At 38.1% G+C, this 72,089-nt stretch overlaps 4 protein-coding genes, 1 long non-coding RNA gene and 1 other non-coding gene across 7 annotated transcripts in view; 3 read left to right on the forward strand and 3 right to left on the reverse strand.

The window, feature by feature from the left end:
- The window catches only part of LOC18780110, a 3,288-nt gene extending 2,057 nt beyond the window's left edge, over positions 1–1,231 (forward strand). For both annotated transcript variants that reach the window (XM_007211612.2, XM_020562209.1), the window contains exons 5-7: positions 415–534; positions 617–687; positions 777–1,231. In XM_007211612.2, coding sequence (XP_007211674.1) covers positions 415–534; positions 617–687; positions 777–1,026 — 441 coding nt within the window. In that variant the 3' untranslated portion in view covers positions 1,027–1,231. The remainder of the gene's footprint in view (positions 1–414; positions 535–616; positions 688–776) is intronic.
- TRNAW-CCA lies at positions 1,455–1,526 on the reverse strand. The gene has a single exon. It is a non-coding gene; the product is annotated as a tRNA-Trp (tRNA).
- LOC109948715 lies at positions 9,801–10,298 on the forward strand. Its single transcript, XM_020562417.1, has one exon. The coding sequence runs from the start codon at positions 9,801–9,803 to the stop codon at positions 10,296–10,298; it is 498 nt and encodes a 165-aa protein (XP_020418006.1).
- Positions 33,052–40,352, reverse strand: LOC18779632 (hydroxymethylglutaryl-CoA lyase, mitochondrial). Its single transcript, XM_007211665.2, has 9 exons — positions 39,716–40,352; positions 38,445–38,637; positions 37,768–37,963; positions 37,409–37,588; positions 36,549–36,629; positions 36,312–36,475; positions 35,161–35,297; positions 34,466–34,581; positions 33,052–33,547 (listed from the first exon to the last, which is right to left on the reverse strand). The coding sequence occupies exons 2-9, from the start codon at positions 38,609–38,611 to the stop codon at positions 33,299–33,301; spliced, it is 1,290 nt and encodes a 429-aa protein (XP_007211727.1). The 5' UTR covers positions 38,612–38,637; positions 39,716–40,352; the 3' UTR covers positions 33,052–33,298.
- On the forward strand, positions 44,027–45,911 carry LOC109948919. The gene is made up of 2 exons (XR_002271365.1): positions 44,027–44,453; positions 45,606–45,911. It is a non-coding gene; the product is annotated as an uncharacterized LOC109948919 (long non-coding RNA).
- Positions 47,839–54,837, reverse strand: LOC18780007 (mitogen-activated protein kinase kinase kinase 3). The gene is made up of 11 exons (XM_007213530.2): positions 53,926–54,837; positions 52,890–53,207; positions 52,507–52,594; positions 52,295–52,357; positions 52,046–52,206; positions 51,738–51,813; positions 50,073–50,132; positions 49,852–49,959; positions 49,508–49,744; positions 48,546–48,649; positions 47,839–48,453 (listed from the first exon to the last, which is right to left on the reverse strand). Exons 1-11 carry the CDS (start codon positions 54,375–54,377, stop codon positions 48,192–48,194), a joined length of 1,929 nt encoding a protein of 642 aa, XP_007213592.1. The 5' UTR covers positions 54,378–54,837; the 3' UTR covers positions 47,839–48,191.

Raw genomic sequence — 72,089 nt, forward strand, 5'->3', positions numbered from 1 at the left:
TTTGGGCATATATATAAATATATAAGATAATGGATATGCATGCATTACAGTTGAGGTGTGCCATTAGAGTATGCTGTATCCCTCGGTGCTCTTTAAGGTCGTCAATCCAGAGTAATAAACAAGGGTAATTTATGATATTAGAAAAGGGGGTAATGAGTGCCACAAGGAAAACCAAAGGGAGGTCCTCTAACCCAAGGGGGCGTTATCTAATTTTAGCCCTTTAACCGGAAAACAAAAGAAGAGGGAAAGAATACCAATTAATGATACTTGTGGAGGATGGGTTCATGTATTCACTGAACAATATATAGTAAGTAGCACTCAAATATAAATGTTCTGGATATATCGAATATGTTCTTGACTCATATTGAAGTTCTTTTTACCTTATTGTTGTTTGACATCTAATCTAAACAACAGTCTGCAGCGTTGAAGGAAGCAATTGATGATCTTGAGTGGCCTGGATCAAGCATCCAGATCAATCTACAACCAGTTCCTCCTATCGTTACCTTCAGAGGTGAAGGCCATGGGGATTTGCAGGTAAATATTGTTTCTATCTTAGAAGCAATCACTTACTGTGATGATTCCAAATGTCAGAGTTCTAAATCTGTCTTTATTGCAGATAGACTTGATGTATTATGTGAATACTGATCTTTTGGTTGCATTTCATTGTGATCGTCAAGTATCTTACAAGTATGTTTTAAATATGACTTTCGAACATTACATCCACCGCACCACTTCTAGTTTGTTAATTGTGTTGGTTCTGACCCTAATGCTCTTAGGTACAAATACAAGTTCCTTCGAGCTACAACTTCTAACATTCCAGGCAGCGTAATTAAAGATAATAGAGGAAGCAAGTTGACTATTGGGAGAGGTGGATTGCTGAAAGTTCAACACCTTGTTTCAGTGGCAAGGCCGTCCACTTCACACCCACGTATCGATTCTGCTGGATATCAGCAACCTAGTCGAATTGCTTATATTGAATTCTTTGTGAAACCGGAGGAAGATGAAGACGCTGCAAACAATCAGTAGGCGATTAATGCAAGATGCTTGCAAATTCTCAATCAAGTTTGTAGCTACTGTTTTCCCACAGTAATTTGAGGGGGTGAAGTTGCCCACACCACATGGCCCCGCGGAAACTAATTGTAACTTTCTGATGAGAGAGATGTATTATTTGATCGATTAAATAGCTTGATCGCTTAATTATCAAATTGTTATGCCCCTTTTTATCTTTTCATGTTTATGGGCGAATTCCGCATATTTTTTTTATATTTAGAATTTGCATATATAACATATAGGCAACATATATCGTCAAGAGCGAATTTCCTCACTTATTAACTTACCCGCCTCCCAAAAAATCAAAAAACAAAAACCTGACCGTCTAAAAGAAACAGTCATCTATCACGTATCGCTGACATTTTTTGTGCAAAAATTAAAAATTTCTAGAGGATCGTAGGAATTGAACCCGACGTGAATCGAACACGCAACCTTCTGATCTGGAGTCAGACGCGCTACCATTGCGCCACGGATCCTTGTTGTTCTTACTTGACAAAAGAAGCTATATAACAGAACTTTGGAAGACAAATGAGGCTTCGGTTCAAGGGAGCACGAGCCTACCAACAAACAGAACTTTAATAAAGAGAACAATAAATTCTGTATAAATCCATGGAATGTGGATTACCACCATTATATCCATATTATTTCCACTTTTTGTTATTTTGTAACATATGTTATTAGTATAGTAATTAGTAGTCTTTAATCTACATTTAGTGGGTTAATTTCATAGAATAATTAAAATAGGTACTTATCAAAGATGAAGACAACAAGTTCATAGAACAAATTCTCTGTCTCTCTCTTCCTCTCATTACTCTCTACAATTCCCCCTACTTTTATAACAAAATTAGATTTTTTTAGTGCCTCTATTTCAACCCACCTTATTTTAAAAGTTTAAAGATAAATTTATCCTTTTTGTAAAATGACTTCTAAGGACTTTGTAAACAAAGAAATTTTGGCGCAATAAATTACATTAGATAAGAAAATAATTAGGGTTCGGTGGATTGAATTGTGGGCCCCATAATTCGCTCATGTGGCATATGACTCATCAAAATTGAATTAGTTGTCAAAAGTGACACGTGTCGACATCCGACGAAGTGCATCAAATGGTTCAAAGTGAAGACAAAATTAAATGAAAGAATTTTCTGTGATTGACTTTAATTTAAATCAAATATTAATCAAGTCAATCAATCGAAGATAATTTGGTTAAATTGCCAAATTATTGGAATTGATTTTAAATCAAATCAGAATTCCACAAAGGAAGGTATTTAGGTCAAGCATCCTGCAAGAGCCTATAAATAGAAGGCCTCAAGACTAAAGAGAGGGCTTGGACAGATCAAGCACTTAGAAGTAGGGGTGGGCATTAGGACCGAAAAACCGGAACACCGAACCGAACCGGTGAAAAAAAATCGGTTGACCAAAAAAGTCAACAAACCAGACAGGAACCGGACCGAAATCGGTTCCAACCGGTTTTGATTTCGATTTTACACGGCACTACACCGGACCGGATTGAACTGGACTGGTCATATATATATGTTTTTTATTTTTACAAAATTTTAAAATCTAATGCCATATTTTAAATTTTATAATCAATATTTTTCCAAGTTCAACTTCAAAAAATTTCTAAATGTATGAATTGGATTATTTGTTAATTTTTAAGCCAAAAAAATAAGTTATTTATTATAATTTTTTGTGAAAAAAATTACAAATAATAAAAAATTAATAATCTGGTTCAAAATCGGACTGGAACTGGTCAAAACCGAACTGGCCAATTTTTGAAATTTTTTTTGCCTGAACCAGATCGAACCAGATCGGTTAAATAGTATCGATTCTGGTTTCGATTTGAGGTGAGAACCGGACCGAACCGGATCGCGCCCATCCCTACTCAAAAGAAACAGAAAACTCTCTGCATTCTTCACCTCACTTTGGAAGAGCCACCAAGCACAACAAATACGTGCCGGTTCCTCCACCCTAGAAAAATCCAAACACCAAACAAGCCTTGTGCTACCCGTTTGATCAAGATCAAGTCTCTACAACTCTTGTATCAAACACAAATTTTCTTTAAACACTTTGGAGATCGAATTAGAGGATTTAATACAGCGATTGTAACCCTAAATTTCATTAATACAAACATTATTTTGTACATGTGTTCTTGTCTCATTTGTCACAAGAAATTCGTGTTTACAAATTTGGCACACCTGATGGGACAATCTCTGCCTCTCATCTCTTTTTCCAGTTCCAAAATCAATCAACACACCGAAAACGATGGCTTCCAAGCAAATTCAAACCGTTCCCGTGACGAGAGGCAAAAGTGTGAGCGCCTCATTCTCAAGCGGAGATTCTGCTGGGATCTTCACCTAGAGCAAGGCCAAGGCGATATCCGCAACTCAACATGTCACTTTTATACTGACTCAAGCCAAGGCGAAAGATGTGAACCGAAGGCGTGAACAGGTTATCAATTTGGTCTCCTTGGGGGCAAAGAAGAATACCTCTCGAGCGGATGAAAGAAACTCTCGGAACGAAGAAAGGAGTTTTTCAGGCTCGAAGAATTCAAGAGAACGTTCACTCTCACCTGTTTTAGACGCTAAATCGATCTCAGGCTCATACCATGGATCCCGGTCTGACGACCAATAGAAGAAGATTGCCATGAAACCCTCGACGTCCATAGGAGAGTCTTATTCTATGGCCATGCATGTCATGGTGACAAGAGCAATGTCTATCGAATAACAGCTGGCCCATATGAGCGAAGCGGTCACGAACTGACGAAGATGGTCGAAGAGAAAGATGCGCAGATCGCTTCTCTCATTAACAAGTGGGAGGCACATTAGGATAAGGAGCCTAGTCAAGACGTACACAAGAAAGGACCACATCATGAAGCTGAATCTAGCAAGAAAGGATTGGGTCATGAAATAGAGTCGAGTGGGAAGTTGCACGAAAAAGGCGACGCCACCTTGGTGGGTTCTTTATCGATAAAACAACTTCAGGACATGATCACGAACACCATCAGGGTTCAATACAGAGGACTGTCCCAAGAGAAACTCATATTTTCCAAGCCATACACCAGGAGGACAAACAACCTGCGGATGCCAACGGAATATCAACCCCCTAAGTTCTAACAATTAGATGGAAAGGGCAACCCAAAACAACACGTTGCAACAATGCTGGGACGGAGGGTGACCACTTGGCGAAACAATTTGTTCGTTCCTTAAAAGGGAATGCATTTGATTGGTATGTAGACTTAGAGTCCGAGTCCCTTGATAGTTGGGATCAAATGGAGCGAGAATTCTTGAACATATTCTATAGCACTCGTCACACCGTGAGTATGATGGAACTCACAAATACCAAGCAATGGAAAGATGAACCTGTCGTCGATTACATCAATCGATGGCGCTCGTTAAGCCTGGATTGCAAGGATAGGCTTTTGGAGATATCGACAGTCGAGATGTGCATTCAAGGGATGCATTGGGAGTTACTATACATTCTACAAGGAATTAAACCCCACAAGTTTGAGGAGCTAGCCACTCGTGCCCATGATATGGAGTTAAGTATAGCTAGCCATGGAGGAAAGAATGAGCCTATCATGGAGCATAAAAAGGAGAGTTTTTGGGCAAAAGACAGATAAGCCCATTAAGAAGCCTATTAAGGAAGCAATGACAATCAACACTGTTCCTGTCAAGATCTCCACCTGAGACAAGAAAAGAGAAGTTAAAAGGATGGAGCCATCCCGAGAGGTGGATAGACATCGACGAACCTTGAAGGAGCTGGAGGAAAAGACATACCCTTTCCCTGACTCCGATGTTGCAGGTATGCTTGAGGACTTGCTTGAAAAAAACGTGATCAAATTGCCAGAATGTAAGCGACCTGAAAAGATGAACCGGGTTAACGACCCTAAGTTTTGCAAGTACCACCGAATTGTCAGCCACCCAATAGAAAAGTGCTTCGTGTTGAAGGAGCTAATTATGAACTTGGCTAGGCAAGGAAGGATTTAGTTGGACGTTGATAAAATCGCAGATGCGAATGTTGCCACAATTATGTTTGGATCCTTTGATCTGGTGCCATTGCCCGCATTGTCACAAAGATCGGAGTTTCAATCAACAAGGGGCAAACATCAGGTGACTGATCTGTGTACAAAAGAAGTGGCGGGCGAACCAAACGATCGAGGTGGTGATGGTTTAGTTAGTGACTCGCCTTTCAATGACAATGAAGGATGGACGCTCGTTACTCGGTGGAAGTCTCATACGAAGCTCACTCCTCAACCACAAAATGCTCGATCAAAGAAGGAGCGGCGAAAGAGAAGCTCGCACCAACACTCTAAGAGCAAAACCAAAATAATGGCGAGGAGAGACCCTAACCAAGAAAGTGGCCCACTAATCCAAAAGCCAAAGATTCCAATTATGCTAGGAGAATATTTAACTAAAGTGTTCTTTGTAAGAGGGCCGATGGAGACAGTTCATATGAAAACTTGCTATCAAGTAGATGACGAAGATGCCTTGGAAGGAAAATCTGAGACTCATGAAGAGCAAAAGGTCTCAGCACAAGCAGAGGAATCACCATCGCACTTCAATTCTGAGGAAGCAATACAACTTCCTGAAGCAATACGTATAGCAATGGTAAAGGTGCTGACAGATCCCAATATTCATCTAAATAAAATAAGAAGGGTTGAAAGATTGGAGCATGAATCCCAAGACCATGCTATTTGTTGCGTGACATCTACTTCCATCACATTCACCGATGAAGATCTCTTGTTAGGGTCCAAATCACACAACCGTCATCTTGTGTTAGGGTACATGCGAGAACAGAAACTTAGTCGCATGCTCGTGGATGGAGGTTCGGTAGCAAACATCATGCCTAAGTCCACAATGATGAAGTTAGGCATCACCATGGATGAATTGTCTCGAAGTCGTCTCATGATTCAAGGCTTCAACCAAGGAGGGCAAAGAGCCATGGGCATGATTAGAATTGAGCTCGTGATAGGTGATTTAAAGTCAAACACCCTATTTCACGTGATTGATGCCAAGACTTCCTATAATCTTCTCTTAGGAAGGCCATGGGTACATGAAAACAGAATAGTGCCTTCAACTTTGCTTCAGTGTTTCAAATTTTACAGAGGTGGAGTGAAGAAAATCTTGGGTGATGTCAAACCATTTACTGAAGCCGAGTCTTATTTCGCCGACACCAAGTTTTACATGGATAAAGACGTGGCATCTGAAGTTATTCCCGTTGAGGTTCACTCAACAGGTAAGGCCATTCCAAGAAGAGATGAGCATTCAAAGTGCCTTCCCATGGAAGAAAATGACAATAAGAAGTTAAAAAGCTCTTCGTCTAGGCAAATGGGATCATCATGAATAGATTCACAAAAGGTGTCTATTCCTGTTCTTCGCTATGTCTCATCGTCCAGACGGAAGGAAGGACAATCCCCATTTGGAAAAGAAGCAAAATCAAGAAAGTTAGGGGAAAGTGACATGAAGTTCTTGAAGGAGTCGACAACCATGCCTTTGCCCAAGTTGAGCAATTCAGACATTTCAAAATCTTCAGTACTAGGGTTCGTCAGACCATCACAAGACACAACAAGACATGAATCTCTTCCGGTCAAAAGAACTAAAGAAGGTTTTGATCCTAATGCTTATAAGCTCATGTCAAAGGCAGGTTATGACTTCAGCTTATCTCCTTCGCTGGGTGAGCTTAATCCAAACGTCACCGGAAAAGGACACAAGACCTTAGCGAAACCCAAAAGAAGTTGAAGGAGTAAAGTTACACAATCGACTCAGCTAGAGCAGGCCTTGGTTTTACTCCTATCGCACCGGTTAAGATCTCTGCTAGAAGAAAATAAAGGAAGGCAGATGCTCAACATATTAGTGTCGAAGCGGTTGAGGAGTAAGAAGAACCAAAGGCTATTAAGAGAGAGACTCAGTGTTTGACCGTTTAGCCAAGCCTACCCAATGTACCTCGATTTTTACCGCATCAAAGAATCAACATCACGACCCTCTGTGTTCAAAAAGATAACTGGACATAATAGCCAAGGGTAAATTCGATCAGCTCCGCATAGATTGGCGTTAGAAAGACTCGGAGTTCCAAGCATGTCGTCTGAAGAGGAAAACCAGCGAGAGTTGAAAGGTAGAGTTCATGTTGATTCGACAGAAGATAATGAAATTCGGAGCCTAATCCTGTCACGTATGAAATGTCACTCAACATTAGACATAACTTCAGGTGACCAACTCAAAGTAAAACGACGAACAATCATACATACTCGAAAAACTTTGAGTCAGCAAAACAAAAGTGATGATGAAGAAGCAGAGGTCCTAGTTATTCATCACGTTACGATTAAAGAGCTTGATGAAGAAGAACCTTTTGAGGATGAGATTCATGATGCACTTACTGCACTAGCAGATGGGGGCAAGCGACTGTAGATGTATTGAAAGAACTCAACTTGGGCGCAAATGAGGACCTAAGACCTGTCTTCGTTAGTGTACTTTTGAATCCTAGAGAAGAGGAATCATATCATCAACTGTTACTTGAGTATAAAGATGTCTTTACTTGGACGTATAAGGAGATGCCAGGTCTTGATCCAAAAGTTGTTGTCCATTACCTTGCAGTTAAGCCTGGAACACGTCTAATCAAACAAACTCAATGTGCTTCCGCCCAGAGCTTTTAGGTCAGATCGAAGCCGAAGTCGACAAGTTGATCGTCGTTGAATTTATTAGGGAGGTGAAATACCCAACGTGGATCGCAAAATGTTCTGGTGAAGAAGAAGATCACTGGACAAATTCGTATTTGTGTTGACTTCCGAGACTTAAACGAGGCTTGCCCGAAGGATGACTTTCTCTCATGGTAGACGCAACAACAGGTCATGAAGCCTTATCCTTCATGGATGGTTCATCTGGATATTATCAAATAAGAATATCGCCAGAGGATGAAGAGCTCACAGCTTTCCGGACTCCAAAAGGAATTTACTGTTACAAGGCGATACCATTTGGCCTAAAGAATGCAGGTACGACCTATCAGCGTGCAATGCAAAAGATCTTTGGCGACATGCTTCACAAGAATATCGAGTGCTACATTGATGACTTGGTGATCAAGTCACAAAGAAGAGAAGATCATTTGAAAGACTTGAGAATGGTGTTCAACAGATTGCGGAAATACCAACTCAAGATGAGCCCTTTGAAGTGTGCTTTCGGCGTCACGTCAGGTAAATTTCTTGGTTTCATTGTTAAGCATCCAGGCATTGAAGTAGATCAGTCTAAGATTAAAGCTATCCGAGATATGCCTGAGCCAAGAAATTTACTTGTGTTGAAAAGTTTACAAGGACGTCTCGCTTTTATTTGGTGATTCATCTCAAACTTAGCAGGGCGGTGTCAGCCATTCAGTTGTCTTATGAAAAATGATGTCTCATTCGTTTTAGATGAGGGTTGTCACAATGCCTTTGAGAGCATAAAGAAGTACTTATCGAGTTCACCACTGTTAAGAGCTCCTATTCTCGGCAGACCACTCATATTGTACATTGTGGCTCAAGAGAGATCAATTGGAGCCCTTCTAGCGCAAGAGAATGAGTCACATAAAGAGCAAGCACTCTACTATCTAAGTCGAACTCTTACTAGTCCCGAGTCACATAAAGAGCAAGCACTCTACTATTTAAGCCGAACTCTTACTAGTCCCGAACTAAACTACACGCCTATAGACAAGACGTGTCTTGCACTTGTTTTTGCTATTCAAAAGTTAAAGCACTACATGCAAGCGTTCATGGTTCATCTAATTGCACGAGCTGATCCGATGAGGTACGTTATGTCAAAACCAGTCTTGATGGGACGTTTGGCCAAATGGGCATCACTTCTCAATCAATATGAGATTATCTACACTCCAGCAAAAGCGATTAAAGATCAAGTTGTTGCTGACTTCCTAGCCGATCATCCAATTCCAGCAGACTGGGAAATTTCAGATGACTTACCTGACGAACAAGTCTTCTTCGCAGACGTTTCTCCTACTTGGATGATGTTCTTTGATGGATCGGCTCGTAAAGATAGGGCAGGGGCTGGCGTAGTCTTCGTATCACCTAAGAGACACGTATTACCCTACTCATTCTGTTTAAGTGAACTTTGCTCAAATAATGTGGCAGAATACCAAGCTATGATCATGGCCTTGCAAATGGCCGTGGAGATGAAGATATCAAGCTTAGAAGTATATGGTGACTCCATGTTAGTGATCAACTAGCTGTTGACCCATTATGAGGTTAAGAAGGATGATCTGATTCCATAACACCAAATGGCCACACAGTTACTTGATAAGTTTGACTTCGTGATGCTGGAACATGTGCCAAGAAAAGATAACCGAATGCAGATGCCTTAGCCAACCTTGCCGCTACGTTGGCATTGACAAAAGATGAAGCAGTGAATCTTCCAGTTTGCCACCGTTAGGTTGTTCCATTAGCACTTGGGGCATCGCAAGAAGGAGTCAACGTTATCTCAGTATTGTCCATTGACGTTGACGATTGGAGACAACCTTTAATTGATTATCTTAAGCATGGAAAACTGCCAGATGATTCGAGACATCGATCAAAGGTACGACGTCGGGCACCTCAATTTATTTATTACAAAGAAATTCTCTACCGTCGTTCATTCGAAGGCGTGTCTCTAAGATGCTTGGGCGAAGAAGATGCATCCATAGTGATGGAGGAGGCTCACTCAGGTATTTGTGGAACTCATTAATCAGGACCAAAGCTACATTTCCAAATAAAGAGGATGGGCTACTATTGCCCAACTATGGTCAAGGATTGTATGGATTATGTGAAGAAATTCCAGGCATGTCAATTCCATGCCAACTTTATACATCAGCCGTCGGAGCCGCTATATCCCTCAATTCCTTCATGGCCATTTGATGTGTGGGGTCTTGATGTGGTAGGACCGACAGCACCCAAATCTTCTGGCGGTCATTCTTACATCCTTGCAGCCACAGACTACTTTTCAAAATGGGCAAAAGCTGTACCTCTAAAGGACGTGAAGAAAGAAAACGTAGTGAGCTTTATCAAAGTAAACATCATTTATTGGTATGGTGTGCCGAGTTACATCATCACAAATAATGGAAAGCCATTCTCGAACCAGTTAATGGATAAACTATGTGATGATTTCGGTTTCAAGCAACGCAATTCTTCAACGTACAATGCTCCAACCAACGGTCTTGTAGAACCGTTCAACAAAACTCTTTGCAACCTGTTGAAGAAAGTTGTCGGGAGAACCGAGAAAGATTTCATGAAAGGATAAATGAAGCATTATGGGCTTATCGGACGACGTACCGGACGCCTACTCAGGCTACACCGTACTCGCTTGTATATGGCGTGGAAGCAGTCTTGCCTCTAGAAAGTCAAATTCCATCATTAAGAATGGCAGTACAAGAGGGATTGACTAATGAAGAGAATGCGAAGTTGCGTCTTCAAGAATTAGAAGCATTAGACGAAAAGAGACTCGAAGTGCAACAATGCTTAGAGCATTATCAAGCTCGGCTTTCGAATGCTTTTAATAAGAAAGTTCACCCCAGATCTTTTCAGGTAGGAGATCTAGTCCTCGCATTACGTAGACCTATCATCACAACACACAAAACTCGAAGTAAGTTTACTTCGAAATGGGATGGGCCCTACGTAGTACAAGAAGTATACACAAGTGATGCTTACAACATCATAGCCGAGGACGGCTTAAGAGTTGGCCCCATCAATGAAAAGTTCTTGAAGCGATACTATGCATGAAGTGACTACAAGCTCCTGGCCCGCATGAGCCTAAACTATGTACGGCACCAAAAAAAAAAAAAAAAAAAAGGACCGATGACATGCAAGAATAATCTTCAAGAATAGTAGACGCTAATCACCTTGGGAATGAAGGGCGAATGAACTATCTCCACAATGATGTGCACTTTGTAACTTGCATGTATTACAAGCATGAGAAACTCTAATCTCAAGAGGGTCCATCAATAGCAAGTCCTCATTGGCAATGTCTCATTTACACACCAAATTGCCTACGACACCATGACTCCTCTATGTCATCGCCAAGCATACGCGGAGGAAGAGCATAAAGACCAATGATGCGAAAAAAGCAGTATGTAACGTGCTTGACACCAATTCAGAGGCTCCCCATGGAAAATACCTCTCTTATTCATGCATTGTAGTGTTGATTGGGTGATTCCTGCAAGAATAAAATAATAAAATAAGCTGGACTCAAGGTGAATGATTCGGTTAATGCTTGCAATGGACATCGACAAGGCTCGAAAAAAAAAACAAAAAACCAAAAAAAGATAATAATAATAATAATTCGGCTTGACGATCATTGAAAAGTCACACAAAGGAGAGACACGACATGAAGCAAGAAGAGTGTCCCCAACCTTGTGCCTCGCAACACCTCCGTCAAATTTATTGTCTTCCACTTGTCGTCATTGGGGGCACCAAGAGCTGAGATACAATAACAGATTGGTTTCTTCACCAAGAGAAGGGAGATGACGGCTTCACAATGGATTATGGATGTGTAGTACATAGGGTAAACTCATCATATCCTCTCTATATATAAAATTTCAAAGCTTCCTTGTTTAAGCTTCGGAACATATTAAAAAAAAAAAAAAATTTAAAAAAAGAAAAAAAAAAGAGGGATTTTCAGAAACTTGAAATTTGCACTCGTTGGAGTATCAAATCAAATAAAAGGCAAGATCAAGGGAAATAATATCTCAATAAAGAGGTTGTGTCAGATTTGTTTATTTGGACCAAGGTTATGCCTAAAGCTACGAGATTCACACCTATACAATCCAAGTAAATTTGTTGACAAGAGGAGAAGTATATGCTATTTGATTTGGTTAATCTTAATATCCATGAGTGCAATGCAATTTAAAGAAGCCAAAGGCTATCAAGGCTTCTGGTAGTGCTAGGATTCCCTATTCCTTGCATGTCTCGGAGATGTCAGTTTAGGAAAGATTGTGTAACTTGCACTTGGAGCTTTTAATCGGATATTTATTGGTTCTCCTGGATATTCAGCAAAACTAAGTTACTTGCTTATACGGGGCCACACAAGATCCTACCAATCCGATTAGAGAATCTACATACCCAAAATATAGCTAAAGAATATGGCTAATATATATGCTAGAGTCTCCTATTCCTTGTGGTTTGTTTACACCGTAATGAACCGAGCAGACCCAGCATCAAAGCGCCTAGCACCAAGGCAGCCACGCCTTCTCCCATGCCGAAGGAAGACACACTTCCGAGGTGCCAGACACCTGCCGAAGCTCTCAGCTGCCAAACCTAATCTCCAGGACACGTGTCGTCACCACAACGGCTTGCACAAAGTCCCACATTGGAACTTTGTGCAAAGCTCCCACTTTCACTTCCCTATAAATAGGGAACAGTACCCAGGTAAAACCAAGAACGATTCTCCCACTTTTACTGTTACTCTGCCAGAATTACCACTTGTAACTGACTTAGGCATCGGAGAGCCTTCGGCCGGCACCACACCGGTGTCCGAAGCTTAACGATTGCTTCTCCTCTTTTTACCTTCTACAGGTCTCTCACCAACCCATTTCACCAAGGGCCTCAGCCCTCTTCCCTGCTGAAGACCCAGCACATCTAATCACTAAGTTGGACTCAATATTGGCCGGGCCATTTTGAGCATCAACATGGTTAAAAGGGAATTCACCAATCAATCTATATGCTTATATATATATATAGAAGAGGAATTCACTGGTCAAAGCCAACGTTGGAAATAGCAGGAGGGAAGAGTGATTCTACCAAATTATTGAAAAAAAAAAAAAAAAAAAAGAAGAAAAAGGGAAAAAGAAGGGAACACTTCAAGCTGCACATCCTACATGTGACAACCACATATCTACAGTGCATCGTGAAGTGGGGGCAATTTGTAGACAAAGAAATTTTGGTGCAATAAATTCCATTAGATAAGAAAATAATTAGGGTTCGGTGGATTGAATTCTGGGCCCTATAATTCGCCCATGTGGCTTATGACTCATCAAAATCGGATTAGTTGTCAAAAGTGACACGTGTCGACATCTGACGGAGTGCATCAAATGGTTCAAAGTGAAGACAAAATTAAATGAAAGAATTTTCTGTGATTGACTTTGATTTAAATCAAATATTAATAAAGTCAATCAATCGAAGATAATTTGGTTAAATTGTCAAATTATTGGAATTGATTTTAAATCAAATCAGAATTCCACAAAGGAAAGGTCTTAAAGAAGGAAAGCTATTTAGGTCAAGCATCCTACAAGAGCCTATAAATAGGAGGCCTCAAGACGAAAGAGAGGGCTTAGACAAATCAAGCACTCAGAAGAAATAGAAAACTCTCTACATTCTTCACCTCACTTTGGAAGAGCCACCAAGCACAACAAATACGTGCCGATTCCTCCACCCTAGAAAAATCCAAACACCAAACAAGCCTTGTGCTACCCATTTGAGCAAGATCAATTCTCTATGACCCTTGTATCAAACACAAATTTTCTTTAAACACTTAGGAGATCGAATCAGAGGATTTAATACAGAGATTGTAACCCTAAATTTCATTAATACAAATATTATTTTGTACACGTGTTCTTGTCTCATTTGTAGTAGGAAATTCGTGTTTACAGACTTACTAAAGCAAAGGACCCACTAGTGTAGTGGTTTGGAGTATTTATTCCCTCAGGCAAGGTCTTGGGTTCAAGTCCTAGCATCTGTATAGTGTGTGTGAGTTTAGTATACTATCGACCCTCTCAATAGGAAAGGTCTTAAAAAAAAATTACAACTTACATAACCAACCTATTTTATAGTTTGACAAAAAGAAAAAAATAAAAGGCCCTCATAGATGAAAAACATAAACGAAAAACTCATATGCACCTAAGATCGACCATATATTCGAAGATCGTCGTGTCTAACGTGAGCCAGCTTTCTCTTTCACACCTAGTAAATAAGAAACCATGAACCTTTGTCATGAAAAACAGCAAAATAGTTGAACAAACCCAAATCTGAGTTCATGAACTGAAAAAAGAAAAAGTGCCCAAAATTTATTTGTTAAAAAATTGAAGTTTTACTAAATTGGGTTCATGAATCATTCAAATCTAAGATTTATAAATAGAAAGTTGAACACAAAGGCAGAGAACAACAAGAAGGTGACTTGGTTGTAGGTGTTTGAAATTCAGTCATGTTAAAGTGTGAAGGGATGGATTAATGGCTCTAGATTTGGGTCAATAAATTTTCTTTTATTTCTAAAAAAATTGAATATTTGAATCTAAATCAGGAGATGAAATAGATAACTAGTAAGAATTAAAGTGAATCTTAAACGGCATATGTTGTTGATTTTCGTCTGCAACGCTGGAGTTGAAGGTAGTTGTGACAATGGAGCAAGAACGTGTTTTTGGTTTATGAGCGAGAGTGTCTTCAGGTTTGAGTGATTTTTTTTTTTATAAAAAAAAACATTTTAAAAGTTTTAGTTAAATTAATATATTGTAGAGTAAAAGTAAAATAAAATGACGACATATTGATTTTTAGAAAAATTTGGTTACACTCAATAAAATGGAAAATATTAAGGATATAGTAAATGTGTTAGTTCTCTGTTGGGCTTAGTAATGAGTTTTTAAATTTTGGCTTATTTATTGATATGCCCCCTGTGCTTTACCAAAAATCTCAATTTGCTTCCTATATTTTCAACTGGGTCAATATGCCCCGTGTGCTTTCATTTGTGTCTCACGTTCCCACTATTCCATCAATTTCTTCGATAACACCATTAACTGCTGACGTCTCATTGATATTTTAATTATTAAAAAATTAAAAAATCCAAATTAAATATAAATTTTTTGAAAAAAAAAATACCACTCCCACCGCAATTTCATAGTTGGGCAAGTCTACCAGAGCATGACCACTCCCACTGTGCCCTAAAATCCCCACATCTCTTCCTCCATCCAAGAACCTAAATCTTTTCCCACTTATTTGAAATCAAGCTCAAAAAATTTACTTTCTTATTTGAGATTTTCTGGTAATTGTAGAAAAAATGTTGGGTTTAGTTCAAAGGGTGTGTTTCTTTGGTTTTTCTTTTGGTCGAAAACAGGAGTTTCATTACAAAACCTCATCCACAAGGGAGAGAAGAAATATATGCAGCGTTTTCTAGGTTTTTTTTTTTTTTTTTTTTCTTTTTGGTTCTGTTATTTGGAAGAAAAATATGCTTGGAAGATTGGTGCAGCATGGAAAGGATGGTGGGTTAAGAAGGTAGACATATGAAGTGAAGATTGGTGCCGCGGTGAAGTGGTGAGTGAACTGTGAATTGAGGTTGAAGCTTCGGTAGGGAGGCTTTTATTATTATTATTTTTTAATTTGGCTGTTTTTAATTTTAAGTTTTTAATATATCAAATTACTAAAACATCCATGCCATGTCAGCAAGATAAAAGTGTTGTTAATGAAATTGACGGAATAGGGGAACTTGGGACACGAAATGAAAGCACAAGGGCAAATTGACTCAGTTGAAATTGTAGGGGGCAAATTGACTCAGTTGAAATTGTAGGGGGCAAATTGAGATTTTTGGTAAAGCACAGGGGGGTATATCAATAAATAAGAGTTAAAGTTTTGTTAGCTTGAGATCAATATTCTTTCATAAGAGCGACAGGACAATGTGTTTGTTGGCTCTGTCTCGCACTCATCTGAGGCCTTTTCACGGGAGAAGTTCTTGCCAGAATTGGGCCGTTTGGTGAAGGAAGGGTTATCGTGCCAGGACCCACCCCGAGTTCCCCTTGGAATTCGTAACGAACCCTGTGCATATCCTACACCTGACAGATGTCAGGCCCAAATTACCAACTTACCCTTCAACTGGTCAAACGAGTCATCAATGCTAGGTAAGGGGTATCAGTTATGCACTATAACATGTTCAACTGCCTGTAATCGATGCAAAATTTCATGGTGCCATCCTTCTTCTTCACAAACAACACCGGTGCACCCAACGGAGAGAAACTCGGTCGAATGAAACCCTTGTCCACCAACTCCTGCAATTGAGTCTTTAGCTCTCTCAATTCAGCTACTGCCATTCTATATGGCGCTTGAGAGATAGGATTAGTGGCTGGAATGAGTTCAATAGTGAACTCAATCTCTCATTGAGGAGGTAATCCAGGAAGGCCTCCGGGAAACACTTCTGGAAACTTTTGCACCACCGAAATATCTTCTAACCTTAATCCATTGTACATGGTATCAATCACGTGAGCGAGATACCTAGTACATCCCTTCCTAAAAGCAACCGTCTCGCCATCATACCTGAAATCAGGCAATATGGAAGAACTCTACGCTCCCCATAGAAGGTCACCTCGGCTCGTCTTGGACTATGAAATACGTCCTTCTTCTAGAAACAGTCGACCGAAGCATGATGCGTGGCCAACCAATTCATCCCTAAAATGACATCTAAGTCCACAATGTCCAAGGGACTCAAGTCAACTTCCAAAACTACCTCTCCCACCAAAATCAAACTATCAATGTACACTCGGTTGGCGATAAGAACATCTTCGGTGGGTATAGCAATAACAAGCTCCTCACGCATGGTCGTAGGTCTCACATTCACATAAAGGAAAAAACTATGTACAACAAATGAATGTGTGGCTCCGGGGTCTATCAAAACACAAGTAGGAAACCCAAAAACTGGTAACATACCCAAAATAACATCCGGCGTCACCTACGCCTCCTGCTGAGTCATAGTAAATACCATGCATGTAGCTCTGGAACTTCCATCACATCCTCTTTGCTGAGTACTCCCTCTGCCAGCCACACTATCCTGAGGCTCACTACTGGATGAAGCTCCAATAGTTGGAGATGTACCTTGACCTCTACTATGTGCACCAACCATCTGAACTGCTCCTGAAGTAGTTGCTTCACCCTGAAGTAACATCGAGCACTCCCTCTGAAAATGCCCCTATTGCCCACAATAATAACACTTAGAAATACCATGCTGGAAGGTCCATCGTGCTATCGGTTATACAATCTACATATTGGATGGATTCGACTGCTACGTACCATCTGTTGGTGGCTGGCAGAGCTTCTAGCTGCACCACCACCAAAATAAGGCCTAGAACTGAAACTTTGGCTGGATCCACCACTAGAACTTGCTCTTGTCCTAAAATCTACATAACCACCTCTACCAAAAGATCCGAAGCTGAAGCTACCTCTCTTGGATGGCCTCTGGCTAAGGCCACCCGAGTCAATACGACGTCGATGTGTATCACCACGTCCCCGTACCTTCATCTGGTTACTCTCAATTAGGGAATCAAACTCCAGAAGTGCACCATACTCCATAATGCCCTGACCCACCACCAGATTAAGTATAGCTGCCCTCAAACCATGTGTGAACCGCTGACATCTCTTCTTCTTATCTGCCACCAAAAGGGTACAATATCTAGATTGCTTAGTAAATTTCTTCTCATATTCCAGCACAGTCATGCTACCCTGCTCAAGCTGCAAAAACTCTTCCATCTTCATGTTCTGATAAGGAAGTGGATAATCCTAATCATCAAATGCAGTTTGAAAAATCTACCATGTGATCATTGAAGGATCCTGGTACCGGCATCTCACTGATTCCCACCAGTAACGTGCATTCTTATGAAGAATGAATGCAGCCAAAACCTCCCTACATTCATGCGGAACTTCCATCACTTCCATTATCTTTTCCACATTCTCTATCCAATCTTCCGCTACGGCCGGGTCACCTCTCCCATCAAAGTCAACCGCTCCGATCCTCCTCGTCTAATCAACATATGTCAGCGCTAGGTCTCTGGTATGCCCAGCTCTAAACAGAGCCTGAGTCAACAACTCTACAGTATGCTGCAAATGAGGGTCAATGGCCTGGGTAGGAGCCACGCACACCGTATCTACCACATCTTCTAGGTGGGGCTGCTCAAAAGGTCCCTGATTTTGATTAGGAAAGAGCTGTTCATCTGGTTTAGGACTAGCGTCACGACCATGTAACCGGGATGACTGGCGAGTTCCCTAATGAACACCACCACGTTTAGGGCCCATAACACTGATACAAGAGACAAGGATCCGTTAGAAAGTGACTGCACACAAGGTGCGAAGTCTACAGGATTTTAACCTAAGCTCTGATACCAAGTTGACAGGACTAGCCCCGAGTTCCCCCTTGGGAGGAACCCTGTGCCTATCGACACCTGGCAGATGTTGAGCTCAAATTACGAACTTACCCTTCTTAAAACGAAACCAAAGTAAATTAAAACCGCCTTAGGGTTAGACTCTTACCAGAAACCGGCAGAGTCTCCCTTAAAAAGGCTCAGCCAAAAAACACCACATGTAGAAGCACAGTTTAAAACCCAAACGTTCAGTATGTACAAGACAAGTCCACAAACTGAAACAAGTAAATCCGAATGGCCACAGGTGTAATACCTCGAAAAATTCAAAGTGGATTTTCATATTTAAGTGAAAAATAATATTATGGCGAAGAATGATTATGGGTGTTTTATCAAGTGATTTTGAAGTGAGACAAATAGTAGTTGACTCAACGAACACGTAGGAAATCGTTTATGAATTTTGGGCCAAAATGACCAAAATACCCTTATGTGGGAAAATTACCAAAATACCCTTGTAGGCTTTTTTTTTTTTTTTTAAAAAAAAGGAATTTGAAACATGGAAGGCATCAGCCCACCCTTCTCCCATTCTTCCTCCCTTGACTCAAGCTTTCAAATTCACCATTATGAAAGGATGAGTCACCTAGTCTAAAGTGGTGAGTCACCTAGCCTAAAGTTATGACTCACCTAGCCTAAGGGATCTTCCTTAATGAAGCTGAATTTTTTTTAGAGCTAAGGGAGGTGAGTTGTTGGTGGGAGAGAGAGAGAGAGAGAGAGAGAGAGAGAGAGAGAGAGAGAGAGAAAAAAGAAGAAGAAGAAGAAGAAGAAGAAGAAGAAGAGAGGAGAAGACTTGGAAATAAGGGAGATGGATGTTATTACTATTACATCCATGACAAAATTAAGAAAGAAATGTGAGAGGCAGAAAAGAAAATGGTTAAGTGTTGAAGCAATTGGAAGGATGAAAGGCTCGAGTGGAAACCGAAGGATTGCAAGGGTAATTCAGTAATCTAACTAGTTGGACCCGAGGTAGGGTTTCTTTATTCCCCAATGATTAGACTATATCACTTTTAATCTTGGTGTTTATATATAGTATTATAAATATGAATAGTATTGTTGTTTTGCTTGGTGAATATTATTTGATGTTAGGTGAATACGATTGTCATTGTTTAATGAAAATTATATGATGTTGGGTGAATAGTATTAATGATATTGTTCTGTGGATATTATTTGACAATTGGATGAATATTATTATTCATGGGATTAATCTTGAAATATTTTTGTTATTATCTGTAGTACTATTTTGCAGAGATTGATAATGTTTGAGTTGCATTACATATGCATTATAGTTATGGTTGTGTGTTGGGTCGGTGTGTGTATCATTTGAGGTATATCTAAGGGGTGGCAGAATGCCTTAGATATATCTGAGTAAAAAAAAAAAAAAAGTGGAATATATTCAAGTGATGTGAGCAGGGCTTGAATATATTGAGGTGATGGGAGTAGGGCCTCTAATGAAAAGTGAAAGTTGGGAAATTCGTAAACAAAAGAAAAATGGGTTAAGGGACGTATGGGCGCTAGTTCATATTTTATGGTATTTGGAGCTACAGTGGTAGAACGCATCGTATGGGACATACAAGCTTGTTTCCCTAAGGTATGAATTAGTGGGATTAGAAGGTCGTGAGGTCATGGCATCACCACATATACAAATTTATTTATCTGGTTTCATTACATAATTTATTTATATTGTGTTGTTTGATGCATGACACTTTGATTAACTGTGATAGCTGACCTTAAGGGGTTTGATGGTACTCTACTGGGCATTAGAATGCTCATACCCTAATAGATTATGCAGGATTCAAGGCGAAGTTTGAGGAAGCGGGTTTCAACCAAGCCACTAGACTTTTGTTGTTGATTTGTGTAATTAATATTTGTAAATAGTCAACCGTTTGATAAAGATCTTAGTGTGTATTTAACTACGAGCCACTGCGACTCTGATTCTGGGTTGTTAAGTAAATTTGTATTTATTTGTGGCTCTATTTCTCATCATATCATGGTTGTAGGATTTTATATGACTATAGTATGACTCACACCTTGATTCAGGAATATTCCTTATTCTCGAATCGGGTTGTGACAACAGGCCTCACAACAATTCAAGGCTATATCAGTATCTAGTCAAGTTAAGTTTACAACTAGAGGAACTACAACAACAAGAAGAAATCTTACACGAGGACAATTGAAAGACTAGCAGAAGAAGAGATGCCCTCAAGTGGTGGTCCAATACTAGTCGACTATCTGGGGGGGCGCAAAACAATAAAGATGTGAGTGGATAAAAAATAAATATTATTAAACATAATACGAACATACTAACCCCACCGTTTAAAAACTGTTTCGAAAACCATTCAAACTTCCAATGTGTATATATATAGGGTTTAGGGTTTAGGCTCTGATACAAGGTACTGGCCCGGCCTCTTAAGAGCAAATTTTTAATCAATTTTTTGCTTTAGTTTATGCGCGGAAGGTAGTGTAGAAACGTAGATAATAAACAGAATAATTATCAGAAATTCAAACATACAAAGCCAAAACCAGGGATAAGAATACAACGAAATTAAAAACGATATAAATGATAAAATTAATATTTAGCAAACTTACATAAAAGCAGAAGAGCAGTAGTGCTTAACAGAAGCTTCACAAAAGCAGCACTTGGAATATAAAACACTCAAACACTCAAGTTCTTCACAGAAGCAGCAGTTGCTCAGAATCAGAGGAATTAAGCATTATTTGGCAAAGTTGTTGCTTAAGTTCTTCGCTAATGCTTAAGTTACTAATTTTATCTTTCATTTTACATTCGGATTTATAGTGTCCGACTTTTCCACATTTATAGCATGTTGGGACCGCACCTTTCTTTCATTTACTAGCCTTCTGACTAGTTTCTCCTGCGTATTTCTTTTTTTTAAAGGTCCTATACAGTTTCTTAGGCTCAGACTTAGACTCGTATTTCTTAGGCTCTAGACCTGTCATGCTGTAATTCTATAGTTCCTACAAAATGTAGGGTGATTGTGTAAATTAATGAATTTATCGCATCTTCTGGTAAACATTTTCACTTTTAATGACTCCAGTTGCTGGATCCTGTACACATTGTTGGCCAATAGCCACTTGAGCATTTAAGATCCGGGTCCTAGCCGAGTCGCTTAGAGGAATCCCATCATCCTTTCAATTGACCGACAAAACCTGCGATAATAGCTTCAGCCACCCTTCTATCTCCATTTCCTTTTTTCTTAGAGGCTGTAGCGTACATCATCATATGTTTCATTGTATTAATGATCTAATATTCTGTCAGACCATCAATATTCCATTCAACTATGGAGCTTCCGTCATACTGAGCGGAATTCCACATTCCATCTTCCTCAAACTGTAAATCTACTGGTGTGGGTCTAGGGTAGTAGTTTTTAGTTTTAGCAGTTTGAGTAAATCTCTTTTCAGTCATTAACCTATTTATTTCAGGTTGTTCTTCTTTAAACATTGTTTCAAGGTTATCTATTTCCCCCTCAGTGAGAACCGACACTTGAGGACCCTTTCCTTTATCTGACAAATTTAACCCTGATAATTTTTTGGCCAAGACGTCAACAAATTTTCGTCTTCAGACAAGGTCCTTCCCATCTTAAAGTTTTTATTATCTAAGGCAGGAGGTGGTTTAAAGAATGCTTGACTTGCTTCCTTATTTATTTATTTTCTGAGGGTCTTGGTTTGGATTTCTGTTCCTTCATTGAAACTGATGTTTCAATCCTGGTGACTTGCTTTCCTAAAGATTGCAAAAACATGTTAGTGTAGTTATTCTGCTGAATGACCGCACCTACATCTTCTTTCTAGCTGTGTGAAAATTATTGGCACTATCCTCAAGGAAAGTGGTTTCTTTGTAGGGAGCTGCAATTACGTCCTTTTGTTTTATCACCATCTCGAGTGGATGCATGGCTTTGACTGACTTTCCTTCTTTGGAAGTATAAGTCGAGAATGGGCTTCCTATCATTTCTATATTATTCCTATATTCAAGAATGTTATATTTTTTAGCACACCAATCTAACCAAGCAAAAAAAAAACAGTTGAATTTCTTTTCTTTCATGAAAGCAGTGTGGGCTTTCCAGAGATGGTCTTGCCTATCCTTCCTTAAGGCTGTTTCAAACCAAATTCTTTTATCAACATTTTCAATACTCAGATCATCTCTTTTAATCTTTTCATGTTTGATTTCAAAAGATTTTATCAAATTTATTTCAAATTCTACATCAGAAAATGTTGGTTCAGGTTGAAGCGGATTCCTTCTAAAACCTAGGTCTGGAATGGTTTGTTCGAACCTATAGGCTGGCCTCTGTATTTGTTCTTGAGTTCTCCGAAGTTCTGCTAGAACCATTCTTTCATGTTCTAGATCATAAGCTCTATCAGAGGAGGTGCTTGATCCGTGTGGTTCTAGTTAGATCTAGAGGGTGCCAAATCAATTCTAGTTCCTCCAGCACTGGAGAATTGTATTTCTACCTCTCCATCAGCGAATTGCGAGATTCATGTAGGCTCCTGATTTTCAAGGGGCTTTTTGGGGTTACTTCATCCAAAATTTATTTTTCTGGTAGAGTTATATCACTCCACTTTATCATTTTTCGGACTGCCAAGTTTGACTTTTCAAGGTTGGTTTGGAACAAGGTAGTTTCACCTTTACTGTCTAAGTCTTTAGCTTTGGGACAAACAGTGTTCATAATCTTATATGAAACCCTGTAAATGATTGCTAGATTTTGGGATCCTGTGTCCATATCATAACCCTGAGTTTGAATATTCAACGTTAAGGCTTTTAAGACATTTATATCAGAAAGTGCAACAGAAAAGTTTGGAAAACAGTTAAAATATATCGGACCTTCCCCTAAGGTTGACTCGACTATTCCTAACAAGGAATCTGTGAACTTTCTATGTCTTCCATCTCTTACACATAGCAAGATTGAACTGGGCAATCCTATTCTGGTAAGTGGTTTCACCCCTACCTGCACTAAGCCTATGTGCAAATAGTTATATTTTCTATCCAGATGCTGGTCGATTTGATGCTGAGTAAATAGCTGGAAACTATCATTTTTATCAATGACAAAATCTTCTTGTCTACCAGTTTTTATTGCATAATCAGATCTAAACTTGAAAGATCCTTTATAGTAGATATCAGTGATGGTTATTTCTTGAGAGTTTTTCACCCTTAGTGTTCTATGGCTAGAACTGCTACTAGCGCTTGCATCTCCAGAAGAACGAGTAGACAAGATTCTCCTAATAGTCTAGGTTTTATGCTTTCCTTCTGTTCTCTTCCTAATTCAAGGTTGCTAGTCCCTGCCCAGGTCTCTTCAACGCCTTACGCCTTTCTGGCAACGGCCAACGAGTCTATCCGACAGCTAGACAACTCGATGACTAGTGAGTAAAGGAAATTTGACAGAAAACCTTCAAACTAACAACTCTTCTAGGGACTTTAGGCTCTGATACCAGGTACTGGCCCGGCCTCTTAAGAGCAAATTTTTAATCAATTTTTTGCTTTAGTTTATGCACAGAAGGTAGTGTAGAAATGTAGAGAATAAACAGAATAATTATCATAAATTCAAACATACAAAGCCAAAACCAGGGATAAGAATACAACGAAATTAAAAACGATAACATTAATATTTAGCAGACTTACACAAAAGCAGAAAAGCAGTAGTGCTTAACAAAAGTTTCACAGAAGCAGCACTTGGAATATAAAACACTCAAAAGTACAAAGTTTATTTCTGGAGGCGATAATTTTTTCGATGATTTGCAACTGAGGAGAGGTCCTCCTTTTAAAGCCTCGAGGCTGTTGTCGTGTCAAATAAAGACAAGAAGTCACAAAGCAGCCTACAGTAGAGCGGCATCTTCACTTTGAGGATTCTCACTGAACTTTCTCTCAAACAGCCAAAAAGAAAAAAAGCAGACTTTTACAAAAGTTAAAGCAGAGTTAAAGCAGAAGAATCTTGCTTTAACCAGAGGAAAAGTAAAATAAAACGACAAGAAAGCAAAAATTACAATTTTACAAATCATCTTTTATCAGACAGAATATTACTGAGGGCCACCATAAAGCTCCGGATGGAAATTATCTAGCATGTCTTCATTAGCAAAAGGGTCCACCTCATCTTCAGGCTGGGTGGCAAATGCTGAAGCCATAGATTCGTCATCCAAATCGAGAATCTCGAGGACTTTCTTTTTCAAGTCTTCTTTAGAAGATGATGATCCTAGTTGGTCTATCAACAGTTGTAGCCTTTAGGAAACACTTAGATTAGAAGAAGTGACCAAAGGCTGAGCAGCAGCAGAGTCAAGGGATGGGATAAGAGCTGGGACGATCTTGGTGGGAGCCAGGTGATCCTAGTGAATTTATCCCACCATCTGATTAAGATACTTCGGACTAAATTTGGAATATAAGTCCATTCCTCATCAACATCCTCTGAAATAACATATTCTCATTTTAAGATCCATGGTAGTTCATACACTATCATGAACCACATGAATAAGGTCCTTTGATTAGGATGGTTTTTATTCCATTTGCAAAATTTCATTTGAAAAGATTCCTTAATTTTAGGAGGAAGGTATTCCAATGTGTGTATATATATATATATATATTTGTACAGGAAGACGAGATTCCATAAATACATAACTCATCTGAACAGATAAATCAACAATTAACATTAAGACTAAAATTTAATCAACCCGAGATAAATCATCAAATTTAATATAAAACATCTCAAAACTGAAAATACTTTCCACCTAGGTGTACCCCATATAATCCGTCAATTCCAATAGTAATCCGTCAATTCCAAGTACCACACATGTGAAACTAACCACTCCACATGTGTAGCACAACCTAGCAAAATCAGGGGACACGAGGTCAGCTCGAGACGCAAATCCTTGCAGAATCGGGGTACACGTGGCCAGCCTAAGACGCAAATCCCAGCACCACACTATTTGGGCGTCCCCGAGACTTATGGGGCAATATCATATGCTCGTAGACTCATCCGAAGGCAACCAAGTTGTCTGAAGGCAACTGGGATGTCCGTAGACATCATAACATCCGAAGGCAACCAATATTCCAAAAGGCAACAATATTTCCGAAGACAACAACTAGGGTACCTATGGAGGGTTTGAAAACATTTCCTGAATATGTCATGAAACCATTTCCCAAATCCTTTCTCAAATCCAGTTCTCAAACCATTCTCAACTTTCCAAGCTAAGTAGTTGAACAATGTGTTTGATTTGATATTTATTTATATTTTGTACTTCTTTGTGTTATATTTGCTCGTAATGTGGCCTTGTTTGATTTATAAAATTTTATTTACATTTTTGTTTCAAAAGAAATAAAAGGCTTACAATATGTCTCCTATAAAAATAAAAATAAAATTTAGCTTATCCCTATAAAAATTCTTGAGTCCGCCATTGCCCACACAAAAAATTGTCATCCCTAATTAAGGAAATGAAAATTGAAATTGGAATTGGAATTGAATTTGCATGTGTGTTTTCTTAGTAAAGTTTTTCGTAGATTGGACGAGTCTTTGAGTTTAAAGAAGCTTGGGCTACTGGTTTCAAGTTTAGCTGAGAAGGCAAGTTTTTTGAAACCCTCATTCCCATGCCTACCCATAGTTGGCCTCATCCAGATGATGAAATTAGTTTACTATCTGTCACAATATTAAATTCCATAATGACTATAAACCAAAGCTCTCTTGATTTTTAAACTAGATTATATCCAAAGGTGGATGACCATAACTGAAGGGTATTTTAGAAATAATGGTGGGTGGAAAGACATGATTGTGTTTTTTCAAATTTACATGGTGGATAGGAAGATAAGAGGGTGGGGAAATAGGACACGGGGTAGAAATAGCAACATTCGTTTTTAATTGCCCGTAAAATAATTTTTTTATTTTTTTTAAATTCTATACAAACAATGATTTAAATAATTCTAAATTAATCTGCCGAGGGGGTATTTGAACTTAGGAGATGGACTCCCTGCCCTGACCAACTGACCTAATTCACATCTACGGCCAAAAATGATTTATTATAAGATTTTATTGACCTTATACTAATTAATCTAAGTTTAAATTAGATGTTTAGTATAAAAACTCTTATTCCATTCAATATCATCCAATCAAATCATTCTAGCATTACTTCTCAACCCTACATTCATATAGACTAACAATTATGTGCATCCACAAGGATATTTATACCCACACTCATTTTCTGGGACTTTAAAACTTAATTTTATTTGAACAATGAAATTCTAATAATATATATGACGGGATCCGATCCGGATTCTCCCTCGAAATCCGTGACGGACCCCATAGTTGTTCCGACATCTAATCGATGCCGGGCCCACTTATGAAAATAGTCCCCTTCTCCAAAACTATGGAAAAAAAGAGGGCCGAGACTCCTACCGAAATTTCGGCAGTCTCCTCTGAAAAAATGGACTTTACCAAATTTTCCACCTGTCAAAGACAACAGAATAACAACCAACTGCCAACACACACAAATTACAAAATGGGCCTCCGGCCTCATAAACAATCCTTTAATACAATGTACTAGAACACATCAAACAAAACTCAAACAGATCAATTTGCAACTGCACCTAGGTTAACCCTGGTTGCCTACGTACCCCTTAAAGAGGGATCAAGCCACACATAGTTCTTCGACTAAAAAGGATCACAATTCAAAAAATATACAGATATTGCCCAACTAAAACCAACAATTAAATTTAGATTCATTCTCAACTTCAATTTCCTCAAGGCATATAACTAAACATTTTATAAATTCCTTTCTTCCCACGATTCATAACTCAAAACCATTTCCCTGTAAAAACTCACATGTACTATGCATAACTCTTTTAAAACTAACCATTTACTCTGAAACTCAAATTACTTCTCCAAAATCATTTGTTTCCTACAACCATACCCTACCCAAGGCATATATTGCAAAACAACACTGTCCAAACATCATAACAATGATCACACCTGTGCAGAGCACTAACCATGCACATGCTCAAGAAACCCCAACCCGGAAACGAATCCACATATTTTCCCACATATATCAATATATATATACACACACACACACACACACACCCCACACCATCATCATGTACCAGGGGAAAACAATCTTACCGGAGGATTGTTTGACTGACCACATGGAAGAATCCTCAATTACCATGTGGCTAGGGAACGAGCCGTCCAACCGGTCGACTGGCCTCCCAGACACGTACAACAGAATCCTCAATACTCCTGCGGCTGTACTAAATCCTACATGTAGACTACCCTGCCAAGGGCCTACGAAACACCCCACTAAGGGTGCTCGGCTTCCGACATATCCAATATCCAAGTGCCGGGGAGGTACATATCATAGTGCACATCATGTACCGGGGGAAAACAATCCAACACGGGGATTGTTTAACTAGACCACATGGAAGAATCCTCAATTGACTATGTGGCTAGGGAACAAGCCATCCAACAGGTGGACTGGGTTCCCAGACACGCATAGTAGAATCCTCAATACTCGTGCGGCTGAACTATGTCCTACATGCGCAGACTGCCCCACCAAGGGCCTACGACACACCAGACCAAAGGTTCCCGGATCTTTACCATACACCGGAAAGTCCAACCACTACTACAAAAAAGGAAAAAGACGACCAGAAAACAACAATGGTAGAACAAAATACCGTCGTGTGTTTAGAAAGACGACGGTAACAAAAAACGGTCATGGATAAGTAACTTAAACACCTAAAAAATCTAGATCCGCTTGGGTATTTCTAAAACGCGACTCACCCAACTAAAAAAACGTCGTCTTATTAAACAGGTTTTCTTCAGACTTAAAGTCTGACCCCAGAAACAACGACAGAAGGTATGAAGCCACCGACGTAGAAAATAAAGACAACAGTTTACCAAAACAGTCATCATGTTAACTCCTAAATAAACAAGACCAATTGTTCTTAATCAGCTCGTATAATTTTAATGCAATCCACTTCGTTATATTACAAAACAGTGCCGTATTAAAGCCATGTACCATGATGGTAAAGATAAAATTATCGACGTATTATGTGAGAGTGTACTACGACGGTATCTGTAACACTATTGTCATATAAAGTAGTACAGAACCACGACACCAGAAGAGTAGATAACAATGTCTAAATTCAATAATATCCACATCATATTTTTACTATATCAAGACATATTAAGTTAGTACATGACGAAGGTCGGTATAAGTTAGTAATAACCACGTCGGTTTGTTCAATGAGCGTCATATAATATTATTTTATCACGTCATTAAGTGAAAAGTACCCTCGTATTTATTTATTTTATACGATTGCCGTTATCTATAAACCGTTGTCTTAATTTTTATTGCTTTTTATAAAAAAAATTCCTTGCATTTTGGTAGCCTACGACGGTAGATCAACAAAATGACAAGAATTGAGAAAAACCACGACGGTTTATATAGAAAACCGTCGTCACAAAGAAATTAAAATGAGATCCCAAGAGATATGAAATCTTACGAGTGGGAGCTATGTTCCTCATCATAATCTAACCACCAATGTGAGAAAGACAATATTTTAGACGTTGATGACGTATGTTTCTTTGTGTCTTTGAGATACACAAAGGCACATACGCATCAAAATCCAAACTATTTGCCTTTAAACCAAACCCAGACTGAACTGACGATTTTTTGAGAAAGACAATTTTTTGAAAGTTAACGATGTGTGTGTTTTGGTGTCTTTGAGATACACCAAAACACATACATCGTTAACATCCAAATTATTGCCTCTAGAGAGGTGAGAGAGAGCTAAGGCCTGAAATGAGGACGGCATGTAAGGGTCTAAATTGAAAATTTGGCCGCCAAGGGCCAGAAGAATGCCACTTTATTTCAAGTTGGAACCCTAAGTGAAAATTGAAAGTGAAACAACACGTGAAGAGACCCAATTTATACAAATAATATTTATTAACCACGGAGGTCCTTCTATAAATTGCATCGTTTAATATTAAAAAATCCACAGCGCCTATTTTTTATTAAGCAAAGTATTAACCTAATATACCACGGTAGTAAAAGGAAACTTTTGTCATGTATAATCGTAATCAACCACGTTGGTTTCTACTATCCTAGCGTTGTTTTAAATACATACTAGGGGGGTTATTTAGAATATAGTGGTGGGTTGTTTCTACAAACCACGACGGTTTCTTTAGTTATAGCGTCGTTAAAATTGTATTCCCACATTGTTAAGTCAAATGTACCGCCATCTATTTTTTGTATACGACCGTTCTTTCTGAATAACGTCATCTTAAATTTGTATTATTTTTTTAGATTTAATTTCTGGATTTTAGTAGCCTACGATGGTAGATCAACAAAATGACAAGTACGGAGTAAAACCACGATGGTTTATATAGAAAACCGTCATATGAGCTATGATTTTAGGCTTTTTTACTAAATTAAATCTTGAGAGAAATGCAAACTCAAGAGATATGTAATCTTACTAGTGGGAGCCATGTTCCTCATCACAATCGAACCACCAACATGAGAAAGACAATATTTTGGAAGTAAATGATGTGTGTGTCATCAATATTTTGGACCTTCAGAGAGGTGAGAGAGAAACACACACACACACATCAACTTCCAAATTATTGCCTCCCACTCAAATCCGTACCTTCAAAGATTTAAAGGTGAAGAAAGCCCCAATTTATCTTTACATCCAGGGGTTTATTCGTAAAGAGAGAGTGTTATTCAAATTGACCACGACGGTGTATTCATAAATTGAGCCGTATTAACAAATATACCACATCAGTAAAAGTAAAAGTAAAAGTAAATAGCGACGAATCCTATAATGTTTCCGACATCAACTTGATGCCGGGCCCACTTACTAACGTTATAACCTCTTTTCCAAATCAAGGAAAAGAGGGATGAGACTTTCTGCCGAAATTTCAGCAGAGTCTCCCCTGAAATACGAACTTTACCAAATTTTTTGGCCTGTCAAAAATGCAGTTTAATCCTTTCTAAACTTTAGCATGCACAAAGTACATTACACACAACAAACAAACAGGCCTCCGGCCTCATCACCAAACAATTTCTAAAACGTTCTAGCTTTTGAAATATACGATTATTTAAAGTAATACCAACGATTAAATTTAGATTCATCTACAACTCCAAATTCGACAAGGCACACACTCAAAAGCATAAATTCCATAAAGACCCAAAATATCATTCAAATAATAATCAAAACTTGCTTACACATGCAATTTCCATAAAATACTTTCATAATCGAACCCCATATCACCCAATCCATGTACTTTAATAATAACCATACTAATAATAACTATGTATTCTCTATAATTCTCAAGTCACAGTGTAAAAGCCGAAACCAATCTGATAGCACATTTTCATAACTCCATTAACCGAATACTAATTTCCAAACCATTCAGGTTTCCACCATCAAATTCAAATTCCAAGCTCGCATAGAAAATATCGTCATTCAACATCAAATCATGCATCAATTCATACCATCCCCATAACCCAATTTATATCACAAATAAACACACACATATATACATACATTCCAATATTCCGAAAGCAATGCACATTTAAAACAATTGTTCCATTCACTGCCTAATAATCATAGCCGAGTCCCAAGACTTGCTTTCACAACCATTCAATCAAGTATCCCATAATCATATATTCCACAACTCTAAATATTTCATAAACTTCAAATATCAATATAACATCTAATAACCACAAAATACCATAATCCACAATTAAAACTACAATAAGAGTTCATAATCCCAATAGTCAACATAATCAAATATACACATGACATTTTATATACGCATAACATTCCATCCTTGAAAATAATGATCATTAAAATAGACACACAGCTCACCCTGAGAGGGCTCTCCCTCTGGAGTACGCGATGTGTGGGTACCTCACTCAGGAGCATAAGCAGATCTAAATAATAAGCGTACCCAACAACGAATTTTAACTCAACACTCAAGTTCCCGGGTCTCAAAGTGTAAGGGGGTTTATAAAGTTATTCTAGTACTTCTCGAAGGACGAGACAGTCCCGGAAGACTCATGGTCAACCGAGCATTTAAACTTTCCGTATTGGTCAACGAGGCCCGCGAATCCCACAACCATCGATTTTTGATCCAAAAGTCCCTACAAGTTCAACAAGGTTTACTAAACACGCCCCGGAAGTTTGGTCCCGATCGAGCGGTCAGAACTAAGCCAATCACACGATCGGATGGCAATCGTTTTGCCTAAACCAAAAATCATTGATTCAGAGTATCCAGGACTCTGATTCTCTAGCCGTGAGTTCTTACACGATCCTAGAGGTACAGAGAACAACATATTTGAAATTGGGATAGATCGAACTGTTCGAACCTATTGAACCCGGATATTGCATAATCGGTGCAATATCCGTTTGACTGTCATACGGTAACCAATTCCAAATATGAGCATACTGTCGTGCTTAGAATGATAAGGGGAACATTTTAGAATGTAGTGGGCCGCCACATAGTGGCCCATGCGTCGCCGCCCGCCACCGGCAGAGCGTAGGTGTTTTGAAAAATTTCCGGCGACGGAAATTTCTCAAAACACCCTACAATACTTATACCAACACGTTCAGACTACCAAGGGTAGCATTTTTAGTTTTTGGACCACATCCTAAAAGTGGCCGGAGCTAGCCGAATTGAAGCCGGAACCGTAAGATTTTGGCTGGAACTTCCCGGCCTCGAAAAGAAGGCGACAACCACCAATGGTGTCGCGCAACCTAGGGGAAAGCAAGAAGGAGGAGAGAGCTACTTGTTCCAAGTGGTGGTGGCTCGAGGTGGCTGTCAACGTCACTGGCAATGGTGGCAGTTTCTACCGAGTTTTCCAGTCGACGCCATCGCCAAATGCCGGGTTTACGATCGGAGAAATGGGGTGGGTTGAGAGAGAGAGAGAGAGGAAGATTTTGAAGGTGGTCTCGTGCGATTTGATGGTCTGACGGCAACAAAATAGCCGTCCGAACGACCGGTGTTGCAAAGAGGGGAGAGAGAGAGAGGAGAGAGAAACTGTCGAGAGAGAGAGAGAGAGAGAGAGAGAGAGAGAGAGAGATCCAGGTATTTAGGGTTTTTGACAAATTTTGAAATTACCCATACATCCTTTCAATTTTCTGACCTTTACGAACTCGTCACAACTTGGAATTGAGCGTGCCGCCTGTCTACGAACTCGTATATATATATATATATACAGTCCTTTCTATTGAGGGACACGCTTTAGGGTCTCCTACGAATTTTTTTTTCAACAATCCAAAACATTTATTTTTTAAGTCTACATTCATAGATCATCGTTGCAAAAAATTAGACAAATCGAAAACGTTTTCGACATCTAATTGTATCCTACAAAATCGATGAACACAGTGTTTCAAGAAAGTACAAATATTTCAATAACTCAATTGAGTGGTCAAATGATATCGAATTCAAGTGATTTTTTTGTAGAGATGATCTTTGAATGATTATCTAAAAGTAGACGGTTTGGATTAATAAAACAATGTATGGTGGGCCGCACCCTTGTAGGGCCCACTCCATATTGTATTTCACTAATCCAAACTGTCTATTTTTCTAGATTTTCATTCAAAGATCATCTCTACAAAAAATCACTTGAATCCGTTATCATTGACCACTCTTGAATTATTAAAATTTTAGTACTTTCTTGAAGCACCGTGTTCATTGATTTTGTAGGACACAAGTATATGTCAGAACAGTTTCCAATTTATCTAATTTTTTGCAAGGATGATCTATGAATGTAAAATTAAAAAATAGATGGTTGGGATTGTTGAAAAAAAAAATTGTAGGGTCCCCCTCATTTTATTTGAGAAATCCCTCAATAAAAAGGGACTATATATATATATATATATATATCATTTTTTAAGCAGAAAAAAGATTACAAGGAAGATTTTGTTTCTATTATTTTCTAACAGAAGAAATCCTCCGCACGTTTTTAAACTTTATACAACCAAAGATGGAAACTTCATATTGAACACAATATGATGTGCCTTTGAAAAAATAATTATTGTATCCAAGACTTAAAAGTGTTTATTCCTAATGTGTGGCAGCGTGAAGATCATGGGCATTCCATGTAAGAACGAAGCACCCTTCTTTCCTCTTGAATAACTCCTGAAATAGCTATCTTATATCTTAGAGGCATCGGCTGTAACTCGGCTCAAAGCTACGGCAGTCTTTGAACCAGAGGGGCGGCCCAAATGCTTGCTGATGAAGTCCCCAGCCATCAAGAGTTTCGCCAAATCCACATTGGTTTTGACACCAAGTCCGTTAAGCATGTATACAACATCTTCAGTGGCAACGTTACCTGAAGCTCCCTTAGCATACGGACACCCACCTAAACCCGCAATAGAGGAATCCACTATGCTAATCCCCATCTGTTCAAAAGAAAATATTAGGGTTTACACGTTTATTGTAACACATCTACCTTGTTCCTGATTGAAAAATGAAGGAAAAAAAAAAACACAATAGGCCTTGGAAAGTCCTTGGTGAAAACCCTTTTCATTTTTTGCTTTCTTGTTATGAAATATCACAATTACTTCAAAACACCTAATCTATTCCTTAAAACTAAACAAGGAAACAAGTCCCAATGGAGGGAAAAGTAAGGTAAAACAGGAGTAAGATTGCAACTAATGTTCTAAAGAATTACAAACAAAAAAGAAACATGATCACTGACTTGTATTTTTCAGGTAAATTTTAGGAGTATTTGGTATTACTTTTGCATGCAAATAAATGCGTACAACATTAATTGTATGAGGTGTTCTTTAAACTTAATGTACAACAAATTTTAGCTTGATCATTGCTCATGTTAGGGTAATATTAGTGATTATTCAGAGGGTGTCTAATGTTTGTCTAATCTCCACTGGTGTAATGATGCACAAAGAGAGGTTTAGGATACCAATAAATTTTTTTTCTCCATTAATCAATTTCTTTACAGCTTTGCCACGAGATGTGGGGAAGCTAATTTTTTGTGGGTGCATTTCATGCATTCCTCTTGTCATTGAGAAAGCATTGCACACAAGGGGAAAGAAAGGGAAAAGTTTTGTGGAATTGTAGTGTATGCTATTAGTTGTCCTTTGGGTGGTGTTGGAAAGAAACAAAATTAATTTTGAAAACGGTTGATGTGGACTGGTAGCTAGGCTGCTTAATTGGGTGAAAGTGTCTTCAGTAGACAAATTATTCATTGTGGTCTACTTGTGCCTACTAATTATATTCAAAACATTGTTCTGTTTCTTACGAAAAGATAAAATAAAAATGCGACTTGAACCAATTTTGACATGTTAAAGATGGCTTACTTGAAGAGATACAAGAATGTTTGAAAGAGATTGCCCATAGGTGTCATGGAAGTGAACAGCAAGCTTCTCAACAGGAACAACAGCAATCACAGCTTCAAGCATGGGGACAACCGTCCCTGTGTCGAAGGAAGGAAAAAACATATAATAAGTACAAGGCCATTTGGGGTATGACAGAAAAAAAATATATATATATACTAACAATGATTATCTGGGCATATGAAACTTCATATTTTGGTTGAAAGGAAAAATGTCACTCCATAAATGAACACCCATCTCTAGAGGCCTTGGAGAGTAATGACCTTTATTTGAAGTCAACACGTATTTCTGTCCTCATCCTATAATTTTTTTTATCAGCTTTCCTAATGTAGGATAGGGATTCACTCCAGGGACTTCACACCAGAATTCCCATAGCAGGAAGGCAAACAAGAAAACTTTGATTCATCAACTAACTCCCATTGAATTACATGGGAAGTATTTATAAAGACCTACATCTAATAGGAATAGGGAAGTAAACCTATTCCTAACAGAAGTAACCATAAAGACCCAAACACAGGAAAACTTGATTCATCAACTAACTCCTATTGATTTAGATGGGAAGTATTTATAAAGACTTAAACCTAATAGAAACAGGAAAGTAATATGTTTTGTAGGACAAAAGTAATTTGTTAATCAAAGTACAAAGTTCAAAATGTTACCAGGTGTACCAACCCCAATTGTGTCACCAAGAGAAATTTCAAAGCAGCCCATGTTGTAAAGTTCTTTTGCTACATATGCCACTCTTGATGGAGGAATTGCTCCCTCCACTGGACATCCAATGGCACATGAGACATACCTATCAACGTTAAAAACAACAAGTTAATTCGTAAAAGAACCAGCGCACATAAAATAAAATAAATGTTCCTTCCTTTATGTCTTCAAAGAAGTATTAAGGTAAGATCACCACCAAAAGGATAATGATACATACAAACATAGAAGCAAGAGGTTGAACGGTACTTTTGTCTAACTCATAGAGAGTTCATAACCCAAATTCCAGTGAAAGTTTAGTTCTGCCACTTTGAGTTGAACCTCAAGGAAGTATTGGGTGCAGAAAGCATCAAGATCTCAAATTGCCTAATCCTATTTGGGAAGGCATGTGCCTTGGCAATAAGATCTAAACATCTGATCCTTCTCCTTCATGTTATGTTGAACCTCTTACATGAGAACTTGACTCCTAACATAATGAAAAGAGAAAAAAAGAACCCTACTAAAATCAAGTCCTTGAGAGTGTTCCATGGCCTTGTCATATCATGCCCCGCACTATTATCTCCCATATTTGTATTTTTTTGCTAAATATATTTTCTGTAAGTAACAAGATAGCATGAGGGGTTGGAAACCAAAGAGAGACGTAAGGATGAAAATATGAATCAGCTAGTGCAACGGCAAGCTTGAGCTTTCATTTGTGATCCTCAAAGTGTTCAGCCACAATGCATCAGAACATGTGCCAAGAAACAAACGATAGCAGATGTTTGTGGCCTATCATTTCCTTTTTAAAATTGCATTGTAAAGGAAACATGCCCTGGCAGAGGGAATACAGAGATCATGTAGGACAATGCTTGCATAGGGTAGCTGGAACTAATATAATATTATACAGAAATAGCCCACAAGGCAAAGAAAAATAGCAAAAGAAGAGAGAGAGGCAGCTGAGAAAGTTTTTCACGTAAATCCTACATTAATATTGCCAAACCATCTGTTTCATTTTTTTAACCCATCTGTTGATTTGGAAGGCCAAGCTAGCTCTCATGTTTCGGTTACTTAATAAAGTTTCTGTTTCTTATCACAGACACAGAGAGAGAGAGAGAGAGCATACCCTCGAACAGGAATTGAAAGCTCTTTTGCCGCACGAGTAACAGCACGATAACGAACAAGACTTTCTTCAATGCTACAATTGATGTTCGACTTTGAAAATGATTCAGAAGCTGATGCAAAGACTGCTATGTCCTTAGCACCAGCTGCAATAGCTGCTTCAAAGCCCTATAAAAGTTGATCAGATATGTCAGAGAAATCACATGACGAAAGTCTGGTAGTACTACTAGAGATCACTTACTTTTAAATTGGGTGTCAGCACAGGCAATCTAGCACCCTCCAAATTGTGAACTACTTCCATTACATCCTTTGCATCTGCTAGCTATATATAGAAAGGAAAATGGAACAGAAGTGAGACAAGTTATACTCAAACAGCGTTCCCAAAGAGAAATCCACATATCTATTGATGAGGATCATAGTCAAAGCAAGCAAACGCTATACATATATTGTCTTCAAAGTGAAGCTGTTTAATTGAGATCTGCTTTACCTATGTACCATTATTTCCTAACAAGATATTAGCAATATTGATCACAGGATGAACTTTTTAGCAGGAAGAGAAGTTAATGTTTATAACTTTAGTGACTTTAAAGTGGGACTACAAATATCATTTCTTGCAGATATTACATGGCGTGTGATGTCTTGATAATAGTTTTGATACTAAAGGTACAAAATTTCTTTTTTATGATGAGTTTTTAAAATGCAATTGACTACAATTTCCAGAATAGGGTAACAATGAAAACTTTGTCAAAGATCTCTTAAAAATTAGAACTAGGGGATGTTTGTATACTTTATCAAAATAGGAAAGTTTCTTGAATTCACTGAACCTCAGAGGAGATCTGTATTTCAAATCAAATATTCTTAAAAGAATATATGATATTTGACGTCTCTCATTATTATATCATAAATTAATGCTTACGTTGCCAAAAGCTGACTCATAGAAACGCATCTAATTAAGCTTCATGGGATTTACAGGTTAAACTGAGAACCCTCAAAACTTAACTAAGAAGATACTTATCAGTTAACTATTCCCATAAAAATTACACTTTCCAAGAGAAATTTGAAGTTACCAATTCAATTAAATAACTAGTAAAGGTAAATTACCTGAGGAACCCATTTGGGTGATACAAAACTTGTAGCCTCAACAACAGACAACCCACAAGATACCAGTCTATGAATCAATTCAATCTTTACAGATGCAGATACAATATTCTTTTCATTTTGAAGTCCATCCCTTGGACCAACTTCTACTATCTTTACAAACTTTGGTATACCTTTCAAAATCTGTTTCATTCAAACAAAAGACAAATAATATGCAACCCAAGTGTCAAAATGTATATATAATTTACAAGAAGAGAAAAGGGAAACTTTATCTGTTAAACAACAGATATCACGACATCCTCATGCAATAAGTTAAAACAGAAGGCAAAGATATCGTCATCCTATTTAAGTTATTGAAGCACCTTATTTGTTATATCTTTGTCATTGCACTTGGACTCATATTGATCTGACAAATACCATGAATCACAAATATTTCCAAATACCCTGTGATTCCTGCCTAAGCTCAAGGTCCTTTGATTGAAGGAGTCACCACGGGAAATGTCTCTTGTATGTCTTTTCCATGGAAAGGCCTCTCTTGTATATTCTTCATAATCTTCGCTGAAAATTAACGTAAGTTTTTATGGTTACATTATCAATTAAACATTATTATAGTTTAGAGTAGCTAAACTATGTAAGAATATGTTCTGCACTTCATTCTGTGAAAGCAAGAGACAATTAGGAACTGAGAAGAAGATGAATAAATCAATTCGATCTTCAACTAAATGGTAAGGGAAAAAACCAGGATCTTGTCATTATCCTTCAGACAATTTCCAACTATGTGGTCTTACCCGAGCACATGCTTACACACATGCCTGCATAGGCATACTGATGTAGGATAAAAAAAATAAATCCTAATCCAAACAGGAATAAGAAAACAAACCAAACCAAATAAATTAGGAAACTGACAACAAAAAAGGAAATCTGGTCCAGAATTTGAATGCTATGACAGAATTTGATTGTTTTGTGCACACGAAAGCAAATGAATGGATAACGTACATTTTGAGTGTTTCCCAAACAAAATAGATCACAAACTACTTACTTGCAGCTATTGGATGTGCTACAACTTCTTCCTTCAATCCAACAGTTCCCCATGGCCGCATCATCTGCTCTAGACCTGCAAGCACTAGATGAGAATCTTTGAACCCGATCAATAGTACTCATGCTAGGCAACTTGTCAAAACCAAGTGGCTCCTCCAAGCTCGACATCGTGGAAGTAGATGGAAAAGGCCCAACTGAAATTACCAAAAACAGAAGTAAATGCTCTGCTGCCTACAAACATACTTTTCTAGCATGAGACCAACAATACACCCATGAATAAATTCATCATCCTAACAGATGGCAAATGGCTGTCAAAATAAATGTTAAATATTTGAAGAAAACAACAAAAATTCAATGATCCACCATATCTTCGAAGAACTAGAATATCATGTCTGGTAAGTGAATAAAACAGCAAAAAACATGAAAATGATCAATGGCCATTCATTTCAGTTTAGGTTTGTTAAATCATACAATTTAACATGGTACCTCTATTCTCACATAATTAGCTCAAATGAGGATTAATTTAAGTTACCAATCACAAGTCATGTTACGTCTCAACAAGGACAAGAAAACTTATGACTTAGATCTGTCAAACGGTAAATTGCAATTCGAGATCAACCAAGTTTATCTCAAATTTCATAGTTCTGCCTTTCACTGTATCCTTTCATATTATGGCACTTCCTAGAAACATCCTAATTCAGAAAAACTCATCATATAGTCATGTTTTTTCTTGGCTATTAACAAGGCCTTACTGCAGATCACTCTTGTAATTTCTTCCTCTCATTTTCTGTAACTCATCAATCGTCGAAACTTCAGATACTCTATAGCATTATAATTCATTAATTTATACTCTTCAGTCAATGAACAACGGGCCAAGGCAAATGAAATCAGATAGTAAGAAGAGCAACCTTATGGCCATTGTTCAGTTGGTAAATGCAATGCAAACAACCATAGTGTACCAACTGAATTACACTGACTCCACCCAAACTACCTATCGATATTTTCCTACCTTTCCTCGGCAACCAAATAATCATCAGCCAACAAACACAAAAACAAAAGCTTAATTTCAGCTACAACTTGTATGCAAAGCAGAAACCAAAGCATTAAAAGTCCAAAACCAAAAGAAGTAACCAAAATTAAGCATCATTAATCACTGTCAAAACTTATATGTCGAAACAGTAAATGAAATTAAAACAAAGACCCTCTGTTTGGTTGGCAGGAAATTATATTCAGATAGATATTCAAACTTGTGGGAAGGAAAGGCAAACAGACCTGAATTCGTTGAGAGAGGAAAGCGAGAATTAGGGTTTCTGAGAATGGGAACAGAAACCCTAGGATTTGGGAATAATCTAGGCGCTATAGTTTGCAGCAAGAGAGGCAAATTCTATTGGTGGTTAGATGGAAAGTATGAGAAGAAGAGAAGGTGACGAAACGTGACGAAGTTGTTTAAGGCAGAAGGCTTGTTAGATGAATTAGATAGGTTGGTGGACGACGTTAAATTCTAAAATTCAATTTTTCTTTAAGATCACGCCTGTCCTCTGTTTTTTCTTTTTTCTTTTTTTTCTTTTTTGTATTTAACGTTTTTATTTTGGTTCTCAATTTTCCTTCTTGTTATTCGAGAGGCATACATGAAATTGAATACATCTCTGTCATCTCATCTCTGTGTGTGTGTGTGAAGGAGAAGGGCAGAGAGAGAGAGGTGGGGGGGAAGGGGTGGTAGGTAGTTTTCAGCTGGAAGTTGGTCACATTATTTTAGAATTGTTTATTGCGTGGCCTTCTACGAAGGAGAAATCCTTGTATGGTACCATTTTCTGCATACTGACAAACCGTCGCAAAAAGGTTTGGAGGTTTACGTAATTATCAACTTTAATTATTTATATTTTTTTTTCTTCCCTTGAAACGAATGGACCGGGTTGGTCTGAGCATGACACGAGTACGATCTGATTACATATGACATATTCCATATTTTTGGTATGTTTAAAGTTTATTTATTAAATTATAATTATTTTATAGTAAAATAATATATAATTTTATTATAATTTTTTTTAATACAAAATATAAAATTACAAAGCAAAACCTCTTGGACACGCAAATCCAAAGAAGTTGAAAAATAAAGCATTTGAAGAAGGCAACGGCAACCCAGGCTTCCACAACCTAGAAGTAGAAAGCTTGTGATCCATGCCCGGAAGCGAGTCTGCCGTGAAGTTAGCTTCCTTAAAGATGTGATGAAATTGCAGAGACTCACAAAGTGAATTCAGGCGCCAAATGTCTTGGATTAGAAGAGAGCCACACCATGGGACTATAGCATGCTTTTTAACACAATCAGGCCCCGTTTGGTAGGCTAGACTGGATTGGACTGGTTGGGATATGACTAGATTTTAAGCAGTTTTTTGGTGCAATAAACACTAAGTTGAGATTGTAGGACTGGAGCAAAAATAGCAAAATTTTAAAAAATACAAATAAATTTATAAAAATTATAATTATGAATACAATTCTAAAAAATCTTTGAATCATAGGACTATGACCCAAACTCCAGAGAAAGATCAATTGGGTGTCTCTTCCGTGGCCAGTTGCCACAACCGATTTCCCGCTGGAACAGAACTTTGTCTCGATGATCAATCAGACCCTTAATTCAAATCATTCTTTCCAAAAAAAATCCCCAAATCCTGGTAAAATTTCATAACTTGCCATTGAATCCCAATCTAGGAAATTAAAATTGCCTCTTGGAGATGGTGATCCACCAAAAGAGCTCTTCCTTGTCTTCCACCAAAACGGTGTCATAATAAAAAACAAAGGGGTGGCTGAGAAGCATCTCAACCATGCTTTCTCGGGTCCTTCGCAAAACACTTCCCCAGAAAATCTTTTCCACTCACCATCTCCTCAACCAAACACCCAAGAGCCCAAACAAGCAAGAATCGCAAGGCTCCCTCATAAGATCTTAAGAACAAGGCCTCCTTTAAATCAGATCTCAAGCTTTGCCAAACTGACTGGAAGATGCGAAGATATGGCAAAGGGGAAGGGAGAGAGAGGAGAAGAGAGATAAGAATAGAAGGCAGCAAAAAAACCCAGAGCAAGTTCTCGCGAATCAAAGAATGTGGAGGTGTGGTTGGCTTTGAAACCCATGTCCAGCGATGGGTTTTGGAGCCGGTGTTATTATGGACTAGTGTCCAATAACTACATCCAGTCCATGATGCATTTTAAGCCCCACCAAACCATGGCCAAGACCCATGTCCATTTTAAATGAAAAAATCCTATCTAGTCTAGCCCACCAAACAGGGCCACAATGATTAACTTGAATCTCCTTCTATGATGATTGTTTTCCATACAGTTCCATACATTCACGACAAAGGGGCATCTGTGAAACAGTGTGAAACAAGTGATCGATAGTTTTAGGGCAGTTTTAACACAATGGGCACTCCGGGTTTATTTGTGGTTGGAACCTATGGTGTCGACTTCGAACCTGCAATCTCTTCGTTATCAACAGCCAAGCAAAGATCGTTAATTTGTTTTCTCTATTTGTTTTCTCTATTAAATTTAATATTTTCTTTCTAAATAAAATAATAATTTTATTTTCCAAGTTTCAAGTTTCAATTTTTGAAACCAAACAATAATCTAGCCATTTTTTATTTAAATGTACTTCAAATAAAGTTATTGACATCATTTTTCAACAAATAATAAATCTTGTTAGTACATAATTGTAAAAAAGATTGAAATGAAGTTGTTGAAAAAAAAAAATGCAATACATAAGTCAAGTGTGGCATGAGCCCATATCGACTCGTTTAGTGGCACGTCATGAGCCTAGCCCAGCCCCATATGGGCCAAAGCAGCGGGCTCGGGCCAGATTTGATGTTTTTCATAAGTAAAAGGGGGACGGTACAGCTTGTTTATCAAATGAGCTTATTTTAAATTGATCGAGCCGGTCCGACATTGCCAGTTTGACGCTTCTTTTAACCCCACACATCAAGTATATCCATATTGTTCAAGTCTGAAAATTTTATTAGTTTATTGACGTGAAACACATATGCATATCAGTCCTAATATCCAATAAATGTGAAGTAAATTCATTTGATTAATCATGTATAATTTTTCTTAGGCCTTGAGATTCGGAAGGCCATTGAACCCTATATATAATGAACACAAAGGTTTTTTAAGAAAATATGTCCAGTCTAGTGGTATGGTTCTTGCATAGTTGGTCATATGTTCAATGCTTGTTTTGGACCACACGAGGCCTATATTGAAATTTAAAGTGCAATAAATTTACGAGTCATTTTTATGTAAATATCTATATAATACACGTAAAAAAAATTCTTTAAAATAAAGGGTTTTGTACAGTAACACCACTTACACAATGTCAAGATCATTTTTAATATAATATTAGAAAAGAAAAAGTCATTAAACTTGGAAAGTTCTATTACAAAGAGACTAATTATGTTTTCTTCATAGCCAAATGTTAAAAAAGCCAATGAAATGGTCAACAGACGAGAAAAGGGAATTTCTCCAGATGATAGGCAGCTGAAAAAGTTGTTGACAATAGCCGCATTGGACAAACAAGGAATTTGGCCATTAGGTACTGTTTGTTGTGGTTTTAATTTATCACTCTAGAAGCTTTGAGTTTTGCAAGTTGCCGCGTCAATTCTTCATTTGGTAAGTGGTCAGGTCGGCATTCAAGTCTCTTATATTCGGGAGAGCGAATGGAATAAGAAGCGCCAAGAAAGAGAGAGACAATGAACGGACCAGAATAATAAAAAAATTAAAGGACATCAACCAAATGATGACACGTTTATGAACAGCATGAGGCTCACCATAACTCAAGAAAAAGGAAAGAAATTGACGAAAATTCAATATTCAAATAACATTTTTTTTAAAAGTGAGTTTGCAGTGCAGCCGCCCCCTTCGGGTTGAGCGGCTTTCCCATCTTCTATCTCTCTCCTTTCTTAGTTTTTCTCTTTTCTCTTTTTCTCCCTAGATTTGTTTGGATTTTGGGTCCTTTTGTTCAGATCTATCTGTGTCTGTTTGTTTGTATATTTTCTGTTGTAGGTCCTTGGTGACTTTTTTTGTTCTTGGATGTGTCTTGTTGTCGTTGGGATGGTTGCGGTGTGGCGTTGTCAATCTAGCTTTTTTCTTTGGTTTTCGTTGTGTTTTTGTATCAAGTACTGCAATCCACCATAGATACCATGATTTTGTTGCAGCTTTTGGTCCACTCACATGGATTTTACTCCAATTCAGTGTTTGGAGTTGGAAAAGTGATTGTTGCCAGTTTGTGTGGGATCGGGTTTTGCCTGTGCAAAATAAGAGGTTTAGCCATGTTATTAGCTATGAATGACGAATACCCACGTGATACAATATTATAGTGTCGCTCACCTAAGGACCTAAAAATGAGATCATGTAAGAATCAAATTTATCTTAACCACATGATTATATGAAATTAGATCTAACACCTTAAAACATTTCACAACTTAAAATACGACAATAAAACTGTCTTTTTGCTGCGCATACTTTTCGCTCTATAGATTAGTATCTCCTCAATTTCATTCCGTTAATTTCTAGGGAAATAGTGCTTAATGCCACCATTTTTTTAATTTTAACTGGAAATACCACATTTCCCCATAAATTTGATAAATATCACCTACAAATATATACTTATTACCCTGAACCCACTTATCGCCCAGATAACACTTTTGGTCAATTTTTGGTTTCTCTCTCTCAACTCTATCTCATAGTTCAAGAACAACCTACAAAACCCACAGCTTTGCCCTCAAAACCCAGTTCTTCCTCTTCCTCTCTGTTTTCTTCTCTACCCAAATCTAAACCCCAAGTTCATCTTTTTTCGAATCCCTTCTGCAACCTAAACAAACCCAAACAAAACCATCTTTTCTGAATATGACAGCATGTCTTGGCATTAGGTGGCCATTGTTTGAGCATTTTGGTCCAATTTTGGAGGGTTTTGAAGTCAAGGTTTACATCCCCTCTTCAAGAACAGCTTCTCCAGAAAATGAATTGTTGGGAATATGTAAGTTTTGATGTTAAATTGAATTTGATTACTGAAATTGGAATTGTGATTGATTTCGCCTGTATTTTGTGTAGAAAGTGAAGTATTGGGATTGATTTTGTTTGTCTAAAACAACAAATGTGTTTGTTCTTTGTCGATTGATTCTTGCATTTGGTATTGGGATTTTCTATGAACTTGTTATGATTATATCATAGTGAGGTAGCATTGTCGATTTGCTATTGCAATTGTATTGTGATTTTATTGCAGTTGTATTGTAGTGATATTGCTTTTGTATTGCTATGGTATTGCTGTTATATTGATTTTTTTTGGTGTTTTATTGATATGTTACAGTAATTTAATAGGAATATATGTTGATATCATTTTTCTTTATCTGCTTGTGATTTGTGTAGGAGTTGAGATTATTCTTGGCTGAAATATTATTTACGATCTCTCTCTCTCTCTGCTCTTCGGATTTTTCTCAACATTTATGTGTTAATTTAATGCCTGGTATTGTTTTGGAACCATAATCATTGTCAATCTAATTGTTTCTTTAAAAGATTGCTGTGAAATTGTTACTCCATTTTCTTCTTTCCTTTGTTTTAAGATATTTTTGTTTGGAGAAAAAGAACTCTGTTTTTGGAATCTAAAAGACTAGGTATCTATGTCTCACATCTTGGGACTAATTAAATGTGCTTTTTGATATTGAAAGTAAGCTGGCATCTTTGGTTGAAAAAATGAAGGCATTACTGCTGAAGTAATTTCTACTTGAATTCAATTTGCCTATAAAACTTGTTGACTGGTGCTCAACAAGTTGGGTTTTTGTAGCTTGAGTTGGCGTTATAATTTAGGTTCGCTTTTTTGCATGTGTGTGTTTTAATGGATTGGATCTTCTACCTGTATGTTTGTCAAATCTCAATCATATTTTGAGATAAGTTGTGTAGTAGTGTTGGTTGAAATTAATATATTATTTATTCATTGAAAGCATATTGTTTCCCGACGGTGAGTACTTGACCAAATTATAATTTGTTGCAGTTTTATCTTGACAATTTATGTTTCTTTCTCTTTTTCTTTTCAAATTGCACAAGGAAAAGAAAAGCTCACCCAACTCGTTTCCTTGTCAAGAACAAATTTGAGGTTAACAGTTACACAATGTGTTTTAGCTAGTTTGTGTAGGCACTGATGTGCAAGTCATACACTAGCATTGGAGACCATTTTGTGCATAATGTACTGTGTAGACAAGGGGTTCTTTGAGATGCCTTTTGAAGACAAAAGCAAAGCTTCTATTATGAAAATGCTAAGCAAACTTGCAGCAAACTGTACACAACATTGATTATGCTTGTTATTATTAGGCCCCAAGAATTAGTAAGGACATCTAAGACATTATGTATTCTTCTTGTGGAGCCGTATGTTTCTAATATTTGTGTAATGTGCTTGATACTGTTTTTGAGGTCATTATTATAATGATATGAAATTTTCATATATGATTATTATTTTTTATGTACTATTTCTTATCTGTAGCAACTGAATATTGTAATAGTTCAACAATTAGAACATTATATAATATGGGAAAGAGAGTACAAAGACATCCATAAGGTACTTGTTTATTGCCATTGTGTTGCTTTTTTTTTTATTGCTTTCACATTGGTTGTCAATTGCCACTTTATTGCTTTCATATTGCTTTTGTATTGCATGTCTATTGCCACTTCATAATCTACATGACATTATAATGGAGTGGAAGCAACTATGGATATTGTCAAAATTAACCATTCTTACATTGTCGTCTTGTATGTTTCAAGACTGTGTATACGTGACTGCCGTACCTTGCTCAAGATCCCAAAGTTTTCAAGTAAATTGAACTAAATTTCATTTAATGGTATCAAAATAATTACATGGTCTCGTATACAATAATATTCAATACATGTTTTTTATTACACATGACTGTCGACCTTAAAGACCCAACCGCAGCCCTCCAAATCTCCGGCCGCATTCTGCAAGACCCAGGAACTCCACGCTCGACCGCATCTCGCAAGCCCAAGCTCCACTCGGCCGGAAAGCTTCCACTCCCCGCCCACCTTCTCGCGAGATCCTAGAACTTTGAATCCGGCCAAATAGCTTCATCAACTTGGTTGCCTTCGAGTGCAACCCGGCCGTCATGCTTCTTTAATTCGGCCCCCTTTGAGCTTCCAATCACGGCCCGGCCATAAAGACTCTAGCCACACTCGAACTTAATCCGACCCCTTGTATTTTCATAAGGTGGCCCGGTTGGGTGAATTCTCACCACCCCCAAACAAATATAAGATACAGTTTATACCAATATTGATACCACAATAAGTCAATGTATACTTTATACTAAAATCTCATAAAATCGTATTTGATTATTTAAGATATAAGGAATGTAAACCGCCAAAAATATCATTGAAAACATTAGTATTTCGAAAGTCCATTTTTCATACTCAGTAAGATTTTGATAGAAAACAATTTTTCAAGTATGATATGTAGTACTTGAGGTTGGCACAACTAAATATATGCATATCTCAACTAGCATGGCACTAACACTTATCACTTGCACTTTACAACCTTAGGTACTAAAATAATGTTAGCATCATATTAGCCTTACATAACTCTTAAACAATAATATAGATTACTATATGTCATTCTTGAAAAACTGTTTTCCCTCAAAATTTGACTAAGTACGAAAAATACACTTTTGAAATACTAATGTTTTTAATTATATTTTTGGCGGTTTATATTCCTTACAACTTAAATAATCAAACACGATTTTATGAAATTTTAGTATAAAGTATGCATTGACTTATTGAGATATCAATATTGGTCTAAACTGGATTTTCATATTTTGATTTGTTTGGAATTTGATTTTCTAGTACTTTCTTATTTATATTGTAAACTTAAGTAAATGGAGTAATATCAAAATAAATTAAAATAAAAAGACGACATTTACTTAAATGGGCTGTTCGAAAAATGAAAAAGCCCATGAAGGCCTAGCCTGAACCCAAAAATTTCAGGCCAATCGGACCCGGCCTAGTCCAATTATGAACTGTAGTCGAGGGAGCTGGGGCACTCATTTTGTTTTTAATTTTTTAAATTAAATTTTGTTTTTGTTTTAGGGTTTAGAAAATATCAAAATTTTCAAAGATTTTTGCTGGTTTTGTCCAACGTGGTGCATGTGGCTTCCACATCTGTATATAAATAGGTCCCACGTTTGCCACATCACTAGTTTAACGGATGAGCAAATGAACAAAACTGAAGGAGAGTGTAAATTAATTAAATTTTAAAACATTAAAGTGTAAATTAATAAAATTGAAACTTCGTGGCTCATTTTGAAAATACCCCCGAACCTGCAGTGTTGATAACGTCCTTAGCCGAAAAATTTATAAAAAAAGTAAAGTGTGAACCCCATTTTGTCTATATCGAACGAGTAACTGCCCGTACAAGAATCATCATCTTTCACCATGAACATAATTATAAAATTTAAATCACAAATGTTACAAATGAGACCATCTAGCTTCCATTTACAAACAATAAGGATTTAGACCAGTATCTACCCCATGCACTTTAAACTAGTCCGTAAATGTCCCCGTTTGTTTTCAAATTCCCATACATAACAATCAAATCACTTCGAGTTGCTAGGTGGGTGGGTGGTTGCATGAACCAAATTTCCTTCTAAACTTTCAGGACTCCTCCAGTTCATCAAGCATTCAGGGAGACAATAGAAAATTTTGCTTCTCATGGTATTTACATTCAAATGGGTCGTGTTCTTGGTGAACCTCCGGGCGTTTGGGCTTTAAGTATACTTGTGTCCTGCCAAGGATCAAGAGTGTACGATGTATTTGGACTTAGTGTATTATACGACAAGTCACTCAAATTATAACTACTCTGTCCCATCATGGCATAAGTTGGGTGAGGAGGAGAAAGAAAACAGCTCTTGTGTGTCGGTCCATATTGTCGTAAGGGGCTTGAACAGGGGGATACAGGCAAAGATGTAATCATCCTTATATTCTCTCTGCATGTAAGAAATGACAAGCTTTTATAAATTATAACATGTTCTACAGACTACAGAGATGAGGATATGACGGGTAGAATGTATGATATTACCTGGGGCTCCGCACAGCTCTTGAAGTCGCGGCTGTGGGCTTTGCTGTGTGATCTGCATCACTCAAGGTGATGCTTGTTCTGTTGGAATGTAGCTCCAATATTGGCTGCTCAAAAGGAGAAATGACAACAAAATCAGGTTGAGCAAGAGCCTAAGTTTGATACAAAGAGTTAATAAAATAACAACTATCAATCAAACTTTGAAACATTAATGCCCCTGCCTCAATCTGCTTCACATTTTATTTGTTTATTCGTTTTTGTTTTGGTAAGAAAAATAAGTTTTTTTATTTTTTAAAAAAAAAAAAGTACAACCAGTGCGGACAAGTTGTTCACCACAGTAATACATCAATGAAAAATAAACAACCTATCAATTAACACACTTTCTAACTCCAAAGAGGATACAAAATACAAAAAAGACTCTTAAAAGAAGAGCTGCTTTCCAAATCTGTCAAAATAGAAGAAAATGAAATATCCTGAAACTCAGAAGGCAGGGAAGTCCAAAGTGCAGACCAAAATATGACCATCCCAGAAAACTTCGATCTGTTCTCCTCTGTGATTCTCAAAACTATTCTTGTTTCTGTTCACCCAAATACCCAAAACAGCACTCGCACCCAACCAATCCATAACACTTTTGCCTTCTTACTGCCACCAAAGGTTGCTACTGGGGAGTGAAGAAACAAATATACACACTTTTTTCATAGGAAAAAAGTCCCACACTTCCACCACCTTCTTCACACATGATGCACTTTGTTTTAATGATTTCAACAATTTCATTATACATGTATACTAGAAACAATTCAACCAAACAGAGCCTCCTACTCTGTACAATCACTATGTTGACTGAAAAATGACCATTGTTTAATAGACAATTCATGATTTGGCCCTCATACTAATATCTGTGAATATGTATGTAGTCAACCAGTTCTAAAAGGCCTGGCAAAAAAAAGAGTTCTAAAAGGCTTTACCGGTGTCCTGCTTCCGTGAAAAGTATACGGGAAGGCATCCTTGGTTAACTTGGTGTTAGAAATTCTTGTAGACGTTTGCTCTCTAATGAAAGGGTGGTCTAGCAGTTGAGACGCTGCGGGACGCTCTGATGGGTTCCGTTGCAAGCATAGCCTCACAAAACTTTTTGCATCTTTGGAAAGATGATCCGGAATCTCTGGAATATCTTTGCTGTTTCCAATTTTAAAAATTGCTGCCACCTGTTGAATCCAACGTAAGGAAACAAGTTTTGGTCCAGCAAACACTTTGTAGCTGATGATAACAAAGAAAACTTGTAAAGCAATAAGTTCTGAACATTATATCGCACCCCTTCATACTGGCTCCAAGGAGGTTTAGAAGTTGCCATTTCAAGAATTGTACATCCCAAGCTCCATATATCCACTGCAAGACTATAGCCGTTTATATTCATTACAACCTGAAATTAAGATTTCATTAACATCAGAAAACCCCACCTGAGTAAACTGGATACTTAAATGAATCAGAAAAAGAGGGAACATGATGCTAACGTGAGAGAGAGAGAGAGAGTACCTCGGGGGCCATCCAATAAGGACTTCCTTTGAATGAAAGCATTGAAGCACAATTTGTAATCTGATTCAGAACAGAAAATCATCAGACTTCACAAAATTTACTTGGAGAAGTAACCAGGAAAATGGCAGTCAAAAACTATTGTTTATTTCATCAGTCAAATACCACTCATATATGCATCTTATATCTATGTGCTGAAGTTCATCAGAAGGTTTTTTCTCTCTTTCTTTTTGTAAAAAACAACTTTATTAGTAACTTACAACACAAGTTGCAGATGAGTCGTCCACTTCATAAAATACAATAATGATAATACTACAATTTCCTACCACAACACCAAGCTAATGACATACAAAATCAAGGATGACATTAACAAAAGACGGTGGATGAGGACATCTTTGTCAAACCCATTACGGTTTAGAAAAGAAAGAGATGGAAGAAGAAGTCATTTATTTGGTCTTTAAATCTGGCAATTTTTTATTCCTGCGATTAGTTTCTAACTTGTTCTCTAACTTTCCAAGATTTTAGTAAGATTTTTAAGTTTTCCAGATTTCAGTAGGATTTCTAAGTTTCCTATTTTATTTAGGTTAGAATTTCTGCTTTAGCATGGGATTTTTTATCCTATTGTGTCTAGGTTTTAGTTTGCTATAAATACCCCTCATGTAATTCATTATGGAGTTTAGAGATTAGAGATTTGAGTTATGAGAAAAGTTTGCTTTCCAGTGATTGGAGACTCCTTGTTGTGAAGCCAAACCCCTTGGTGTGAAGCCAAGGCTTCTATTCCCATCTACTTTCTGTTTTAAAATTGTTTTTGCTTCCGCTAAATTACCTAAATACTCAATTCACCCATATCCTACATCAGTAGAGGGTGATGAGCCTAATGAGTTGATTGACTATGAAGGTGGCTATTAGCTACATCAGCGCTCAAATTCCTTGAATCCCTGGCTTCGATGATCAACCCCTAGCACATTTAGGTTTGGATCTTCAGCCATCCTGGTCCTCAGGACCCAGCACAATAATATTCATTCTTATACATTTCCTTTAAAATACGCAAAAGGGGTTGATACGTCCCATCCACAAAGAAAGTTTATGCCCTTCCACGCATTACCAGTGGAAGCTACAGCCGCTAACACTTAATCTGCAGGAGGGGAATCATTATGTGAAACTCTCAACATCTTGTTCGGTAAACGGGAGTTTAACCAGGCGTGTCACCCTTGTCTAACCGTTCGGTCTGAAATACACCCCTTCCAGTCACAAGAATATCAGATAATGATAATTTCCGAAATTCAAGAAAAACCAAAGCCCAAAGTGGAGTCCAAGATCTTAATTTATCCATATAATCTCCTCCATAATTTTAAAATATCCTCTTGTTTCTCTCTAACCAAACCACCCAATAAACAGACAACCACCCACCTTCTGCATTTTTCACCTCCACCAAGCACCTTATGTTACCCCTATGAAAACATGTATCATTTTCCTCTTTTGGGTCCAAATAGCTGTTCTAAAGAAAGATAATGATAAAAAGAAAACATGGGCAATTTCCTTGTCATATAGTTAACAGTTTCATTCTTTATTCTTCCTAGACACATTTATGTTTGAGATAAATTAGTAAGTCTATGCCTTCATTACTTGACTAAGAACTTATTGTGCAGAGGATGAAATGCAATTTACATGTTTTGCCATGCCAAAGTCTGCCAACTTGATTTCACCATTAGGACCCACTAATATGTTTGCCCCTTTAATGTCCCTGCAAGGAAAAGCAAATGAGTTAAAAAAAAGTTCTAAAAATATATAAAACTACCTATAATTTGAATTAAACAGATTTTAATTAATTGTTATCAGTATTAAAATATAAGGTAAAAGATCAGAATTTCAGGATTCCGAAAAACTAGATTTAAAATGACATATTGCAAGTAAATAAAACACAGGAAGATTCATATGGCCAACCACATATGATATTATTGGTAAAATCCACATACCTATGAACCGTATTTCTTCCATGTAAGTAGGCAAGCCCAGATATGATCTGTCTGGTATAATTTTGAATCACAGGTTCCTTAAAAGGACCATATTCTTGAAGTAATTTATGAATTGAGCCACCAGACACATATTCCAAATAAACAGAGAGTGCGTCTTCCCCCTGAAAAGATTACAACCCAAAGTTAATACTAAACTAGGGTCCAAGGGCAACATTAACAGCTAACACATTTAATTGAACATTGTCTTACCAATTCACTTCCATGATATTGAACAATGTTTGGATGTGAGAGCCGACTAAGCAAATTTATCTCCTGTTGACAACAAAAAGGTTAGATACAAATCAGTCAACAACCAAACAATCAGATGGAGAACATATAACCATGTAAATTTACATTAAAACACTCAGTGACAACTCAAAAGATAAACTCAATAGGAGCAAACATTATCTGGACAAAGTTACCTGGTTCAGTTGCTTAAGACATTCTTTTGATGTCCGATCATCAGAGACAAGCCTAACTTCTTTTATTGCACACATTTGCCCGCTTTCACTGTCAAAGTCACAAATGAAAATCATATAATTAGTAAGAAATACAGAAGAGTTGTCGGCACTCCAGTTATTGTAAAGACAGTTATTTGGTAACCTTAATTTCCAATCCATTATTCTTCCTTATATTTTCTAGGCTAATCTGAAAAGTGTGTATACATATATATACCATCATTTATGTGACTTGATGTTTCGTTTTCCTTCCCCAAGGTAGAAATAATCAAGTCAGTTACCAAGACCAATAAAAAGTATCGTTCACTTAGTTTATTAATCAATCCACCTACAAGAATACAAATTACCTATTAAATCCGACATAAACATGGCCAAAAGTCCCCCTTCCTAGAAGCTTTCCCTTCTTCCACTTTGATAGTGCACAAGTTGTGTTCTCAATGGCGACACTAGTTCTACTGCTGGGCAAGGCAGAAGGGCTAGTTGGAGAACCTGGAGGGAGAGGAAGTGGATGACATACACTCTTCCCGTCTTCTTGCTTTCCCGTTGGAGACTCCAAACTTATGGCACAAAACAGCGGGTGAAGAGGAGATGTCGGGCTAGTTGGCCCCTTAGACCCAGGACCGGGGCTTCTAGGCATCATGTTGTACTTGGGATCACCATTAGCTCTGTGAACAATAAATGGCATGGGTAACATCTAGCAGTATATAAAATACAAATTGAGCTTTTCATGTCATTTTTTCCTTATACCAGGGATTTACAATGTTCCCAATCATCTTCTTGTGGGATTATAAGAACAAATCCATCAATTTAATACACATTATGTATGGCTAATGAAAGTAGGAAATGCTAATTTTTACAGTGAACATCATGCAGAAAATGCAAGTCCAAAATTGTTCTAGTAAGATTTTTATTAAGTTAATCTAAGGTTGAACTTCTCTATTCTACACATCGCCGTATTTTAAGGATTTATATACTTACACTCAGTGAAAACAAATAACAAAAACTAAGATTGTTGTAGTGAGACAGAGAGCAGAGAATCGTACAAGAGTAAGAGGCTCAAGAAGAAAAAGAAAGAAAGAAGGCCCGCATCATGTGGTTTTTCATCGAAAAGATGAGCTCGTATACAAGACAATCTATCTCCACTCTGACAGCCAAAAAACTCAATCGAATTATAGCTAATTAATTACTAAATTGAGATCCAATTAGTAACTGTGATCCGATATATTCATAAATGAATTGGATTTATTGAATGGAATCCAATGATTGGACTAAAATTTCTTACAAGAATGAGATGAATTGAATGAAAAACAACGCACAAGTCCCAAATTGGACAGAAAACAGCAAAAGCCCCAATCGGAAAAGCAGGGTTTGTGGGGAACCAACCTGTAACTGGAAGCACCTAATTGAGCATGGCTGTCATGCGCAATCGGTTGGTCGTCGGAGGACCCAGAGGAGCTGACGCTTGAAATTGAGGCGGAGCCAGATCCCAAGCCAAGCACCTGATCATTTCCCAAGCCCTGCGCCGACGACACCGACGGCCGAGGCAGGGGATGCCCCTGCTTCCTCTCGCATCCATCGGAGTCGAAACCCGAAAACCCAGAAGCAGAAACACCAGCACGCACAAGCTCCTTGCTCGCTCTCGGTGACCCACGAGTTATTTGTTCGTCGAAGCTCTTGGGCCTAACGTCTTTCTCTTTCTTCTTAATATCGCTATTGATCGAAGATTTGATGATGAAATTGTTGTTGTTGCGGTTCGAGTATGGGTTTTTGTGTTGAAGTGTCTTCTCTTGCTCTTCTTTGCTCTTGCTTGATTTTCTTCCCCACCAAGCAGGCATTTTTACCTGAATTTATTTCTCTCTCTATATGTATATCTATATCTGTATCTATATATCTATATCAGGCGCTCTAAAAAACAGAGGAATTTTTTTTTTCTAACTATGTAATTTAATTTAATTTAACTGGCAACAACAAGAGAGAAGAGAATTGGGGAAGGAAATTTGTGAGAGAAAGAGCTTGGATTTGGGGTTTGCGCGTTGATTTTATATGGAAGAAGAAGATGATGAAGACGAAAGGGAGACTTTTTTTAGAGAGAGAGAAGTGGGACCAGTGGATGAGAGAGAGAGGGGCAACACAACAGTGAGGAACAGCTCAGCTAAGAGGCAAGGACAAAAGAGAGAGTTTGCGGACGGCAGCCGGTGGTTGGATAAAGCGGGGAAATGACGTGGCAATTTCCTAATTGTGATGTACTTTTTACTGTCAACTACATGTGTCATTCACTCGTGTGTACGAACAGAGCATATACATGCATACATCATTACTTTTTTTTTTTTTTTGTTGAGATATTTAGTGATACACCTATTCTTAATACTAATATTATCAATAAACTCTACATCATTGAATTTCTATAAACAAACTCAAAAAAAACTCAAAAAATAACAGCTGACCTTATTAAATTTAATATTGATTATTAAATTACTTTGATGCCCTATTGAGTGTTTTGGGTATTTTTATGAGATTTTTGGGTTAAGCTTGATTTAAGAAATTGATGGCAATTTTGTAATAAGAAGTTAAAAGTCTCTTTGTTATATTGTAAATGGGCTTTGGGTGTGTTTTTAAAGTGTATTTCATATAAGGTATTTTTATAATTTGGGCCCTTATATTGAGTATAATAGTGAATTTCCCTCTTTTTTTTATGGAAAGAAGTTTAGGAGGAGTGAAGGCTATCCTATTTTAGGGCCAAGGTATACCTCTTTGACGACTTACAGAGCGGGTCTTAGCTCCATTTGTTTTTTTTAAAGATTTTCCACAAAGAGGGATTTTTGGCAGCGGAACTCGAACCTAGGCTTTGATAGCGACGAGAACGATCCTTACCAACTCAACCAACCCTCGTTAGCATATTTGTATATTCTTTTATCATTTGCAAGTGTGTATGATTATTGTAATCAAAATTGTACGTAAGTTTAACCTAAAAAAATTGTACATAAGTTACATACATGCGCATATTTGTTTTTTTGAAACATAAAATAAAAGTTTACGAAAGAATATACATGTCGGATCTTACAACCAAGAATGTCAAACTAACATTAAGGGGTTGTCGGAGAGGATGTGATCTTGTTTCTTTGTTTGTTTTAGTCTATTACTTTTTAGGAGTTTGATGTATTTTATTTTAATTCTCATGAACTTGTTAGGAGTTTGCTGTGTTTTGTGGTTTTACAGTGTCATAGGAAAGAAAACCATGATAAACTAGGGGTGGGCACAGTTCGGTTTGGACCGGTTTTTGCCTCAAATTAGAACCGATCCGATACTATTCATCCGGTTTGATTTTGTTCGGTTTTAATAAAAAAATTTTAAAAACTGTCTGGTTTGGTTTGAACTGGTTATGGTTCGGTTCCTATTCCGGTTCGAACTTGAACCGGATTATAAAAGTTATTTTTTTAAATTATTTTTTAATACAATTCTCAACTGAAATATTATTTTTTTACTTAAAAATTAACCAATTATTCAATTTCATATAAAAAATAAATATTAAAGTTTGAAAAGAGAGATATTTTCAAATTAAACTTGATAAATATTAATTTTTTTTAGCGAAATTAAAATTATATAATTAAATATAAATTGTAATAACCCAAACCTAAATTCATATTTAGTTAGTAATTTATTAAGAGGAAAAGACAATTTTGCCCTTGGAATAATTTATTAACGAAAAGTTGACTTTTTGACCGAGAAGGAATTTGACAATTCCACACACACTGTTGCGCAGAGCACGACGAAACGAGTTCGTAGACACGAAGTGGACTCGAATCGGAGCTTTAACGAAGGAAATACAGTTAAAATATCACGAAGTGCAAAACGGTAATTTGAAAAATCAGATTTTAAAACCCTCAGTCTCTCTCTTCTCCCTTAGTTTCTCTCTCTCTCTCTCTCTTTCTCACCCCCCCTCCCCCTCGCGTCGCGAACTCCCCTTCCCCCTATCAACATTTTGTGGCACCATCGCAACCACGGACCACCACCGGCCACAAGACCGGTCTTGTTCGAACCGCAACCACCTCCTCTTCCCTTTCCGATCGCTCTCCGCCCGTGGAACCACCGGTGCTGGCCGGAAACTGTAGAAAACCGAGCGATTTTGACAAAAACTTCAACCCGCTCGTTCTCCCTCAATTCTTCTCCAAATTTGTCGAGTAAGGTATGGATTTCTACCTATTTTCCATGCTCTAGCTGATGGTTGGGTAGGATTGCATCGATTTTGACCTTAACTAGCTCGGTTTTCGAATTGGAATTCGGCCGGTTTTCGGCCTCCGAGTTCGGCCACTTCCGGTCAGTTTTTGGGGTAGGTCCAAGAACAAAAGTGGCTCCAAATATGGTGTTATACCTAGGGTAGGAGTTTGGAGCCATGGTTTTGAGATTTTCCGGCGATGTGTAATCGCTTTGGACACCCAGCGCTGCCGGCGCGTGCGGCGGCGTGTGGCGGAGGGTAGTGAAGTGGCACTTTGTCTTGATGAGATCCTTAGGTTGTCACGAAAGCGTAGGAAGTCGCGAATCTCAATTTGGATACCGTTTGAGCCTCGAACGGATTTTACATATTGTACGATTTCCGGGTTCAATACTGTTGAGCCGTTGGATCGTAATATTTTTCAGATATGTTACTCTAGATAATTTCATAATTGTGTAGGATTTGATGGATCGTGAATCAGAGTCCCGGAGACTCCGAAATCGCGAACCCTAGGGCTAGGGTTTAGAAATTATGCGATTGCACGATCGTGATCAATCCGACCGTCCGATCGAGACCAAACCCTCGGGACATGTGTCCTAGACATATTGGAACTTCTAGCGGCTTCCGGATCATATTGTGAGGTCATGGACCCACGGGGTCCCGAATTGACTTTTTGGGACTTTTAACGCTTTTTGAGTTCCAAGATACTGCTAAACTGGAAGGAAAGCTTTTATGGGCATAGGAATAACTTTAATTACTTCTAAGAGCCGGGGGTCAGGTTTTTAAATTAATACTATATGTATTAATAGAATATTTTGGTCATTGAATTAGGCACCCGGGCACCAGTTGACCCGCAGGAGGGACCTTCAAGAGGTCCAGCGAGCACGGACTACCAGTGAGTGGACTCTTTGTTTTTATAAATGAATTTAAGCAGTTCAGTTTCAGTTATAGGCTGTTTTATGCTTTTGAATATTTTATTTTGCATGCTGCCAAGTAAAATCTCCTTTAAAGGATATAGGAAAAGAAATTCTAGTTAATTATCAGATAAATGGCAGCAGAATTTTAAAGGTTACAAGAATTCAGTTATCCAGCAGATTTTCTTCATAAATTTTATATTTTCCTAAATCACCTTGTACCTAGAGATTAAATGTTGCCTTCGGATTATATTGATTGCCTTCGGTTTAGTCAGCATGCTTGACAGTTGCCCCACGAGTTCTTTGGTACTCGAACTCGTGTGGAGCGAGTAATGCGGATCAGGTGGACCACGGTCCCCTAAATCCTGCGAGTTGCGGCTCGGATTGACCTCGTGTCACTGAGACCTGCGAGTATGTGTCACCCATGGTGATGCAAGGAATTGACGGATATAAGGAATTGACAGAAATAAAGGGTACACCTAGGTGGTAGTTTTAAACTGTTTTCAAAAGTAATGTTGATCATGAATATGATTGGTTTCTATACATGTATAATTATATACGTGCATTGATTCAGAAATAAAGAGAATAAGTTAGTTTGTATAACTGTTTTTACAGTGGGGTTAGTATGTTCATATGCTATTTTCTAAACTTTGTTTTGGGTCCACTCACCCTTTTTGTTGTTTTGCGTCCCCAGGCAGTAGACGTGCACAGTGATCCACCACCGGGCCGTTTTCCATCTTCCGCGCCTTCCTTTGATGTAGGACTTTTTGTTTTGTAAAAGGATTGATTCCTTTGTAAATTCTTAGTAGTCGCTCTGATGTTTTGCCCTAGACTTAGAATGTAACTGTTGGAATGTATATATATGTGTGCTGGCAGTTGGTTGTATATATATACTTCTTTTAGCAGGTGAAAATGTTTTGGTATTGAGCCAGTTACAAGGGAAACTCTGCCGGTTTTTCGGTAGGCGACAACCTTGTTATTTTATCGTGTTTTGTATCGAAGGGCAAATAGGTCATTCGTGCCCGACATCCGTCAGGTGTCGGACACGCACAGGGTCCGGCTCGGATTCCAAAGTGGAATTTGGATCGGGTCCTGTCAATAAATAAATATTGAAATTAGAATTTTTTTTAATTTGACCGGTTCTGTTCGGCCCGGTTCGATTTTTGAAGACATGAAACCGGATCCGAAATCGGTCTAAACCAGTCCAGTTCGATTTTTGACCGGTTGTTGACTTTTTGGTCAACTCGATTTTTTTCTGGTTTGGTTCGGTGCGGTTTGGCTTGAATTTTCGGTTCGCCGGTTTGAGTGCCCACCCTTATGATAAACAGTGTCACAGGAAAGAAAACCCTAAAGGAATTAGTTCATGACAACTTTAATAAAAACCATGATAAAAAGTGTCATAGGAAAGAAAAAACAAATTGAAGATTTGATCTCTGCACAACAGCAACTCTAGCTCCAGGTCGTCTTCTTTTTCTCTCTAAAACTCTCTCTGGTGCCTTTGTGGTCTATGGTCTCCCAAAAAATAAAAATCATAGAACCCCCAGCCTTAGGTCAAGGCTTAGTATTTATAGGTCAAAGGAATTCTCCAAAAAGAACGAAAATAATAATTAATTAGGAAGTAGAGGAATAATAGGAAAGCCCAAAAAGAAAACCCAAACTAAGGAGGAATTCAAAATAATGTGCGATAGGGAGAGAAAAAGTAAAATTTGATTTTTGGAAGAATAAACCCATTTAGAAAAGGCATGGCCGATGAAGACTTGGGAATTATCCAAGTCAAAACAGGAAAGTGGCTTTATGGAGAGGAAGTGCGACTGAGAGAGCTAGGAAATATCCACAGCCATAGTGAAATCCCATAGATCTCCAAATTTCTCATTGAAATCCCAAATGTTCATGGTATTGTAGTCAGCACTCAACTTGTCCTGAGCTCCCCTCTCCATGTTGTATATATGAGGCTCAAAGTTGTGGGGCACCTTTGTGGTAAGGGTGGTGCCCATCATACTTGTGGGGACCGAATTAAATCAAAACCCTAGGTCAAATAATTTCTTCCATTTGGGGATTATTTGACCTAATTGGGAGTTACTCAATTTAATTGGGAGTTACCTAATTAAATTGAGATTGATTTGATTCCTACCACAATTAGGGATTTGATTTAAATCAAATAAATCAAATCTCTAATTAATCAAATCTAGCCAAATCGGGGAGGAATAATTCATTGCCATCTACGGAATTATTCATCTGAAACCCTAGCCTCCGAGACCCCTATAAATAGATGGCTACACACAAGGGTTGAGGTACGTCTAAAATTCCTACTGAAGCTCTGCAGAAATAATCCCTCACAAACTCTAGCCGCCACACTTTCTCTCCCTCTTACACAAGGTTCCGGCCACCATTCCGGCCACCCGGTTTACACCTTACACATATATCTCCGTACCCTATTTAGCTGTTGTTTTCTATATGAATCAATTGAACTAACTTAGGCATCGGAGGGCCTTTGGCCAACACCTCCCCGGGTGTGGTCTATTTACTCTAGTCTTTTTTACAAGAATCGAGGAAGAGAGAGAAGGAAGATCGAAGGTTGAAGGATCTAGAAGCGAATATTCTCCCGCGAGATTATTTGCACAAACAGAAACATCAACCTTCAACGAATGCAAATGGGTCTGGACACCAAAGCTCAACAGATGCACAAGGCATAATCTAGCACCTCCATCAACTTCATACATTTCAGCTTCATAAAATGTTGGCAAGTTTCTCTAACTCTATCTTTCTGGCGCTGGTCACTGAGACCAATTGTGGGTAAAAATTGACACTTGCACCGATGCACTCCAGGTGTTTGATGAAATGACAGAGTGAGTTCTTGAGATTTCTTTGGTTTGATAATTCCACCCATTTCGATCCCTTAAGCTTCCAAAATCATAATTTTATCTCCAAACCCTTGCTAGGAACGAATGCCTACAAAATCTTCACTAAACACATTAAACTAACCAATTTCATACAAAAACAAAGCAAATATAGATAGATTATACATGCAATAAATTGATCTATCATCGCTTCTAGCTGTTGAATCATGGGTTTGAGTATTTAGGCGTAATTCTCTCCAGATCAGATCAACATTGGTCACTGAAAATATTGTACCCCTTTCGACACTTTTGTGGCTTTGTACTTGTTCTGTTTCATCAATAAATACTATCGCTTTTTCTATAATAAAAAATGTAATAACTAACATTAGCAGGTAAGTATTAAACCAAATACAAGTGTTATCATAAGAATGTCTCTTCTTAATCAAGAAATCAGCTATCATTTTAGCTATTTATAATGAAAAGAAACTTAATCAAATGGCTGGATAAGAATTGTCTAAAGATTCCATGGAGTTGAAATCATCTTATTAAGAATTTGGATCCAGATCATGGAATCACCTTAATCAAATGGCTGGATAAGAATTATCTAAAGATTCCAGGGAGTTGAATGTTAATCCTTCTAAGCTGTAACACATTGAACACTGACCTGAGTCCGACATCGTGCTGGAGCATATCAAGTTGCAGAGGTATAGAAGATTCTTCTCCTTAGAAACCGATCCTTATAGCTATAACCTTGATGGGGTGAATTTCTGATTAGCTTGGGTGTATCGGTTCTGGAGGGAGCCTTCTATTTATATGCATCTCTTTAAGTGTCTTGCCCATCAAGAAATACTAAGAGATATCCTTCATGCGATAGAATTGATGTATTCCAATCCATATAGAACTAGGAACCTTTAAGCCTTTGTAAACAACTTTAAACACTAATAGCAGGCTGCCAAATGAGATAGGATTTGAGTCCTTGATAACTAATAAGTCCTTTCAATCCTTCATTGATTAGAATATCACTTTAGTAGGTTTAAGGCAACCAGAAAAGTAGGAAGTTTTGTGCAGCACATCATGCTCCTCACCATCTCTATTAAGGTTCTGTTTCTCCTTTCTGAAACACCATTCTGTTGTGGTGTTCCAGAATTTGTATGCTGAGCAATGATGCCTTCTTGCTACAGAAAGTTTGCAAAAGTTCCTGGATTCCTACCATTTTCAGTGAACTTGCCATAGAACTCTCATCCCCTATCTGATCTCACCACCTTTATTTTTGAATCCAGCTGGTTTTCTACTTCTGCTTGGTAGATTTTAAACATTTCTAGTGCCTTTGATTTTTCTGTTATCAGATACACATGCCCATACCTTGAAAAATCATCAGTAAAAGTTATGAAATATCTATAACCATCATGAGTGTAGATTGGAAAAGGGCCACAGATATCTGTGTGCATTATTTCAAGAAATTTCTCACTCCTTATTGCTCCTTTCTTTATGAGATTTGTCAATTTTCCTTTTGCACATTCAATGCATGTTTTATCCTTGTCATGGTGGTTAAGTGGAGGAAGTATTAATTCCTTGCTCAAGAGATTCATTCTTTCTTTCGAGATATGTCCAAGTCCTTTATGCCATAGTGTGTATGATCTGTATGACATAACTGTTTCGTGCTTATCACATTTATCATTTCTGTATTTTGATTTGGCAGTTTGCAATTCAAACGAAACGTTCCTTCAATCATCCTTAAAGAAATTCTTTCAACTTGTTTAGTTCATGGAGGTAGAGGTTCATTGTATGGATGCAGTGTCAAAACGTATCTTTGCATTTTCAAGAGCACTTGAAAACCTTCAAGCTCAAACCCTTTACTAGAACAACTCTTACCACATGGATGTTTGGTGAGTTTTGGGTTAAGTTCCTCGGTGATAGATTTGCTATGTCACTCGAAGTAGCCATGGGTGTTTCTCTAGCTGGATTGAGTTGGAGTTCCAATTACCAAAAGAAAGGTAAGAATTCTTTTAAATGAACTTATCCCATAATTAAAATTCTTTCTCATTGTTGTTTACTTTTTAGGCAAAGGGAAAAAAAATGAAAAGGCATGGTTGACATTGAGGCTGAAATAGAGCTTGTGGTCGAGGTTTCTGTTGCCAAAGCAACTAGTGTTATGGCCCCGTTAGCAATGTCAATCAAGGCCCAAGGTATGAATTCTTTCCCCCTTTTGGTCCTTTCTAGCTTTCATCTCGATCTTAATTCCAGCATTTTCAATAGGAGGCCAAGTTCAAGTGTCTTCCCCAACCGTGACCTCGCCCAGGTTTGTGCGTGAGACACGTACAGCTAGGAAAAACCCAACTCCGCCTCAAGTTAGTTTGACTCAAGTCGTAGTTGTCCCCACCGAGACCTCTCCATCCGTTGTATCTGTTGATCTGCCAATAATGTCAGGTTCACTTTCTTCAGTTCAAATGACTCAAATATCAACCCACTTTAGTCTCATTAGCTCTAGTGTTGAGGAAGAAGAAGATGATGGTGAAGGAAGCGAGGACGAAGAAGAAGAAGAAGACTCTGATAAAAGCGAAGCTGTTTGGGATGACCCGGTCATTACTACCACGCCTCTAGGTAAAATATTCATCATTTTGCCTTTTATATCTTTTATATGATCTGGCCTAACCCTTTTATATTTTCAGAGAAGAAAATGAGGAGACTTTTCAAGTGCATCGAAGTAGAACAGAGGCGAGCCAAGAAAGCGATTACTTCTCATGAGCCTAGCAAATCAGTAACCCTGATTTCATCTGTTTTTTCTGCTCCTGAGGTATCCGAATTTTTGTAACCCTCCGCCTTATTCTTGATTTTTTAAACTCACGATCATGCCCTCCTATTTGGCTTAAGGTCGTGGCCCCATAAGCGTTGGCCATTTCTACAATCCAAACTTCCTCGACTAAGACTTCTCAAGTCGTGAGCTCTCAAACATTAGTGACTTCATTCACTCAGAGTGCTCCTTCCATAGCTTTCGAAGTTCTACAACCTACTGTCCTTGATGTTGCAATATCTATCCCTCAGGCAGCTTATTCGGCCGAGGTGACGAAGCCAACTTCACTTTTGATGTCTTTTCCTACAACCTTTCCATACTCTGTCCCGGTTTGCTCGGTGGTATCAAAAGCTATCTCAACGCTCCCTTTTTTCACTTCATCCCCTCCATTATCACCATTGGCATGTTTTCTGAATGGGTGAAGGCCATCACCTTTGGCCGAAATTTTCTGAAATTTGTCACCTCTCTCAGTAAACATTTATTTGGTCTTTCTTATTCCCACTTCAACCTATGTACTTAGAAAAATTTCTTTTGCATAACTGCCACGATTTCATTTTATACCTATCATCCCTATTCCATCGGTGCCAATGACTATTCCTTCGACCAGTATGCAACAATAAATGCCATTCCTCATTTCCCCAACCAGACCCTGCTCCGGCACAACCATACACTACTTTGGCCGAATTTCCTAAGGTCAAACCACTTAAAGGGTATTTTTTTTTTTTGGACTTATTTATTTTTGCTTTCAGCCTTTTAATAGACTCTCTTTCTTGGTTTCATGCGGCCCAAACAACCTTGGTTGATTTGAATGCCTTGTGGGCTTCGCTTACCAAGGAAACTTAGAGCTCATCTTCCTCACAGTCACTTGATGTTGACACAAGTGAGTGTTGGTGGATCTTAACGGATTTCTCTCAGCGAGCATTTATTTTATGGCCAAAAGAGACATAAAAAAATTCAGGGTTTGTTTAAACAAGGCAGCGTCACATTGTCTCTTAGGCACAGGCTCCCTGACTGAACTTGATTGGTTCCCTAATATTGGTGACCATGAAGTTCTTAGCTTCCTTACAATCCAAAAGCAATTGGCCGAGGGCGAAAGGTTCGAAGCTTCATACCAAACGACTCGTTCTAAGATTCATGGTAAGCTTACCAAGCTTGAAAACTAGAAGAAGTGAGAAAATCAGAACTGACGGATCTTGATTGCAAAATTGCTGAACTACATACCGGTCGAGCCAAATTATTCGAAGATACTGAAGCTCTGTCGGCCCAAGTGGATGAGGGATATACTCAAGCGAAACCTAAACTCTACAAGAAAAATGGATTTTAGATGAAGTAGCCCCAAGAAAGCCCCTTGAAAATCAGGAGCCTACGCGGATCTCACAATTCGCTGATGGAGAAGTAGAGACACAATTCTCCAGTGCTAGAAAAACTAGGATTGATCTAGCACCCTCAAGATCTAACATAAAACCACACAAATGGGGTACCTCCTCTGACGGAGGTTCTAGCAGGACTTAGGAGAACTCAAGAACAAATACAGAGGCCAGCCTATAGGTTCAAACAAACCATTCCATACATAGTTTTCAGAAGGACACTACAAAACCGAAGCCCTTTTGCGAGGCATTTTGTCGTTGCAAAAAGCATTTTGCTATCGCAAATACCCTTTTTCGACAGCAAAAGTCCGTCGGAAGTCGTCGCTAAAAGGCCAGTTGCAAATACTTCATTTTCGACCATTCCGTCGGAAATAATGTATTTCTGACGCCTATGCTTCGTAGCTATTGCTTAAATTTCTATCGGAAATGGATTTTTAAAACGACCCTACATATTTATTTCCGACCGTACATGTGGTCGTAATTACTTATTTGATTGTCGGAAATAGTTCTTTTATCGTGATTTCTTGTTTTTGCGAATTCATATTTTCGACCAATGAGTGTCATCAGAAATACTTTTTCCGACAATGATATATTATTTGTAAGGGCTAGATTTCGTCGCAATTATCATTACCGACCAAAAGAGTTTGTGGAAAATATATAATATCTCGTCGGAAAAGAGTATAACAAAATATTTCCGATGGGCAAGTTACGTTGGAAATATATATTTACAACCACATTTATTCGTCGCAAAGTTTGTCGCAAATAGATTAATCCTGTCGGAAAATATTTTTGAAGAAGAAGTGGTCGGAAATATAATTGTTTCGACCCAATTATGTCCTGGGGAATGTTGTTGGAAATAGGCAATTATTGTCGGAAAGTATTTCTGATGATAAAGTGTTTGTTGGAAATATGCATTACGAAGAGGGAAATGTCGTCGAAAAATGTAATTATTTTATAAAAAAATTAATAAAAAGAAACTTGAATTATAATATTTGCTAGAAATAGTTTTCTAATCATCCATATTTAATTGGTAATAAAAAAAAATCATACGACACCATACTGTACTAAAATTTTAAGCGTTCAATTAAAATTATTCCAAATAGTTAAAACATAAACAATTCTCATCATCCTTAAAACATATAAGCAATCCACAAATATATCAAAACCTTGAAATTCAAAATACATATTGTAGCAAAATACAATTGATGTTGCACTACTCGTCTTCGGGGTGAGCAGCTGAACAACTTTCTACATTGTCTTGTCGAATAAAAGATAATAATTAATAAGACATAAATCATTTGAGAATAAAAAAAACAAATACAATATTTAACAGTGAGCAAAATATTGAAATGAGAAGAAAAGAGTTCACCATTGAAGCAGATTGTCTTGAGCGTGCATAAGTATTTGAGTTGTTTTCCCTCATACTTTGAACTAGATCTTTCAATTCATACAACATACTTTTCAAGTCCTTGACTTCCTCCTTTAATTTCTCATGCTCTTCTTAACGTTCTATGTAATAACCCAAACCTAAATTAATATTTAAGTATTAATTATTAAGAAGAAAATACAATTTTGCCCTTGGAATAATTTATTAAAGAAAAGTTGACTTTTTGACCAAGAAGGAATTTGACATTTTCACACACACCGTTGCGTAGAGCACGACAAAACGAGTCCGTAGACACAAAGTGGGCTCGAATCGGAGCTTTAACGAAGAAAATAAGGTTAAAATATTACGAGGGGCAAAACGGTAATTTAAAAAATCAGATTTTACAAAACCTCACTTCTCTCTCTTCTCCCTCAGTCTCTCTCTCTCTCTCTCTCTCTCTCTCTCTCTCTCTCCTGCGAGCGCAGCCCGCGCCCTCCGTCCAGTTTTGCTCAACCACCAGTTCCAGCCACCACAGGCCATGGCACCGATACCGATCTAACCGGCCCGACCCGCCGTCACGCCTTAGCCACTCCCGTTGCGAGCGCGAGCAGCTCGCCAGCTGCCGGATTCTGTCGAAAACGAGCTGGTTTTGCACAGATTTTGCAACCGCTCGTTCTCCCTCATTTCTCCTCCAAAATTGACATGTAAGGTATGGATTTCTACCTATTTTCCATGCTCTAGCCGATGGTTGGGTAGGATGACATCGATTTTGAATGTAGGTAGCTTGAATTTCGAATTGGAATTCGGCCAATTTTGGGATCGTGATTCCGGCCACTTCCGGTTAGTTTTTGGGGTAGGTCCAAGAACAAAAGTGGTTCCAAATAGGGTGTTATACCTAGAGTAGGAGTCTTGAGCCGTGGTTTTGAGATTTTCCGGTGATACGTAATCGCTTTGGGCACCCAGAACTGCCCGTGCTTGTGGAGGCGCGTGGGCGAGGGTAGTGAAGTTGCACTATGTCTCGATGAGATCCTTAGGTTGTTACGAGCGCGTAGGAATTCGCGGATTTCAATTTGGATACCGTTTGAGCCTCGAACGGATTGTTGCATATTGTGCGATTTCCGGGTTCAATATGGTTGAGCCGTTGGATCGAAATCTTTTTCAGATATGTTACTCTAGACAATTTCAGAATCGTTTAGGATTCGACGGATCGTGAATCGGAATCCTGGATACTCCAAAATCGCGAACCTTAGGGCTATGGCTTAGAAATCGTGTGATTGTACGATCGTGATCAATCCGACCGTCCGATCGAGATCAAACCCTCAGGACATGTGTCCTAGGTATATTGGAACTTCTAGAGGCTTCCGGATCATAATTGTGAGGTCATGGACCCGCGGGGTCCGGGGTTGACTTTTTGGGACTTTAGCGCTTTTTGAGTCCCAAGATACTGCTAAACTATCCCATGTGGAAGAAAAGCTTTTATGGTCATAGGAACAACTTTAATCTGACGCACGTACTTCTAGGAGCTGGGGGTCCGGGTTTTTAAATTAATACTATATTGTATTAATAGAATATTATGGTCATTGAATCAGGCACCCGGGCGCCAGTTGACCCGCAGGAGGGACCTTCAAGAGGTCCAGTGAGCACGGACTACCAGTGAGTGGACTCTTTGTTTTTATAAATGAATTTAAGCAGTTTAGTTTCAGTTACAGTATTTGATCTTGAATAAATTTTATTCAAAGATTAGTGTTATAAGCTGTTCTATGCTTTTGAATATTTTATTTTGCCTGTTGCCAAGTGGCATACTCTTTAAAGGATATATGAAATGAAATTCTAGTTAATTATCAGATAAATGGCAGCAAAATTTTACAGGTTACAGGAATTCAGTTATTCAACAGATTTTCTTCAGAAACTTTATATTTTCCTAAACCACCTTGTACCCAGATAATTAAATGTTGCCTTCGGATTGTATTGGTTGCTTTCGGTTTAGTTAGCATGCTTGACAGTTGCCCCACGAGTTCTTTGGTACTTGAACTCGTGTGAAGCGAGTAATGCGGATCAGGTGGACTACGGTCCCCTGAATCTTGCGAGTTGCGGCTCGGACTGACCTTGTGTCACTGAGACCTGCGAGTATGTATCACCCATGGTGATGCAAGGAATTGACGGATATTAGGAATTGACGGAAATAAGGGGTACACCTAGGTGGTAGTTTTAAACTGTTTTCAATGCCTTAAGAAATTAATGTTGACCATGAGTATGCTTGGCTTATATACATGTATAATTATATGAGTGCATTGATTTCAGAAATAAAGAGAATAATTTAGTTTGTATATCTGTTTTTACAGTGGGGTTAGTATGTTCATATGCTATTTTCTAAACTTTGTTTTTGGGTCCGCTCACTCTTTTTAATGTTTTGCGCCCCTAGGCAGTGGGTGTGCACAGAGATCCACCACGCGGCCATTTTCCATCTTCCGCGTTTTCCTTTTTGATGTAGGACTTTTGTTTTGTAAAAGGATTGACTCCTTTGTAAATTCTTAGTAGTCGCTCTGATATTTTGCCCTAGACTTAGAATTTAACTGTTGGAATGTATATGTACGTATGCTGGCAGTTGGTTGTATATATATATATACTTGTTTGGCAGGTGTAAATGTTTTGGTATTGACCCAGTTACAAGGGAGACTCTGCCGATTTTTTGGTAGAAGTCAACCTTGTTATTTTATCGTGCTTTGTATAGAAGGGCAATTAGGTCATTCGTGTTCGACATCCGCCAGGTGTCGGACATGCACAGGGTCCGGCTCGGATTCCAAAGCGGAATTTGGGTCAGGTCCTGTCATTCTAAGCATATATGTTTATTACAACCTTGGTCATCTGAGGGATACACATCTTTCATACTATAGCCACCACCTAAGCCAAGGATACGACCGTAACTTGGCCCACCAATAACCTCCTTATATATATATCCCAATCATCTACTTCATTATTGTCTTCCGTTGCAGCAACCTTTTTATTCTCCATTTTTTCCTTCAATGAAATAATAGAAACATAAACATGGATATAAAAAACTGTAATGTGGATAAATATATATATATATTTTTTTAAAAAGAGAAACAAAGTAGGGGCAACGAACAAAAAGTTCTTTAGCCTTTTCACTTGGCCAACTTTCTTCTCCTCCATTCTTAGGCTTACTTACATGGAACTTTTTGAAACAATCAATTGGACTCGGTTCAATTCCAGTTTGATCAAGCTATTAAGATTTAGACAATGAAGTTTGTTATGACCAAATTTGGAAATAACCACAAAAGGAACAGTCAACAAAAAGCAACAACCAAATGGATATTTTTACCTCATCTTTTCTGTACTTTTCCATTGGAACAGAACCTGTGGTATGCACAATTGTGAATTTCACCCTATTAGACTTGTTTCTTTTACTTTTATCCTGCATGAAAAAAGTAAATCATAACCTAATATCAACTTAGTGAACCCATATAAGGCATCTATAAATAAACCAAAGCATACACTCCAGTCATAACAATATTATTTTAAATTGAGTTTTTACCTGCCATGTAGGCTACAACCAATGATCAACCAGTTTAGACCAAACATCTTGAGATGTCCCTAATGGGCAATGAGTGTATCTATCACCAGTAGTCTTGTATTTCTTGAAAATGCTATTTCTCAATGCAGACATCTAATCGGAATATCGCAATTTAATATGTTGTTCGAATGCCTCCCTCATCTCTTCTTCTAAGCATGTGTATGTATATCCTGTTGTGTTAAAGCGATCATACAGTAAATCCATTTGAGTTGATGGAAATGTTTTAAATGTTGGCCATGCTCCATCGATAGCCTGATAAAAAGGCACTCCTATAGTTCGCACAGCTCCAGTAGTTATAATCCTGAAAATTTAACTGAAGGTACGAGTCACTAGATACACATGGAGAGGGATATATGAATTGAGTCATATGAAGGGTCCAAGAGGATAGGTTTTACTGAAGGTAAAGATTTTGTTGCATAGTGGGACATTGTAATATTGTAGATAGTTTTCTCTTTTGTTTTCAATTGACCTTTAACAAAGAGAAGCTTTAAAATACGTAGGTTTTCGTTATGATTACACCTTCTAGGTTTTGTTATGTGCACCTTGAAATTGGTGAAGCTGCTCTGTTAAGTTTCTAGGAACGCAAAGACAATAAATCATTGATACCTTTTACCATATTTGGATAAGTCAATAGGAGGTCTGATAAAATGCCACAGTAAAAATTTGGGAAATCATCCGATGCTGGTGCATATGTTATTTGATTCTAGAACTATCCTTACTCTAGTTTATACGTTGTTTATTTCCCTCTGTACGAACCTTTTCATCATCACTATATCATATATTAAAACTACAACGATTAGCCTGTTTTCATGAATCGAACGGCTCCATGAATCGTTAGCTTGTTTTCTTGATTATATATGTATACATATTTAATTGATGACAACCAAATTCTCTTTAAAAAAATCTGTTTTCTTCCCTAGCTAATAATTTTTTTTTTGTTAAAAAAATATATGGCATGCAGAGAAATGCTAGTCAGACTTTTGGGTGATGTTTCAAATATGAAAATGATATAGTTTTAATATCTGAATTTTTTGTCATTTGTTCTATTAATATTAATTGGATCTTATTTATGCAGAGAAATGCCTATTGATAAATCTTGGATGCAATCTGGGAGGTCGCCAGAAGATTATTTTGTAGGAGTTCAAAGTTTTCTCAATTATGCATACAACCATGTTAAGCCGGATGATTCTAAGATCTTTTGTCCTTGCTCTAAATGCAGTAATAGATGTAGACATCTGAGGTATGAGGTACACAAGCATATTCTTTATAACGGAATTAAACTAACTTATACTACATGGTATTTGCACAATGAGGGTGAGGATGAGGATAGTGATGAAAGTGATAGTGACAATGATGGGCATGATGTGGCCAGTATGGAGCAAGACGATGATATGTAATGACCCAAACCTAAAATTCATATTTAATTAGTAATTTATTATGCGGAAAGACAATTTTGCCCTTTGACTAAATTATGAACTCAAAGTTGACTTTTTGACCGAAAAGGAATTTGACAATTCCACATACACCGTTGCGTAGAGCACGACGAAATGAGTTCGTAGACACGAAGTGAGCTCGAATCGGAGCTTTAACGAAGAAAATACGATTAAAATATCACGAAGGGCAAAATGGTAAATTGGAAAATCAGATTTTATAAAACCTGTTTCTCTCTCTCTCTCTCTCTCTCTCTCTCTCCCGTCGCTCGAAACCTCCTCCTCCCCAGCCGATTTTTCTTCTCCTCGCCACCACCACGTCCGGCCATCAATTCCGTCGGCACCGGTCCCAAAAGAACCAGCTCGTCCTCCTCTACACGTCTCATCCCTCAGCCGCTCCCCTCCGCCGCTGACGTTGCCGGAATTCGTAGAAAACCGATCGGTTTTTTCAAAACTTCCAACCGTTCGTTCTCCTTCAATTCTCCTCCAAATTTGTCGAGTAAGGTATGGATTTCTACCTATTTTCCATGCTCTAGCTGATGGTTGGGTAGGTTTGCATTAATTTTCACCGTAGCTAGCTCAGTTTTCAAATTGGAAATTCGGCCGACTTTCGGCCTCCGTGTTCGGCCACTTCCGGTCAGTTTTTGGGGTTGGTCCAAGAACAAAAGTGGCTCCAAATATGGTGTTATACCTAGGATAGGAGTTTGGAGCCTTGGTTTTGCGATTTTCCGGCGATGCGTTATCGCTTTGGACACCCATCGCTGCCGGCGCGTGCGGCGGCGCATGGGCGAGTGTGGTGCAGTGCACTGTGTTCTGATGCGATCCTTAGGTCGTCACGAGCGTGTAGGAATTCGCGGATCTCAATTTGGATACCGTTTGAGCCTCGAACGGATTTTCCATATTGTGCGATTATCGGGTTCAATACTGTTGAGCCGTTGGATCGTAATCAATTTTAGAAACGTGTAGGATTCGACGGATTGTGAATCGGAGTCCCGGATACTCCGAAAACGCGAACCCTAGGGCGAGGGTTTAGAAATTAT

Source organism: Prunus persica, chromosome G4 (genome assembly GCF_000346465.2).
Source record: "Prunus persica cultivar Lovell chromosome G4, Prunus_persica_NCBIv2, whole genome shotgun sequence".
In the NCBI taxonomy this organism is placed as follows: Eukaryota; Viridiplantae; Streptophyta; class Magnoliopsida; order Rosales; family Rosaceae; genus Prunus; species Prunus persica.

Excerpts from the sequence above, each read along its gene's own strand:
- LOC18780007 (XM_007213530.2), bottom strand. The coding sequence starts at position 54,377 with ATGCCTGCTTGGTGGGGAAGAAAATCAAGCAAGAGCAAAGAAGAGCAA. Across the intron at positions 53,208-53,925 it reads TTAGGTGCTTCCAGTTACAG|AGCTAATGGTGATCCCAAGT; the intron begins GTTGGTTCCCCA and ends TATTGTTCACAG. Across the intron at positions 48,650-49,507 it reads TTCACGGAAGCAGGACACCG|CCAATATTGGAGCTACATTC; the intron begins GTAAAGCCTTTT and ends CCTTTTGAGCAG.
- LOC109948715 (XM_020562417.1), top strand. The coding sequence starts at position 9,801 with ATGGTCAAGGATTGTATGGATTATGTGAAGAAATTCCAGGCATGTCAA.
- LOC18779632 (XM_007211665.2), bottom strand. The coding sequence starts at position 38,611 with ATGTCGAGCTTGGAGGAGCCACTTGGTTTTGACAAGTTGCCTAGCATG. Across the intron at positions 35,298-36,311 it reads CTTTCAATTCCTGTTCGAGG|GTATGTCTCATGTGCCATTG; the intron begins GTATGCTCTCTC and ends TAACGTTGATAG. Across the intron at positions 34,582-35,160 it reads AATTGGGGTTGGTACACCTG|GGACGGTTGTCCCCATGCTT; the intron begins GTAACATTTTGA and ends CCTTCGACACAG.